Source organism: Helianthus annuus, chromosome 10, assembly GCF_002127325.2.
Source record: "Helianthus annuus cultivar XRQ/B chromosome 10, HanXRQr2.0-SUNRISE, whole genome shotgun sequence".
NCBI lineage: Eukaryota > Viridiplantae > Streptophyta > Magnoliopsida > Asterales > Asteraceae > Helianthus > Helianthus annuus.
This window is the reverse complement of record NC_035442.2, coordinates 106,281,652-106,353,740: the sequence shown is the minus strand read 5'-3', so window position 1 is coordinate 106,353,740 and position 72,089 is coordinate 106,281,652. Positions and strand designations below refer to the sequence as shown.

Sequence of the window (72,089 nt, the reverse complement as noted above, 5' to 3'; positions counted from 1 at the left end):
ATACCACCACATAATCACACCAGGAATCAGAGGAATGACGCATACCTTTCTTCTCTTCTCACATTTTAGGCTTTGGAGGGTTGAGGTTTCTCTACATCACTCTTTTTTGGCGCAGCAGTGGCAGCAGGCGCGCATTTTTTCTTTTCAGGGCCTATGCCCAAGTTGGACAGTTCACCTGCTGAAAAACACAAAACTTGCAACAGTTAATCAACACACAAAGCAACAATAAACAGTATAACATATCATAGAAGAATTACCAGCGCCAGCCGCGGGTTGCGCAGCCAAATCCTCATCCCGCGGAAGAACAAAACTCTTCACAATTCGAAGGTACCAAAGCTCTTCATCAGCCTTCTTGGGACTAGTAGCCATCTTGCCACCTTCTCTCTCAAAAGCAACAACATATAAAGAAACAACTACAAAAGAAGAGAAGTGAAGGCAAATTCAAAAAAAAAAAAAAACACAAGAAAGGGAAGCAAGCAGGGCAAATCCCAAATCTTACTTTTGTCATCCTCCATATACACTGGCTTCTCTTCCCGATTCATCCGCCAGTTCAGACTCATGCCAGCACCAACCAAGGCTTTCTCCGGCAGAGCAATTGACGGAACGTCCTTCAAATCCTGGTACCAATTTTCGAAAAAAGGAGTCTGAATGGTCTCGGTTAGAACATCCTCTTTTCCCCTAAAAGTCATCCTCATCGGAATAACCCCAACTCTAATAAAGAAGAACTTTTATTTCCAGTCATGAAACGACTTTGGCGGTTGAAGCAAGATCTTCTTCGCAGATGCCCTTTGCACAAAAGAGTAGAATCCTTGAGAACAGTGCATCTGGTGGAACACTCGAAACCGAGTAACCGATGGTTCAATATGCATTATACGACAAACGAATTCGAAATGACGAACCCTAACCATCCCAATAGGGTGCATCTGGGAAATATGGAACTTATAAAACGAAAGAATGTCAAGAAAAAACTTCGTTGCAGGCAATCGGAAATTGCCTGCCGAGAAAAAGTCCCAAAATAAAGTGATATACCCGGCCGGAGCATCCGCCGCCGTCTGACCCTCATCAGGGCACCGAGCGTCCCAACTATCAGGAAACTTGAAGTTTCGAACCAGACCATCGAAGGTTTCCTTAGACCACTTCAATGGTGGAAGACCAGCAACCATTTCTTCAGAAGAATCTTCGTGATGGTCCCCGGTTGACATAGAGGAGAGAAATTATAAAAATCTTTCAAGAAACTGACAAACGAGACGAAGAAGAAATGTTTTTCAAAAAGGTAATGACTGACGAAAATAAGCAATTGAAAGACTTATATACCCACCGCCATAAATAACCTAGGTAACTGCAACAACACCTTTTTCGGGGTTGGCACGGTTATCCAAGCATCAGGGGCGAGTGGGAATAAGCAATAACGCGAGTTCACATGCGCGTGAGAGACACGATCAGCAACGTACAACTGACAGCGACAGCTTGTCACACGTCAACAGTCATTACTGTACCTTTTTCACCTGCCAAAGTCAAGATTTTCAAAATCAAAATCATGAGCAAGAGTATCTTCTCCAAAGGTTCTCTCCTTTCGCGCCAAAAACTCTACAGCAAAAAAGCACCTATCTCTCATAGTCCAGTGCTCCACTCATTTGCATAAGAGCAACACTAGACTTGGGGGACTTGAAGGGGTAAGGCCCCAAAAACCTTGCTTCAAGTACTTGGGACCATACCACAATCCCGTCAAAAAGCCCTCTTTAGACCTTGCGCGGCCGCGCACTGGTCCTACAAAGAGAACTTAGCAAGAAAACTATGTTTAATACCTACGCGCCAAAAGGAAACTAACAAATCCTTGTGCCGATCTCCATAACAGGAAGGATAAAAATCCTAACAAACACTTCCGCATAATTAACATCCAGACTTGGATAAAAATAACTTCACTGATACCATATAATGGACATAAAGAAGAGCCACACAGGATTACAACTGTATTCTTCTACAAGGCTCCATCATGCACCACCATTCGGTTATAACCGAATGGCCACGTGGCATCATCCCAGGCTCTCTCAAAGTCACGATGATGGCACGAAATTGAAGAGAAATCTACACTTGCCCACTTTCCACGTGGCAACACCCTAATCGTTGATCGAGATCACGATCCGTGTGCTTACACACTCGTTAGCGATTAATGGAAGGAAAAAATAACCGCTTACGAAAAAAGCAGTTTCCGTTAAGTTTTCACCAACAGGTTTTCTCGCCCAAACTTCGGCTATAAATAGAAGGATAATTCAGGTATAATTCTCAAGTTACATTCAATTCACTTTCACTTCTTCTTCATAAAACCCTGTACTTATTCTCACGCCGGAGGGTGGTCACGGAGAGAACCATCATTCTCCCCGTGGCGAGTCTAACGGTGGTTGTTTTGCAGTTATTGTGAGAGGAAGAAGATCATTCACCCACGAATCAGACGAGAAGATTTAACCCTTTTATGCAGATTCAAACCCCCTGGTTCAGTTAATTCTGGTCAATTAAACTAGTGTTTCTTCAATATGATGTTTAACATCATAAACACAAATAATCATCAATCAAGAAGCATAATAACACTTAACAACATGTATTCTTACGATTTTTAGTCTTATGTTTATGATTTAAGTTCTTGATCATTAGTGTTCTTCATGATTCTTTACTTGTAACATCTTTTAACCAACTTAATAAGATGTAAAATGGAGTTTAGATGATCTTACTACTAGCTCAAGGCTAGGGATGAACATAAGAAGATGAAGATGATGAATGAGGTGGTTAAAAGCACTTGAGAGAGGTCCTTCAAGCTCCAAGGTCACCAAGCTCCTTAGTTAAGCTCCTAGCACCCTTGCATCACTTGTAAATGGAAGGACCAAGCTTGAAGATGATGACGGTGGTGGTATGGCTCTTGGCCTAGGTAGAGGGAGGAGTGGAGAAGAGTTGTGTGTTGGTGAAATGTATGAAATAAGATGAATGATGAACCCTTGGTTACATATATAATCTTCCAACATCATTTAATCTAATGGGTATTATGTTTTAAAAAGTTCCAACAATATCAAATAATTAATTGAAATAAAATCTTTTGGTGGGTCCCTTGTTGGGGCCGTAGGTGGGGGGGGGTGCACTAGTTGGGTTTCAATGGTAAGTTATGTTTACAAGTTAGATTCTAATGTTTAGTTAGGGTATTTAGATGTTGCGTTGTTTATATAGTGTGTTATGATGTTCGGGGACCATAACTAGCTTAGAAATGATAAAACAATGCTTCTAGTGAAAATTTGATGTTTCGGGTAGTGTCCGGTTGTTCGGTTGGTTACTGGTTCGTTATGGTGCTAAACTATGCAGTTTAGTATGTTTTATGTTACCTTTTGTGACAATTTTGATTCCCGACACTTAGGAAAGAATTCTGGACCGTTTAGCCATATTTCTGCATGATATTAAGTTGTTTAAATGCATAATTTTGCTGAATTTTGCAGAATTCTGCAGTTTATGTAAGTTTTAGGCACTTTCAGGCACTTAAACTATCACTAGGAAGACAGTTTTATGATCTTTACTTTCCTACACATTATACTTGTGTAACTCTTGGTTTCTGGCCCATTCTGTATCTCAATACCATGTCTGCCTATGTACTGAACTCCGTCAACATTTTTCTGATTTGTCTGATAACTGTGCTATCTTTGCTTCGTGCATCGTTTGAATCAATAAAGTGTTGCATGTAATAATGATATGACATTTTCAATATATGATGCACATGTATATTTTGATATCAATAATCAGAAAACATTCATGTCATAAATGTTAAGTCAGCACAGTCATTAAGCATTAATCGTTGTCTAATAATTGTACGGATACATGCAAATTTGACAATTGTCACATTCTCCCCCTGTTAAGAAAATTTCGTCCTCGAAATTTAAACTACATTAACTCCTTAGGGTTACGTTATGTGTATATGGATATGAATAATACCAAAGTGATTAACCACGAAACCGAATCAAGACTTATTGAATCAGGTGAATCCAGGGACATATTACAACAATGGAAACCTAGCGGTTAAAAGGTATGTGTTTCAGAATTTGATGTCAAAGGATACGAGATGTATAGATGTATAACCTAGTGTAACTTAGTTAACAGGGGTTCAACAAAAGAGGAGTTTCGACCGATAGAATTCCAAACGATTGTTTACAATATGCAAATGAGTTCTAGAAACAATAACATCCGCTAAATGAACTCAGAATCAGCAAGCTCAAATGTAATAGTGACATGAAAATGATCCGTCAACTTTCGAACAAATAAATCAATAAAATTAGTGTGTTGACATTATTGAATTGCGAGAATACACCAGAATGAAATACAACCGAATCTGGTGTATCATTGTCTTAATACATAATTGCATTAAGAGTGTTTAAATGACAAGTCAAACAAAAGTATGTGTAGTTTTGTGTGAAATGGTTGACCATGACTAGCACAAGCTACAAGTTTGTACCGACACCACAAGGTGTCGTTATGACATAATTGAATAATAGCGGTGACCGAACAAGTTCACCGTGTTTGAAGTCAAATGAAAGTGTAATGAAGCAAACCTGAAAATTTGATTCAAACGGCATCGTATGATTTTTCAATTGAATATAGAACACCAAAGAACTACTGTTTTCGATCGAAGATGAAAAAGCAATAAATACTGCAAGGCATTCGATCGACAATGAAAGAACCGTTAGGAGGTACACTGGAATATAAAATGAATTTATGTACCATTGTCTTAACACACGATTGTGTTAAGACTGCTTTAATCATGATAAAACAGAGCGGATTAAGAGCAAGTCAATAAATAAACAATTAAATCCGTCTACGAGATGCGTAAACGAGATTAGCGCAAGCTGCAATTTAGTGAAAGCATCACCACAAGGTGTCGAAACCAACAAACGATTTAATGGAGTCGCAGACCAAACAAGTCTACTATGACTCAGAACAAAAGAAACACTTGCTAAAATGAATTTGAATATGATGCTTTCAATACATCATATGGTGTCTTGAATTGAATATGCGAAATGGACAAGTTCAAGCAATTGAACTTGGTTTCAGCGCAATCTGACAATAAACGTATGTATCGACAAGGGAATTTCGGCATGGTTACAAGGATAAACCATGTATGTAACTGAAAAGAAAAGAAATTTCAAGAAGGTTTTGTTGGCTCAATATCAAGGAGTTGATACTTACAATAATCCAGAATATCCAAGTCACAAGGCAATAATCAGATATAGTGAAATAATATTTGTAACTTTGATGAAAATGATCATTAGAAGGGAAGCCACATGCATAACAAATGATTGCATGTGTCTCATATGAAATGATCAAGTACTGAAGCAAATGAGTGTTCGCTCTACTGAAGAAAATTGTCGTGATGCAACTACCATTAAGAGGAGTAGAGATGTAAAAATCTACTTGCTAGATGCAAAAGTGGAAATTTCAGTGTAAGAATTTCGAGTACTTCACCTATTCGGTTAACTAAAATAGCATATACGACAGAATAATGGTGTTTGCTTGAGTTAACGGACGTGGTTCCTAAGTGATAACCTTTAATGAGCTTTGGCATAAGTTCCCGATGGTCCTAAGGGCATATCTCCTAGATTCTCAAAGTTTTGTATTCTGTGTATAACTGTTTTGTGCACCGTGTATAAAACACAATATTAGCGTATGTTTAAAACAAATTGTTGACTCACTGTTCTTCGTATACTTTCTTCTTGAATCCGCAGCTGGCGATAACCTGATCGAAGATCGATCTTGGAATAGTAGTTGGATCCTTGCAGTTGGTCGAATAAATCATTAATCCTCGGCAAGGGATACCGATTTCTTGATGGTTAGCTTGTTCAGCTCCTGGTAGTCGATACACATTCGAAAACTACCGCCCTTCTTCTTGACGAACAGAACTGGAGCTCCCCAAGGTAAGAAGTTTGGCCTTATAAATCCCTTATCTAGCAACTCCTGGAGCTGTGTTGACAACTCTTGCATCTCTGAAGGCGCAAGTCGATAAGGTGCCTTGGCTACAGGCGTGGCGCCTGTAACCAAGTCAATGTGGAATTCGACTTGTCGTTGAGGAGGTAATCCTGGCAAGTCTTCGGGGAAGACTTCAGGATATTCCCTTACCACATAGATATCTTCGAGCTTCGGTTATTCGGCTTCTTTGTCAACGATATGAGTTAAGAAATCTACACATCCTTTACGCAAAAACTTCCGTGCCTTCAAACAACTAATAATCCGTAGGGGTGTATCCCGCTTCTCCCCATGAATCACGATCGTCTCTTCATTCGCCATTGGAATGCGGATAACCTTCTCATGGCATACAATCTCTGCACGATTACTCGACAACCAATCCATCCTAACTACGACGTCGAAGCTTCCCAATTCAACTGGCAGAAGATCTATCGAAAACTTACGCTCTCCAATTCTCTATAACACAACCTCTAATCACTTCTTTGGCTTCTACTAGCTTCCCATTAGCTAGTTCTATCGAATACGGGATATCTAACTTACTTGCTACTAAACCAAGTATATTCTTAAACTCTAGAGATACAAAGCTAAAATCGGCACCAGTATTAAACAACACAGATGCATAACGTTGACTAATAGGGGACGTACCAATAACCACGTTTGGATCCTGGCGTGCTTCCCTAGGTCCGATGTTGAACACTCTTCCACGTGCCTGTTTGTTGTTAGGGCAATACTTCCTGAAATGCCCCACATCACTGCAGTTAAAACACCCTTGACCACGTCCTTGATCGTCACCATTTCCGCCTTGATAGTTGTTGTTGTCGTTGTCGTTGTTTCCTCCGCGATTTTCGATGCCATCGTGACCTCCATTTCCACGTCCAGTACCATGCCAACACGTCTCCTTGACATGCCCCACTTTGCCACAGTTATCACATTTTCCATATCTACATCGCCCGGTATGATGACGTCGACAATTGTCGCACTTAGGTAGGTTACCCATGTACTCTTTTCCCTTTTTGGCATCATTGTTGTTATTTGCCTGAGTATCCTTCTTGAAATTGGTAAACTTCCTCCTGTTCTCACCAGATGACTCCACATGAGTCTCCTTTTTCTTCTCAGAGATTGAAAATTTTCCCAATCTAACTGCTTCTTTAGTGAGCGCCACACTTAAGTCAATAGCATCGGTAATCGTTGGAGGTTTAGATGTTGTCACCATGCTTAGAATCTGAGGTACCAATCCCCAGATGAAGCGTTCGATCCTCTTAAACTCTGGCTCCACCAAACAAGGAACCACCGTAGACAAATCATGAAACCTTTGCACATAATCAGCTATCTTTGGACCTTCCATTTTCAAGTTCCAAAATTCAGTTTCCAACTTCTGGATTTCTGCCCTCGAACAATACTTCTTACGCATCAGCTCTTTCAACTCATTCCATGTCAAAGCATAAGCAACAGCCTCGCCCGACGTCTGAACCTGAAGGTTCCACCATGACAGAGCCCCATCTAGAAACAGTCCAGATATGTACGTGACTTGTTACTCTGGAGTACATTTGCTCAATCGCAAAACATAATCTGTCTTCTCAACCCAACGCACAAAAGCTACGGCACCCCTAGTGTCGTCGAAATCTAGGGGCTTGCAGCCCAAGAACTACTTGTAGGTGCAGCCTGCGACATAAGCAACATCATTCACATAAGGCATTAGCAAGCACACTTGGAAATTTCCAAACGTTTTGTAATGTGTCTTAAGTGACTAAACATTACCGTTAGGTGGGTTATTTCCTGAGGTACCTCCGCTGTGTTCTGAGCGAAGGGCCTCATGCTGTGCGATGGCCTGTGAGATGCGCTCTTGTAATTCCGCCTCTGTCGTCGGCAGAGGGTTGTTGGTATCGGTGTTCCTTCAAGGCGGCCTCTTCTAAGAAGAAGATCAGATGGGTCAGGTCTTATTCGTCAGGTATGTAAATAGTCATCTAAAGGTCGTATGTACATACATATATAGACAACCATTTTAGCAAGCAATCAAACAACAACATAAGCTTAGCATAACATATGAATCGACAAGGTGTTTAGTGAGAACATGACGATTGAGCTTTCATTAATTACCAACCATAGTTACATTGTTTACAAGTGTATCACATCAAAAGGGACATAGGGTCATACTACCCTTGTTCAACAGTCTATCAATGTACTAAAATTACATAGTCAAAAAGGGGTCTTCAAAAGTCTTCACAATCTCAGCTCAATAGTAGTGCTCTCACCAAAGGTAATGTATCTTCATAAGACCAAAACCTACTGTACTGGTGGCGGGGGTGGAGAAGGGAAGAAAAACAATCTGCGAATATGTGCGAGCTCCTCCTCGAGCTCGTATACACGGCAAAGTATATAACTGATCTGTTGTTCGATAGTAAGGAAATGGGCATCAAAACCTGGAGAAGGTGTAAAAGCAGCAGGTGAGAGTGCAAAAGGAGAAAGTGATGAATGTGGAGGAACAAAAGTATACTGACAGAGACAGGGTGGAGGACGTGGTGTCAGCTCAAGCTCCAAAACTCTACGACTCAAAACCTCAAACTGTAGCTGAAGTGACAGGAGCAACTCATCCCGTGTGTAGCCTCCATAATGTGGGGGATGATAGGGGTCTCAAATCGGCATAGTGTATGGTAGGAACCATCGGAATGGCTTGTCCAGCGGTGAAGGAGTGAAGGGAGCAAACGGTGCAGCCTGGGGGATTTGTGGAAAAGCTGTTGAAGCAAAAGAATCATCATGCGGGTGCTGACCTGGAGTACCTTCCCCTGGACGGGGTGCAAGGATGTTCTAAAGGAAAGCAATCGGCAAATCAGTGCGATGGACACCGGACTCTACAGGAGGGAGAGGAGCAACATCAGCGGGTGCGGGTGGAGGAATAAATGGCTCTGCAAAAGGAAGATCACCAGGTGCAGGTACTGGGTCAGGAATAGGGAGTGCAATATCTGGTAATTCAAACGGAACATGGTCAGGATCAGGAATCGGCTCAAGATCAATAGGTGCAACATCAGGCTGACCCAAAAGGAACAGGAGCTAGCTCAGGAGCAGGCTCTGGGTCGTGTGGAGGTGTGGGATCTCGAGCAGGTGATAGTGTGGCAGACATAGCGGTGTCGTCGTCTGAGTCAATAGCAAAAAGCTGCAATCCGGTCGTCTGTAAAGCTGAAGATGTCACAGACTCAAAGGAGTCTGAAACCGAGTGCAAACTGGAATCAGAAGATATCTCAATGACAGGAACAGTAGGAGGTGGGATAGCTACAACATCCTCATTTATCTCCCCATCACCCTGGGTGTCAACTGGAAGACCGTCTACACACAAATCGACATCGTCCTCAAACAAGTCATTGATAGGCTAAGCCTCGAGAGGAATGACCACAAGAGGTACGACATCGAGGATCGAAGCCACGATGTGCTTGCCATCGGTATGACCAATGATGAGGTGATCATGGACTGGAATAGGAACGACAAAAGGATCCTCGTAAGGGAAACCATCAGCAAGGGGTAAATCATCGCCAAAGTCTGGTAGCGCGAACGGCTGGAAGTCGTCCTTGTCCTTGGACAGCATGTCAGGATCACTCTCAGTGTCTAACGTATATATCTCTGGCGCGGGCATAACCTCGTCGTCTGATGTGACTGCCATCGGGTCGCGGGCATCCGACAACCCACTCTCTAGGGATGACATGTGTGCCTGTAACGTCGTAATCCTAACATATGTACATATAGTAACCACTAACACTCAGTATATGCAAACAAAGGAAATTTATCATGTAATCATGTCTTCACATTATCCTTCATGAACCTTTCTCTATCTTTCCTAGTCTACCTCATGCAGACTAAACCACCAATGTAACCTTGCAATCGTGTTTTTGTCTTTCCTTTTTGTAAAACGTTTGTTCCATGGATCTGGGCGTTGTGTGTATATGCAATGAAAACATGTTGTAAAAATATTTCCATGAGAGAGCCCTAGTGATTGTAGTCTAGATTCGAGAAGGAATCCTAGTTCGCTACAATCGAAGCTCTGATACCAAACTGTCAAGCGTGATTATGTGTGACTTGCTTAATATTATTGCATTCAACCATAACAAACAACTATATGATAAAACCCAAGATGATCATCCATAGATAGTTTTAAAACATTTCAAACAACGTTGTCTTAAAATCCAAACACAGACTTCATGTTCAAAATATAATACCAACAAGTTTTAAGTTCCATAAGGACTTCACAAAAGACACGAACAAACTAGGTTTTGAGCCACGTATCTTATCCAAGATAAAATACTTAACCCAAACCCTTCGACTTCGGATGACACATCTTATTAGAAACATGACTTGTAAACTTCAACGCCTGCCAGATCCATACTTAATTTCCTGAAATACATGTAGTTTGAAAGCATCAACAAAAGTTGAGTGAGTTCATGTATTTAGTATGTGTGCACGAATAAACCTTTATAATCATTGTAACTATGTATGTTTTGTAAACCCTAGTATCAAAGCAAACAAGGAAACATATCAATTAATGTGTAGCTAATACATTAATAGGTGTGACGTGATGTGGGAAGGCTCAACCCTAGCAGATTTTGTACCGGCTTCCGGCTGTAAGACATAGTCACCTCATGGCCCAACCCGCGGGCTCATGGGCGGGGCTCGCTACACCCAACTAGATCTATCACTCATGTCCCTCGGTTCTACTACGAGGATTAATGGTCTTAAGCGTTATACCCACCACTCATATGATCAAGCAGTACATTCCTTAGCTAACCATACCATGTATAAACGTTTGTAATCAATTTGTAACATGTAGTTCACCCCCGAAGTTATAAAACAAAAACAATTAAATAAAAAGGGGGACATGAACTCACAGTCTTGCGTTCTTCAATCAAATAACCCAAAGCTTCTTCTCAATTGCACAACTACCTACAAACGTGCTACGGTTTATTAGGTGGGTGGGTCGTGCCTTGACCTTGGTCTTATTTAATATTTTTGAGTTACGTTTCTTTGTGTCATCAATGTTATTCCAAGTGTATAATTATTTGTTAAAATAATAAATATTTTAACTTAAATTATATTTATTAAATTTTGGAATATTAGTTAAAATAATATATTTTAACTTGTCACATAACGTATTTGTACATGTATATCTTCCCCAAGGATGGGTGTATTCATACTCGTATTCTTAACCTTGCATATTTTTGCCAAGTATCGCTGGCGTATTCCGGTGTGTAATTATACGTACGAGAATATGTATTTTTATTGTGTTTATTAAGTATCTTATACTTAATTTTTGTATAAACTTTTCCGGAATATTATTTCTAATAAAAATTCATCAATATACATTCTCAAAATATATATATTAAGAGATATTTCGTAGGAAAATTATTTATAATTTTTCCCTTGGCAAAAATCATTATATTTTCATATAAATCTCAAAAACAATATATTTTCAAGTTTAACTTAGAAAATATATACAAATCTATTTTTCACCCAAAAATAATGTATTTCATGTTTATTTAATAAAATATATATTTTCTTCCAAAAATAATATATCTTCTAATATTTCCAAGAAAAATATATATTTTATTTAACAAAAAATAATATATTTTCTCCTTGTCAAAAATATGATATATTTTTGTAATAATTGTAAAAAACCTATTTTTGTTCTCTTCGTGTCCAAAATTCCAATTACCAAAATATACTCATGAATTAAATTCCAGAATATTTACGTCAGTTATATTTCTTGTTCGGTTTCTCTAATATTTTGGGTATAATTTATAGATTCATTTCTTGGAATTTTGGTAATATTTTGGATTGTAATTTCTTGGTATTTTGGTGAGTTATATTATTTCAAGTCCTAAAATAATATAACTAATACACATAATATAAAAATAATCACACACATGGTGACATCTAAATATATATTCTCCTAAATACATGTTTAGTCACTTTTATTATCAAAAACCAACCTCCAATATTTTGTAATTTTTGTAACAAAATCTATGGCAAGCTTTATATGAAAATTCATGGTTAAAAATATACTTGTAAATATTTGTTTAAGATATTCTTCTGTGTTTAATTTTTAGAAAAATTTTGCCATAGTTTCCCCTTAAAAATGGAGGTTTCCATGCTTTCAAAGCATAACATTTTCTTTTATAAATCATCAAAATCAACAACAAATCAACCAATACTTACCAATTTACCAAAATCAAGCATTAATCACTACTCCATGAACTTGAAAATTTATAAAAATTTGTAGTAACTTATTAGTGTGTTTAGTAAGCCTAGTTACCCTTTAAAGTGTGGTTATTTATTTAGAAACATCATTATTGAATAAGTTAGATGTTTACAACTTGTAAATTCTAAAAATATTTCTTCTTGAGTTTTTCTTGTTAAATATATATTTCTACACTTGATTAACTACTATAAATGTGGTTAGTTTCTTTAAGAACCAAGCTTATGTAAATCTTGTATTTTTAACTTGGTTTCTTGAAAAATCTTTTTTGAAATCACATACTTACAAGACTCTCATACACTTTAATCACCTTTGTTCAAGAAAACAATTTATACTTCAAGTTCATGCTTTACATAAGGATGATCACTTTGATTTACAACATAATCATCCTCTCATATTGCTAGATTATGTCTTTAATCACCATCTAGCAAGATCGTATGATGTTTAACATCATAAACACAATAATCATCAATCAAGAAGCATAATAACACTTAACAACATGTATTCTTATGATTTTTAGTCTTATGTTTATGATTTAAGTTCTTGATCATTAGTGTTCTTCATGATTCTTTACTTGTAACATCTTTTAACCAACTTAATAAGATGTAAAATGGAGTTTAGATGATCTTACTACTAGCTCAAGGCTAGGGATGAACACAAGAAGATGAAGATGATGAATGAGGTGGTTTAAAGCACTTGAGAGAGGTCCTTCAAGCTTCAAGGTCGCCAAGCTCCTTAGTTAAGCTCCTAGCACCCTTGTATCACTTGTAAATGGAAGGACCAAGCTTGAAGATGATGATATGGCTCTTGGCCGTAGGTAGAGGGAGGAGTGGAGAAGAGTTGTGTGTTGGTGAAATGTATGAAATAAGATGAATGATGAACCCTTGGTTACATAAATAATCTTCCAACATCATTTAATCTAATGGGTATTATGTTTTAAAAAGTTCCAACAATATCAAATAATTAATTGAAATAAAATCTTTTGGTGGGTCCCTTGTTGGGGCCGTAGGTGGGGGCGGGGGTGAACTAGTTGGGTTTCAATGGTAAGTTATGTTTACAAGTTAGATTCTAATGTTTAGTTAGGGGATTTAGATGTTGTGTTGTTTATATAGTGTGTTGTAGGATCGTTTTAGCGACCAAACGAGTCGTTCAGAAGAGTTCTCAGACAGAATCAGAAGCGGAATTCATTGATTCAGTCTTTGTTTAGCTTGTATTGCACTAGAATATCATTAATCTGTCTTGTTAATTGATCTTGTAACAATTTACACTCTAGAGACACTTCGGCGTCGGAAATAGGTTTCGTACGAAATGACAAGATCAAGCACGTATATATAGGCTCCTGATTTCGCACGAAATAGCCTAATGCTATTTCGTGCGAAATTACTTGCAACACTAATTTCGTACGAAATAGCCAAGTGCTATTTCGTGCGAAATTACTTTCTTACACACATTTCTCGTTTTTCGTGCTTTGATCTTTTAATACTAATCTAAGACTCGAACGAAGACGAAGTCGACAGACGTATCCACCAACAGACTCCCCTCGGATGTTGACAAAGTCTTCGGTAGGAGTCTTCAACATGTCAACTCTTCAGTCTTGATCGATCTTATCTTTTACACAGAATTTGACGCTAAAAAGAATTCACAAACTCTATCTTCTCTTCTTCAGCATCAACACTCCTTTTTTAATGATATTCCAGGATCTATCTCTGGCTCTAACCTCGTCAGACTCCCCCTCTCATCAAGCTGGGATCGCTGTCTGGAATTAGCTATCGCCTTGAGATCAAATCCTGGTCAAACTCTATTCAGCTCTTCACAGGTGTTGGACCGTGTTCCGACTCTGAATAGTCAGTAGAGAACGTTCATCTTCACGTACGAAGGCGGAATCAACGTAAATGAAGTAACAACAGCTTTCCTATTCAATTCTTTTCCTTTTATTGCTTTCTGATGTAAATTTGACAGAGTTTCACACCTAAAGCACACAAACAGTTTCGCTCCAACGTGCATCAACAACTACTTCAGTTTCGCTTGAACTGACTATATATAGTCAGCATGGTTTCGCTTATACGACATGCTGTATAAGCGAACCTATCATCTTGACCCTATAAGCGAAACTTTAAGATGACAAATAAGCGAACCTAATTCAACATATGTACAAATAAGCGAAACTATCAACATAAAACCTAATTTTGACTTTCAAGACCCTATGTTGACCTATCTTGACCTAAGACGTAATACAGACGTAGTCAACAGACATTCCATGCATCAACAGACTCCCCCTTGGATGTTGACGTAGTCTTCAACTCCTGAGTCTTCAGTCTTGGTCTTTTCTCCAACTCTCTGTCTTCTCATCGTAAGCATTCTTCACAGGCTTTAGAATCATTACCTGACTCTGACTTCCATCTTCCCTTCGATTGTTGATCCAGACTCTCCCTTTCATTGACTCCCCCTCACAATATGCTAGAATCTGAGATATCTGGTTCAAGCTTTGACAATTTGCTTCCGTTGGGAATAATGTAGTCCAAACCTGTTACTCAACCAATAACATTACAATCTAACTTTTCAAAATAAATCACAAACTCAATCAGCTTTAGAAATCCACTCAAGTACTCAGGTCCAAATTAATGACCTTGATTACTCAATTAATCTACCAAGTTCAATTTAATGACCTTGGTTGATCATTTGATGAATCAAACTGATTTTGAAACATTTTCACATTTTTCTAAAAACAATATAACAAGCATCAACTTAATGAACTTGTTTTAACTATGAAAATATCTTCAAACTCCAACAAAGTAAGCTCTTCTCATTTTTCAGCTCAGAATCTCCTGCATCTGCTTTAAATCTCTGAGAATCCAACAATCAACTCTCCACTTTGGTTTGCCAAAAAAATAAAGCAGAAATAAAATCTTTTTGGATTCTCAGAATGTAAAGAAATTGAACTATATACAAACTTATTTTTGGCGAGCGTGTCAGGGAATCATATCAGCTTTTCAGACAAATTACTAGTATCGTTAAGCTTAATTACATGCTCAGATTTAAACAATTCACCTCGATTGTCGATATACTGATACATCTTAAATTCTCACACAAATTTTAATCTATTCAGGATACGATTTAGATGTTTTATGACCTTAGTTCAATTCATGTGTTCCACCTCTTGAATATACTCCCGTATCCAGAATCCCAATATTCAGTCTTACAGGTGAGTATACTACAATGATATCTGTTCATAAATTAGGTATGCGAGGGCCGAGGGATCTCAGGTCGATACTTCCGTATACGCAGAGAGATATCAGCTTCGACTTTTCAGTATGTCCCCTTTAGAGGATCTTTTAGCTACAACAGCAGCGACTATCAATTTTATTGTTTCATCTGCATGCTGAGGGTTTATGTTGTGTTTCAAGCATTTGGTGAAAGTATTAGCCAAGGACTAGGTCAGAACTTCCGTTCAGCAGAAGTCCCGGAATAATACCCCAGACATCATTGAGTATAAAAACCTAGTATATCAGAATACGAGACCTTTCAAACGAGATTTCAGGGGTTACCTATATATCCAAGTAGTGTTCTCCACGAATTTCACAAGTTTGAAATTTTAGGTTTATATCCCGAATAAATCTACTAAATGTGCGAAAACCTATCGACACATCATTAGTGAGACTGTTTAACTCATTTAGACTTTACAAATCTTTAGCATACTGTAATTGTCTAGCCGATGTACTATCATTTTCCCTATATACACAAGCTCTTTTTCAATTTTATCATGTTTTTGTATTTTTGCATTTTTTTACTGTTTTTGTATTTTTCTGAAAATATATCTATTTACAACTATCTACTCCCCCTAAATACCAAAACATGTAAAAAATCGACAAACCATTGCAGATTGTTTCTCGTCTTCATCCGCAACAGTACTCTCATCAACGCTCACAATTCCATCTGACACCGAAAGCAATTTCATACCATTAAGTTTTAACAAATATTGAAACCGATTTTTATCAAAAGCTTTGGTATGCAAATCAGCTTTTTGTTCGTCAGTGTGGATTTTCTTAATTCGTATCAACTTTTTCTCGAAGCAATCGCGAATAAAGTGATGACGAATTTCTATATGTTTAGTTTTAGCGTGATGTACTAGATTCTTAGTTATATTTATTGCGGCCTCATTATCAACAAACAGAGGTGTGTTAAGAAACTGCAAACCGTAGTCGCGCATCTGTTGCTGTATCCACAGGATCTGAGAGCAGCAACTGCTAGCAGAAACGTACTCCGCTTCACATGTAGATAACGCCACAAACGTTTGTTTCTTACACTGCCAGGTAACCAATCTAGGTCCAAAGAACTGGCATCCTGCAGTTGTTGATTTGGTATTGACTTTGCAGCATCCGAAATCCGAATCGGAATACCCTTCGAGCGTAAAATCGCCTTTTCTAGGATACCACAACCCCAATGTGGGTGTTCCTTTCAAGTAACGTAATATCCTCTTGACAATGATCATGTGCGAATCTCTCGGGTTAGATTGATATCTTGCTGCGAGGCACGTTGGGTACATGATATCAGGACATGAAGCAGTTAGATACATCAAAGAACCTATCATGGAACGGTAGAACGTTTCATCAGCCCTGTCTCCGGTGAGATCTGGGTGAATCCCATGATTTGTTGCAAGTGGGGTAGCAGCAGGAGTAGAACTTGGCATTCCAAATTTCTCTAGAATATCATGCACGTACTTCGTCTGGTGAATGAAAATTCCCTCAGGTAGTTGTTCAACTTGTAAACCCAGAAAGAACTTCATCTCCCCCATTGATGACATTTCGAATTTTTGCTTCATCACCTGTTCGAAATCTTTGCACAATTTCTCATTCGTTGACCCAAAAATTATATCGTCTACATAAATCTGAACGATCAGAAGATGTCCATCGACCTCTTTAGTGAAGAGAGTGGCATCCACTTTCCCTCTGATAAAGCTGTTAGCGAGTAGGTGTTGAGACAAAGTCTCGTACTAGGCTCTCGGTGCCTGATGTAGACCATACAACGCTTTGTCCAGCAGATAAACTTTGTTCTTGTGGATTGGGTCAGTAAAGCCCGGCGGCTGACCGACATAAACCTCGTCTTTGACCTTCCCATAAAGAAACGCCGATTTAACATCCAACTGATAAACTTTGAAGTTCTTCCAAGACGCAAATGCTACGAAAATTCTGATTGCCTCTAGTCGTGCTACAGGAGCATAGACTTCTGTAAAATCAATCCCCTCCTGTTGACTAAAGCCCTGAACAACGAGTCGAGCTTTGTTCCTTACAACCACTCCTCTGTCGTCTCACTTACACTTGAATACCCATTTCGTATTGATTTTCCTTTGACCATCCGGCAAATCCACTAACTTCCACACTCCTAACTTTTCAAACTGACTTAACTCTTCTTGCATTGCTATGACCCAAGAGTCTTCAGTAAGCGCCTCTTTGTAAGTTCTCGGTTCGACCTGCTAGATAAAACAACTTAATGAAAATTTAGTTTGTAAAGGTGCTACTGTAGAATAAAAACATGTTAAGCCCTGGTCTATTTGACGTCTTGTGCGAACGCCTGAATGCAGTTCTCCTATGATCAACTCCTCTGGATGATAAGAAAGAGTTCGCGGCATCACTTCGCTTGGAACATCTACATTTCCTTCCAAATTAGTAACATTCTGTTCTGCATCTTGTTCACCAACTTGGTTTGTTTGACTTGATAACTGGATCTGCTCCCCCTCAGAGTCTGAATCACCATGATAAAAAAACTGGCATGTTTTCAGCTTCTTGATTATCATTCACCTCCGACTGATTACCAGGAGCAACTTCATCATCATGTTCACCAGCATTGCTAGGACCTGCTTCATCATCATTTGAAGTTTCCCGAGGTCTTCTAGAATACTCCGCTGGGAACCTAAGCTGCGACTCATACTCTCGCAAAATATCCAGCTCATCAAAGAAATCTTCATCTTCCTCTGATTCTTCTCTCATGTCAAACGAATCCCAAAGTTTATCATAATGATATTTCCATGAATCTCTAGGACTTTGTGGCGGCATGGTATAACCTTGACATTCAACATTTGCAGCTTCAATAATCCGCTTCTCACTTGGAACGAAAACACGTTGCATTGGATTTGCATAGCCAACAAATATTCCCTCAATGCACTTCGGACCGAACTTTCCATGAGGCTCTATAACTGTACAGGGTGACCCGAACGGTTCTAGATACTTCAAATTCGGTTTATGATTATTGATTAGCTCAAAACATGTCTTGTTGAACTTCTTGACAGTAAGAACCCTGTTGAGTGTATAGCATGCGGCGGAAACAGCTTCAGCCCAAAAATTAATTGGTAACTTTGAATCTGCGAGCATAGTTCTAGCCGTCTCGATTAGCGTCCGATTTTTGCGTTCTGCTACTCCATTCTGCTGTGGAGTGTACGGAGCACTAAACTCATGCAGTATACCTCTTTCATCACAAAATTCTTCCATCTTACTGTTTTTGAATTCAGTACCATTATCACTTCTAATTCTACTGATAGGCCTCTAGTACAGATTCTCAATTCTTTTAAACAGCGCCATTAAACTGTCAAACATTTCGTCTTTCGTTTTCAAGAATGAAACCCACGAAAATCTGGAATAATCATCAGTCACGACCAAACAGTAGTAATCTCCTGTAATACTCTTGACATTCACTGGACCAAACAAATCCATGTGAAGTCTCTCCAAAGGTCTCGAAACTGAATTGACTTGCTTTGTAGGGTGTGACTTTTTCTTCTGTTTGCCTTTGACACAACTAATGCACTCCCCTTCCAGATGAAAACCTTTGACATAAACTCCTGTGACCAAATCGTGATGCACCAAGTGATTCATCTTCCTTAGGTGAATATGCCCCATTTCCGGTGCCATAATCTCGATTCTTTCTCAGTTGCTCTGGACACAAAACAATGAGCCTGACCCGTGGTTGTAGTAGCTACGCTCATGTCCAACACGTACAGATCTTTGACTCTTGGTGCCCTCATGATGATCCATTCCTCAGGTATCACAAATCCCGGTTTCAATATCAAACATTCTTTGTCAGTGAAGTGAGTAGTATACATCCTGTCACAGATCTGGGAGATACTTAGCAGATTGTTCTCCAGCTCAGCGATGTAGTTAACTCTCTCAAACGTTACGATTCCGTTGGATAACGTTCCTTCACCTATAATCTTTCCTCCTTGATTACCCGCAAAACCTACGTAACCACCATTTATATTTCTCACATCATACAATAACGCGGTATGTCTTGATGCTCCACTGTCCATGATCCATCTGGATACAAGTTTTGGAAGATCCTGCACACAACAAACTATCACTTAAACAACTTCAAGAAAGATGTCGATTCATGCTTCACGATCCAGGAGACTCCGGCAATTTCAAACTGTTTAGTCAAACATGGAGTCCACCCAGGCCTCATCAGCCTTAGGTGTAACCTTGACTCTCGCAATTTGAATTTTGAAATTTTCAGCCTTGAGAGGTGGAAAATTTGCATCATAATCAACCGTAATTGATTCTTCAGCCTTTTTCACCTCAGAAGTTCAAATTTTCTTCTCAATTTTGGGTTTCCAAACTTGTTGAGATAATGCAACCCTTTTGTAAAATTTGTCGTTTTTAGTTACCAACTTCTTTATGGGTTCATTTTTCACACTCTTTTTCTCAACAACGATTGGTGTTTTACCCTTCACCTCAACTTTCTTCTGTTGAGTCTTCACAGTTTCAGTCTTAGGCTTCACATTGGTACACTTTCGTGCAATGTGACCAACTTGATTACATCTAAAGCAAGTTCGAGTATCAACACCTCGACTCGTGCCTTCAGACTGAGACTGAGAAGCTCTTTTCTCAAAGAACTCTTTGTTTGATTTTGAAAAAAAAATTCTTTTTCTTCATCAGCAAGTGAACTCGAACTGTTCACAAAATTTTTCTTCTCGACAAACCTTTTGTTTGGAACATTTCTTTTCTGATATGGTTTACCCTCCTGATAACCACCCGACCAGTTGTTTCTGTTGTTATTATAAACATGTGGTGGATTAACAGATTTCTTGTTGTAAACTTTTTCTTTCTCAAACCTCATTTTTATTTTCTTTTGACTCAGATTGTTCACTGCTGACAACTCAACTTCGACCAGTTTAAAAACATTTGTCAATTTGTACATGTTTACATTCTCAATCGGAAACTCTGAATCCGAAAACAACTTATCCGATCCCGACATCTTGTACATGACAAGAGGAGGTTCATCATTTAAGTTGTTCTTGGACTTTTGTTTCGGAATGTATTTGTCCAAGAAACACCCATCTTCCTCAGTAGTGTCACTATCCGTTTTAAGCACATTTTCAACAACACCTTTTACAATATCATTTTGGACACTATCGTCATTGGAAGATGTGAACGTGACATCAATGTTCTCCGGAAGTTTAACTTCACTTTCTTCCTCAAGTTCAACCAACCCAGATTGTTTTTTCGTGTAGTTATCAAGAACAGGTGGTGGAACTCTATGAAAACCCACCCCGGTTCCATCAGAATACACGTCTTCGCCAGCTTTATTTTTGCCAATGGGTTTTGGAACAATATGTTGCAAAACAAAGCTTGCGGAGCTATAGTTGTTAAGCTTCAACTGGATTCGCTCGTTTTCAATTTCAGCCTCTTGAACTTTAAGTTTCAAATTAGCGATTTCATCCAATTGTTTGTTGATTGATTCTTCTTTTACTCTCAGCACTGCTTTTAAATGCTCGTTTTCTTTAAAAGTTTTACCATTTCGGTCATCACTATCTTTCACTGTGCTTTTGAGCTTTTCAAATTTTTCAAAAATCTGACGGTTTTCAAGAATTAACTTTTCATTTTCTTGTTTAACTTTTTCATGTTCAAATTTATCAGTTTCAATTTGCGCAGTTAATTCTTTAATCCGTTCTGTTGAAGCTTTAACTGTTTTGTCACGCCCAAGAATCTGATTCTCAACGCTTCTGACCTTTGCTATCAGATCTTTAATTTTCTCACCGTTGAGATACGTGACAGTATTACAAAATTTGCATTCTTTGTTGCAATTTTTGCAATCGGCATTCCCTTCGATCTTTTTACCTGGCGCATTCGTTGACGAGTTTGGACTGACCTGGCCTTTTGACTCAGACACGGAATTAGAGTCTACCTCAAGTGCTTTAGCAGCTAGCACTTTGTCAGTCATTTTTCCCAGGTTCTCTGCCGTCAACTCATGCGTTGTATCGATAATGCCGGTATCAATCTGCTTTGCTTTCTCGATCTCTTCTTTCTCCTTTTTCTCTTTCTCTTCTTTCTCTTTCTCTTCTTCTTTCATTTTCTCGGTTGGAGTTCCCCACCATTTGTGTTGCCAATACTCATCCTCTTCTTTTATCTCCTTGATGATGGCTTCCAAATCATGCGTTTTGTCATCAATCGCAATATTTCCATACTCATCAAGATAACACTCCCTATCCGGATCCTATCTTCTCGCTTTTCTAGCTTCCAGATAGACACGAGAAATTCTAATAATTCTGTTTTCAGCAATCATTTTCCTATAACTATACTTCTGTTCTTCAGTACGATCATCTTTCCACGGAATAGGTTCATCGTTTTTCGCCATGAATGCGTAACTAACCGCATCTTCTTCCGGTAAAACCTCTTTACTCCAATCATACCCCTCATCATCGTAGATCACCGCAAGAGCCCTAGATTTGTCTCTGTTATCTTCAGTCTGCTTTAATCTAGGTGGCTCAGATTTATTCTGGTGATAAATCGCCTTCTTGTAATAATCATCTCTGAAAGGGTTCTCTGACTCATCAGCATAAGCGTTCCTGCATTCTTGTTTAAAGTGACCCTTCTGCTTACACTTGAAGCATGTCACCTTCGATTTATCGAACCCCAGCTTAGTAGATGACCACCAATCGTCTTCCTGCCAGTTATTTCCATAAACCGCTGTGCTCTACGAACAGCACTTGCCATAGCCCAACGAATATCGATCAGTTCCATTTCTTCAGGATCTATTTGGTCATAGTCCTCTTTCGTTAGGTTTGTGTTACCAATCTTCCCAGCCACCAACCCTTCATATGATTCCAACACCGACGCCAAGAAAACCATCTGCTGCTTAGCCGACTCCTCGTCAAAATTCTGTGCATTCTTCGAATCTATTACAATGTTGCATTGAAACTTCGCATCAGAATGACTTGCAGATGATGAAGATCCACTGTGATAACCACTGTGACTTCCACTGCTTTGATTGCTTTGACTTTCTTCGCTTGCTGTCGACACATTCTCAGCAGAAAATGCAGTCTTTGGAGAAGTTGATTTTGGCATCATGCTTTTCGGATAATATAGATCCAAATTCTGTTGATAAGATGAGTGATTGACTTTGTACGTCTTCTTCAGTTCCAGTTCGTGACTTTCAAGTCTCTCAATCACCAAATCTGGTTTCAAATTTTCAGGAGCAATAGTGTTCTTCAACATCAGCGCATAATATCTCCAATCTATCTCATCTGGTAATGAATCGAACAATTTGTCAACAAGTTCTTCATCAGAATATCTGATTTCATGTCTTGCTAATTCCAGCTTCAGATGACCGAACCTTTCTATGATTTTACAAACTGACTCATTCTTGAGACAACCAAACATATCAAACTCTTTCCTAAGAAGTTTCTTTTTACTTTTTACAATTTCAGTACTTCCTAGACATTTCTTTTCTAGCTTTTGCCACAGATCTTTTGCATTTGAATAATCGATCAAAGAGATTATGTCCTCCCGAACTGACTGAAATAACAAAGCCACACACTTTTGCTCGGATACAAATGCATCAATCTCTTCAGCCGATCTTAACGCTTCACCATTTTTGTTTCCATTGGCATAACCGTTCTTCAAACTTTTCCAGCTGGGAAATGCGAAAGCCATCAGCCAATCTTTAAACTTTCTAGACCACCGACTGTACTCCTCGATAGCCATAAGCTTTGGGGGTTTATTAAATGTTCCGAAAGCACTTTCCGATTCCCAAGCTTCCTTTTTCTTTTCTTTCGGCGGATTCTCATTTGTATTGCTTGAAGACGTATCATCGTTTCCGGAATTTCCCGTGAACGCGTACATGTCGCTAAACGGATTCAAGAAAATATCATCCATCTTGAATGTACCTGCAAAATCAGCAAACACTTAGACAAATTTTCGAGATTTTCGTAAACTGTGACAAATAAGCGAAAGCCAATCTGCTCACAAAAGCGGACCACACTTTGACAGAAAAGCGAAACTACAAATGTCCGAATAAGCGAACCAAGTAAATGTCTATTCAAGCGGACCAGGTAAGTGTCCGTTCAAGCGGATCTTATTCAGTCCAGATAAGCGGAAGTGAAAAATTGTCCGTTCAAGCGAACCTAATTTGTTCGTTCGAGCGGAACTATCCTGTTCGTACAAGCGAAAGTGTCCGAATAAGCGGATCTAACAAGTAATTTCGAGCGGAACTATTGTATTTCAAGCGAAACCTTCAAGCAAAACTAGGTCTTTCAAGCGGAACTTTCGATGTCCGTATAAGCGGAACCTAGTTCTAACCAGTTTTCACCATGTTTTAGTCCGAATTTTAACTTGAAACTTTCTAGGGTTTGTTATTACTGTATATCACACAATATAGTCAAAATTCAGGCCATTTCAACCGTAGAAACTAGTTCAAACTGAAAAAGTATGAGAGAAAGTGAGTAGAAATGAGAGAATTCTACAGATTCAAGCTGTAGTAGTATGAACTCCTCGTCCTGAGCTCTGATACCACTTGTTGGACCGTGTTCCGACTCTGAATAGTCAGTAGAGAACGTTCATCTTCACGTACGAAGGCGGAATCAATGTAATGAAGTAACAACAGCTTTCCTATTCAATTCCTTTCCTTTTATTGCTTTCTGGTGTAAATTTGACAGAGTTTCACACCTAAAGCACACAAACAGTTTCGCTCCAACGTGCATCAACAACTACTTCAGTTTCGCTTGAACTGACTATATATAGTCAGCATGGTTTCGCTTATACGACATGCTGTATAAGCGAACCTATCATCTTGACCCTATAAGCGAAACTTTAAGATGACAAATAAGCGAACCTAATTCAACATATGTACAAATAAGCAAAACTATCAACATAAAACCTAATTTTGACTTTCAAGACCCTATGTTGACCTATCTTGACCTAAGACGTAATACAGACATAGTCAACAGACATTCCATGCATCAACAACAGGTTCTGAATTGTAGCCTGGTTCTCTGTAGCATCAGGATCAGAAACCTGGTCTTTAACCTACACATATCTCAACCACTTTTAAGATAAACAGATTTGACACTAATAGGCTCTACTCAACCTCTTGAATTCATGACATTCAAATTTTGATTCAAATTAATGAACCATTTGAACATTTTAAAATCTTCACATTTCCAACAAACTCTCCCAAACCATTTGTTCATCATGTTTAGCACTTGGAATTTTGAAAATCAACTCTCCAACACCAGTTGTCAAAAATCTTTTTGAATTTTTCAAAATTTATGCTAAAACACTCCAAAAATCTTTTTGGATTTTTCATGAAATGAAAAAAAATATATACAAACAATATTTTTTGTGAGTTTGCGTTAGGGAATCATAACAGCTATTGACAAGTTACAAGTACCATTAAGCTTTGATTTCATATTCAGAATTAAACAATTCGCTTAGATTGCCGATATACTGGTCCTCTTAATTTTTCACACACATTTCAATCTGTTCAGGATACGCAATTAGTGTTTTAAGACTTAGCTTATACGCATGTACCATCTCAGAATATACTCCCGTATCCAGACTACTATATTCAGTCTTACAGGTGAATGCACACTAATGATATCTGTTAAGGGGTAAATATGAGGCCATGAGAGCTCAGGTCAGAACTTCCGTTCGTGCAGAGAGATCATGGCTCGACTTTAGGTGGGTCCTCTTTAGGAGATCTTTTTTACAACAGTACATGATTAACATTTTTCAATGTGTCATCATTTTTGTACTGAGGGCTGGCTTTAAAGATTAAAGCAAATGCAAAGTATTATACGAGGACTAGGCTATTGCTCCCGCAAAATCAGAAGTCCTGGTATAATACCCCAGATATTATCACGTACAAAGACCTAGTATGTCAGAAATAGAATCTTTCAAACAGGATTTCAGGGGTTACCTATATACCCGAGAGATGTTCCCCACGATATAAGTAAGTATTTATATAGGTTTATATCCCGATCAAATTTACTAAATGTGTAAAAACCTATCAGCACATCATTAGCGAGATTGCTTAATGCTTTAAAACTTTACATTTCTCTAGCATACCGCAACTGACTAGCTGATGTACTATCATTTTCCCTTTTTCACAACAAAACTCATTTTGAATTTTTCAATGTTTTTGACATTTTTCAATTTTTCAAATTTTTCAAATTTTTCTAAAATTTTACTCCCCCTAAAATCAAAATATATTTCAATTTGGATTTCCTGGGAAAATTTGAAAATAACCTGTACAAACTTGACAAACTGATTCAAATCGCTTCAATTCACCATTCACTTGGCATAAACAATCAGAACTCCCCCTTACAACAAACTATTTTCCCATAATGATTTCAAAACACTTAAGTTTGTTTTAATCAAAATGGTTTTTCCGGAAAACTTAGTTTTGTTGTTACCATTTGTAAGATAGGGGATTACCATCACATTGTTTCTCTTTATCAATCATTTGTACGAAAGTTAGATCAAGTACAATTTAATGTCCTTGATAAAACATTTCTCAAGAAAGATGCCAATTCCTACTCCACACTTACCAACCTGGGAGTCCGGCAAGTCAGGTTTTTCATTTAAAGAGATCCACCCAAGCCTGACGAACCTTGGGTGTCTTTGAGTGTTCATCACTTGGTTTCTTTTCAATTTTTTGTTTTATTTTTTCGTTTGACAATGATGGAAAGTTTGCATCATCCATTGTATTAACGGAATTATCTCCTTTTACCTCAACAGATGGCTCCTCTGGCTTTGAAGAACCAGATTCATTGCCTGCATGTGGCTCCTTTGTTTCCGAATAAACAAATTCATCGCCAGGAAGTGAAAATCTCACTTTCTTTGTCTTGTAAATCTTTTGATTAATCACTTTTTCTTTCTTTATTCTTTCTTCTGTCCTCAGATTTGTATCTGATGAATCCGTTTTACTTAACTGATCAGTCTTTGGAGAGCAAAACGATTTATCAGAACTGTTGTCTGATTTTCCGGTTGTATCCGAGGACAAAATCTTTTCAAGATACTCTCTTGCCTTCTTCCTTTTCTTTCTCATTCTGTCTTTCTGCCCTTGAGAAAGCTTTACTTTCTATTCTTTCACTTTATGTTCTTCGGGCTTTTCTTCGACTTTGACTGATTTCTTTATCTTTCCATGAGATTTAGCCCTCAATCTTCCCTTTGATCTCATTGGGCAAACTCTTGCAATATGACCTATGATTTTACATTCATAGCATCTCCTCGTCTCAAATCTCTGATTCTGGCAGTTAACAGCAATGTGTCTTTGAAATCCTCATGTGTAACACACTCTGTTATCATACCAATCTCCTCTATCAAACCACACACTCAAATCATAACACTGTTTGGCCTTGTGGTAATCATCACTTCTCTTGTAAGCTTGATTTGACTTTTGAGCACTGTGGTCAAACCTGCACCACTTATTACCAACTTTTTGTGAGTTTTGATTTTCAACTTTTGTGTTTTTTTATAATGATTGGATAATTGAACTAATGATCTTTTATTGTTGTTTTGAAAATTTTTTGAATTTTTAACATTTTGTTTTTGTTTTACATTCTTCTTAAAAGGTTTTTGCGTTGAGCATTCACCTTTTTCAGTAGACTGTAAAACAGTTTCTTGAAACTTTTCTTTTAATTTCAAAAATATTTTCTTTTTCTCATTTTCATCATCAAATTTATCATCACAATCCTCAATTATGACTTTGTCATAATTTGTGACATTGTCACTTATTGAAACTTCATTGATCGGTTTTGGACAAAGATGATTCAGAAATTCTGACGAGGTCACAAAACCTTTCAATTTCTTTTCTAAATCAGCAATTTTATTTCTAGAACTCTCAACTTCTTTTTCAAGTTGAGAGATTTTCTCAAGATGAGAATTTATTACTTTTTCATTTTCAACTTTATTCTTTTCAAGAACAAATTTTTCATTTTCTAAAACTTTTATTTGATCTTGAAATTTTGTTTCATTTTCTTTCAATTTTTTATTTTCAACATGTGTTATGATGTTCGGGGACCATAACTAGCTTAGAAATGATAGAACAATGCTTCTAGTGAAAATTTGATGTTTCGGGTAGTGTTCGGTTGTTCGGTTGGTTACTGGTTCGTTAAGGTGCTAAACTATGCAGTTTAGTGTGCTTTATGTTACCTTTTGTGACAGTTTTGATTCCCGACACTTAGGAAAGCATTCGGACCATTTAGCCATATTTCTGTATGATATTAAGTTGTTTAAATGCTGAATTTTGCTGAATTATGCAGAATTCTACAGTTTATGTAAGTTTTAGGCACTTTCCGACACTTAAACTATCACTAGGAAGGCAGTTTTATGATCCTTACTTTCCTATACACTATACTAGTGTAACTCTTGGTTTCTGGCCCATTCTGTATCTCAATACAATATCTGCCTATGTACTGAACTCCGTCAGCATTTTTTTGATTTGTCTGATAACTATGCTATCTTTGCTTCGTGCATCGTTTGAATCAATAAAGTGTTGCATGTAATAATGATATGACATTTGCAATATATGATGTACATGTATATATGATATCAATAATCAGAAAACATTTATGTCATAAATGTTAAGTCAGCACAGTCATTAAGCATTAATCGTTGTCTAATAATTGTACTGATACATGCAAATTTGACAATTGTCACATAGCTTAGGTTAAATGAAATGTTCACATGTGAGAAACTGAAAAACAAAGGATCCTAAGCACATGGAATATTGCTTGAAGAGAAAGCTTTAACTCCTCATGTTACTTGCTACGTTCGAAAAACACAAGTATCTATTGTCTCTACTCTAGAAGATGACTAACAAATGGGACATGTATTATGCATTATGTAGTTGATTAATGAGAGTTAGATCGAGTTGTGCATTAGTATGTGTCACACCCTAACTTTTGCGGAAGCGTATACGTGTGACTTGATCAGTTTTCATTGCATACGATTATAATAAACAAATACATGACCAAAATGATGTTCATCCATTCATAATTTTAAAAATGTTACAAACATAAGTTGTTAAGTTTGATACTGGTACATTCGAGGCATGCTCATGGTATAGCTACTTATGATTGCTTATTGAGTTTCTTGGCATTGTTTAGCCTCTTGTTATTATTAAGATTTGTTTAACTGTCATTTGTTCCTGTGATTTGCTACATCCCCTCCACAGCGGAAATGTCCTTGGGATGAACTTGTTGCCATCCTATTATATTGTTTATATAAAAGTTTCCGAGCATTCATCTCTATTATAAAGCAAAAGAGTATTTACAGTTATTACTATAAGGGTTCTTATTAGTTTACAAATTTTCTGTTTAGATTCAACAGAAAGTCACATGGTAAATTAATATAAACTTTATAAAATCACACCAATAAAATATAAATGCATTCAAAATCCTTATCTAGGATCGATCTCAGATATTGAAACGTCATTTATTGACATTTGATCACGTGAACTTGGCTTTGCTATTAATACATTAGGGTTTCCAAAACTACTACTCCCCGCCGAAGAACTATACTCTTGAAGGAGTGGCTTTTCAGGATTAGTGATAGTTCGCATGAAAAATGCAGGTTCTGAGGGTACTGGAAGCGTGATAGACAAACTATTAAGCATAAGAACTACCGTTGCCATGGTTGGTCTATTAGTAATATTTTCCTGAACGCATAATAACCCAATGTGAATACTTCTAATGATGTTGCGCAATGAACCTGGTCTTGTCTTTAATGTGGGATCAATCATGTCTATCCCTGTCCCTTTATTCCAACTTTACCAAGCCTATAAGGGGATGCAAAAATAATACTAGAAATGAACACTGACATTTGCAAGGGAGTTATTATCGAGTAAATGATGTGGATACTTACAAAGCTAAGAAGATCTTCAATGTTCTCTCCATTCCGAAAATGTTGATTCTTTTGACCTGTTATCATCTCTAAAACCAACACCCCAAAGCTAAAGACATCCGACTTTACAGAGAATTGACCATGCATGGCATATTCCGGTGCCATATAACCACTATAAGAATGCATATAATGAGGAAAGGTTAACAGTTGCTTCATAACATGTAATGAAATCTCAATCAAACAGAAAGAAAACCTGGTAATGATTAAAAAAACAAGAATTATATTATGTTGCTTAGAAAGGCATCATTGGTAGTGATACTCATGCATGCAGACATGGTATGTAGTACAACCTCAAGTGTTATCTTTTTTTTAGCACACATCATACTTCATATAGATTCATGTATATATGTGGTGGTAACGAAAATAACATAAAATCTAATAGAATAACATAAACTCTTAGTCACAGAAAAAGGTAATACTGAATTGGTAGTGACGTCAAACTATAATATATGGGGAACTGCTATTATTTAAGATATCGTGTTACAAAAGAGCATTTGATTCGGTCCATGAAGTTTAAGTAAACCAAATTTGTTAATATTGTCATAATGAAATATAATTAAAGAAATGAAGCTTACTAGGTTCCGACGATTCGATTTGTGTTGCCTTGGGTTTCATCGGGTTTAAACAACTTAGCCATGCCAAAATCTGCAATTTTAGCATTCATTTCTTCATCTAATAGCACGTTACTAGCTTTCAAATCACGATGAATTATCTTTAGACGCGAATCTTCATGAAGGTATAAAAGCCCCTTTGCAACGCCGTTGATGATATTGTATCGCTTTTCCCAATCAAGAAACATGCGCTTTGTTGGATCTACAAACACATCATGAAGGTGAAATGGTGGTATATCGGTACCATTATTTAAAAAAAAAAAACCTTCATGGTTTCAACACATGTTAAATTGCTCAAGCATTATCACATTCAATGATTCAACGATGTTATTTGTGATTTTTTAATTTTTTCCCCTAAAAGGACATACATGGAAAATATAAACCATTGAAAGTTGTTATTTGCTATACATGCATAACGAATAACCAAAAGTTATAATGTATTTGTTATGCGGCATGTGTAAGGGAGAAAGAGGAAGGCTCTAGGAGTTTACCAAATAAAAAGTTATCAAGACTTGCATTTTGCATGTACTCGTATATGAGAAGTCGTTCATTTCCTTTTATGCTGAAACCCAATAGTCTAACCAAATTACGATGTTGAAGCTTTGCAACGAGCAAAACCTCGTTCTTGAATTCTAAATCACCTTGTCCAGAATTTTTTGATAACCTTTTTACTGCTATTTCATGACCATCTTCAAGCCTACCCTATATATCATGTATAGTAGATAATATGAAGATTGTTAACCTTTAGTCACATTATATAAAGGTTGAGTAGTTACCCTATAAACAGGTCCAAATCCACCCGCTCCAAGCTTATTTTCTTGAGAAAAATCATTTGTTGCAGCTTTCATTGTGCTAAAGTTGTATTGCAAAGATTCAGGAGTCCCGATGTCAATTGTTTCAGCTAGTAGAGAGAAAGAGAGTTAGAAAATGCCTTAGCAGCTGAGTGTTTTCATAATAATACAAGCCATTGATACTTAAGTTTTGTATTAGCTCTAAATTAGCTTTGAGTTTATTGAAATGTGCAACTTACATTGAATCCTCTCGATGAGTGGAGGTGGAGCTCGCTTATTCTTTTTTCTTGATCTCAAGAAGACACAAAGTGAAGCAATTATAATGACAATGATGGTTGTCACAATAACGATTACTATTATTACCGTTCGTGTTGTGTTTTTATTTTTTCCTGTAAAAGTAACAATTCCACAAGTGTAAGTTATGTAAAATTGTTGGCCCAGATCCTGATAAACACACACACACACGAATTTTGGATTCGACCAACTAACCACTATTTTCTCTATTATTTAGACCAAAAACCACACAAAATATATTGCCCTAACATCTCACATAACTTGCTAACTAAGATTTCTACCCTACTCTAATAAGGAAACAAATAATACATAAATCTCTAACCATTATCTATTTCAAACAACGGTTTACTTAAACTTCACTAAGATAATTTAAGTGTTCCTTTGTAAAGTTTTTGTGTTGGATATTTCCGGCCAGTCGTCAGCATAATTTCACACATCTCCTTGTATTCGTTCCGGGGTTACTACTTTTAAATTCGAGCGGCGCCACGTCTTGTGTCTTTTAGATCTCAAACGACAGTTTAATTGGATTATTTTTTTTTCTAATTTGATCTATGGATCTCACCATTTAATTTAAGGATCTAACAGACCACGATCACCTGCCTTGTTTTTTAATTTCTTTTTAGATCTACGGATCTCATCTCCTGATCTACAGATCCAAGAAACCGCCTCCAGCTAGCCTCGACACTCCGCAACATGACTACGGTCGCTGGTTGTCGATTTACCTGTAGTGGATCGTGTTTGTCATTTCGGGAACCAGTGAACAGTTTTTGCATAATCCTAACATAAATGGTGATATCTTTTTTAAAGATCAATAGTAACATAGGTAGTAAGTTATGGCATTACATGGATTGATGTTTATAATAGCATCATAAAGTCTTTCTTTATTGTCATTTGTTTATTACAAAAAAAGGAAAAAAAAGTTGCAAGAGTTTTGTTGAATCGTCCTATGTTGTTTTGCTTTGTCGTGATTATTTATCCATGTTGATGTACTGTGCTGGATTGTATCAAATGCAGCATTGTATGTTCGTGCTGACTGTAGTTTACATGCGCTGGAATGTTATAATAGAAAAGAAACTACAAACTTATCACAAGTTATCATGGCAGATGTATGTGCTATTAATTATGCATGTTTTACATACATATAAATGGATTAATATTGCAATATTTGCATAATATTGTGGTACTTATTCATGTATATTGTGGATTTGTAGGTTTGGAAGGTGTTTGTGAAGAGCTTGAATGAAAACATGATGAAACGAGGCATTTACTAACAAAAACAGTGTGGCAGAAAAAGTCAAAACTTCATTTGGGCATATCTTGGGCGAGAAAATGAGTTACGCGCCCAATAATATATGAATTTTGGGTTTCTACATGAGATGAATATAAATATGGGATTTTGAAGTGTATACAAGCCATGCTTAGTTAAGGAGTACGGACCGTACGCAGTCGTTGAAACCCTAATTTCTTCTATTTAGGCCCATGACGGCTAGAAGCCCCAAGGATCGCGATTTCGAGGCTGAGAAGTTCATTTAGGTGCAAAATTAAAAATTGGTGTGTCTAGAGGCTTGAGCATTGAAGATCTAGCCATTTGCTTCGTGTTTAATCGCGTATATCGATTGGGTTTCTTTCAATTTTAGTATCTAAATCACCCATGACTTTATCTAGATCTGTTTTTGGTTTGTTTTACATTAAAATGATATGCTTACCTTCCATAGCCATTTAGGGCTAAGATGATTCTTGTTTTGGTGTAACTTACGTTGGTTTTTAAGTATGATTGTGTGATTTTATACAAAGTTTGTTATTTTGATCTTTTTATGTGTATGATTACTTGTTATTATTGGTTTTAGCTCTGAATGTGTGGTTTTGTCGATCTTTCTATGAAGTTATGCATGTTAAATTCGACACTTATTATCTTTAGGTTATAAAAGTGCACTATAATTTGTGGCTTTAAAACTTAACTGATAACAGACAAACAAGTGACATAATTGGTAAAACTTGTGAGCTACCTAAGGAAAGAGATCTGGTAGAAAGATATGGAAACTAGTTAAAATTTTTCATATAGTTGATCTTGATTGATTCATAAGTCACAATGTTCGTTGATGAGTCTCGAACCCAACTTAGAAACCCTAAATCATAAATGAATGATGATAGCTAAAACTTGATTCACGAGATTAAGTTTTAGTGCCAGTCCATATCATTGATTCTCTTTTTTTTTTGGGAGATGAACCCTGGTGGACTCTAGTCCATTGTAGGACTTAACATGTTTTAACTAATTAATAAAAAAATTCACAAATAATTAAAATCTGTAGCCTGAGTCAAGGTCTAAATGGTTAATTCTTTAATCCGATTTCTCAAATTCCACAATTCGCGCTCCTTTTACTTCGTGTTTGCAATTAGTAGTTTCTTTACAAATCACTACTTAACATCGGTTAGAAATTGACATATTAGTTATTAGGAGCTATTGTTGCTTTAGGTTCTTAACTTTTGTGTATACGATAGGTACACTTGCCTACGTGTGTGTAGTTTGTGTGTAGTTTGGTGTTATGTTTTTTTGGAACAACGAATTTCTTGTATTAGGCTACCGCACTTCCTAAATTGGAGAGCCCCGTTATCCCACTCCGGCCAGACTATCTCATCTTAACCGGGCTCAATCTGGCTTCAGAGTTTGGCTTGGGCGTTCCCCTGGGAAACCATATCGCCAGCTGCCACTTGACAGTCGTTGTGCCACCACAAGAGCAGAACTCTCTGGCATAACACACGGTGGGACGAAAACCCAGGTGGGCTCAAGATAGAGCCTAACACCTCTGCAAGGAGCCTAGGCTCTATCTATCATTGCCTTATCCACCAAAGTGACACAAGTGAGGATTGAACTTGAGTCTCCATTGAGGAACCCAAATCACCCTACCACTAGCATGCATCACAGATCTTCATGTCTTTAACCATGTGACACCTTGGTTCATCAGTCGATTGAGGAAATTGGGGTTGAATCTAGATCTCGACCCCACTTCCTTATTCCGAACTACGCTCCCATGACTATCGCATTCAGTTCCAACATATCCACCATCCGTTCTTTAGCCTTTGGTGTTTGTTTGTACTCGTGTAATAAGTTCAAAGTCTGGTTCGTATAATTAACCATGTGACGCCGCCTTGGTTCATCGGTCAATTCCCGGTGTAAAAGATGAAATCACACGATGGTTGTGGACAAAAATGTTTATATCGTGGTATAGGGCATGATTTACGGGACGTTAATACCTTGTCATTTAGTGTCTACTTGCTTTTTTTACGAAAATCACCCAACTTACGTACTCTTCTTTTACTTTTCAACTGAACATTGTGGTTTTTTATTTATTTTTATTTTTATATTGAAAACGGCATGGATGATTTTTCTAAGATGCCATTGACCCTATTACCTTCTTACACCATATAACCAATTACATTAAAAAACACCCCACGTAACACCATAAGGCATAAGCTGATTATTCTTTTTGGTTTTTCTTAGTATTATTTTCTGCACAGTTGGCTTCTTATTTTTTTGTTATTTTCTTGACCACACAACAAAACAAAAACTAACATCTAAACTAAATCTAAGAAAATCATTTCACACAAATTAACCAAACACTAATGAATGTTAGTTCTTCATTCTTCACCAATCCAGAACCCAAAATGAGTAAATAGATTGCTCAAAACTCAAAAACCCTAGATCAAAATATGTTAAATAAAAAAAATTCAAATATTTCCACTACATTTTATTAAGGGAAAATATCCAAACTGACCATTGACCAATCCCTATTTCTAAAATAGTCACCTCCCAAGTCTTGGGAGAGACGTTTCAAGGATCCATGTGCATAGGAAGCGTCATTTTAAGAATGATTGTCAAGTTGTAGCGTGATCCAATACAAACACGACACGTGACTGGTTTTTTTTTTTTTTTTTATCTTGAGACGTCTCCCATACGTCTCTAAACAAGAGGATGTTTGGAAGACCCAATGAAAAAGGGCCACGTCATTCACTAAGGCGTCTGTCTGACGTCTGGGACGTCTCAAGATAGCCACGTGTCATGTTTGTATTGGATGACGCTACAATTTGATAATCATTCTTAAAAAATGATGCTTCCCATGCATATGGATCCGTAAAACGTCTCTCCCAAAATTTGGGAGATGACCATTTCAGAAATAGGGATTGGTCAATGGTCATTTTTTAGATTTTCCCTTTTTTTAATAGTTTTTATCTTCATGGCAAGTCACATTGTTTGTCAAAAGAATATATTGCTTTTTTGGTTTGAGGACCAATTCTTTCATTAATGTACATTTAGTATGTTAGATATAGAAGTAGTCTTTAGGATATTAATTAACTATATAAAAAAAGTAAAACAAAGGTCTCTGCTCGTTATATTTAATAATATGATATGAAACAAATTATTATTAAAAAAGTTAAAATGGTCAGTTCGAGAGTTTGAATCGCTTGATCATAAAAGCTTATAGTAACTAGATTTTGAGGGTTTTATTTCTTTTTTTAGGAACAATCTATAATTTACTCTTAAGTCTAAACCATTGTCTATCAACCCTCGAGCTTATAAGAGGCCGAAATTTTAGTATTCGTACCTGGTGGTGGTGACGATGATGGTGAGGGAGGCCGAACTGGTGGTGAGGGAATGGCTAGAGCACTCTGGTTAAAAAACGGATATATCTCGAACCTAAAATTGCAAGTAGGTAGAACAATTTTTCCTCCCATTTTCCCATTATCATGAAGCCCTATCCTACTCACTTGATCCTCCAAACATTCACTACACTGCTCCTCCGTTAAGTATGGAGAACACTGCACAAGACCATAAATCCTATCGAAATCCGGACCGGTCCTGTTCCCCGCTGCAAACTTTAGTAGCGGACCTCCAGCGGCTGCGGTACCTCTCAGCTCGTCCATTAATGGCCGCAGCGCACCATTAAACCTGTCAATATCCGTTGCAATCCGTGGATTAAACTGAACAAAATAATCTTTTTCTTGTGGGTAAACCAATAAATCATTGTTGGAGTATTGCAACAAACATATGTCGTAGCCTGCTATTGCTTCCTTTTGGTTAGGGCAAAGTCTCCGCAAGTTAACTATGGACTCATTTAGACAAATGCTGCACGCATCTGGACCGACATCACCTCGACAAAGTGCGATAGAGTTGACCGTATTGTTTCCTTCTCCCGCGGAAAAGTTGAAGAAACCTAAGCCGGAGTTGGTGGTGTGGAGGGCGGAGAGGGTCGCGTTTAGATTCGTTTGGTACGTACTATTTATGGTGAAGTTTTCTTTGTTTTGACAACGATTGTAAACTAAAACGGGTTGCGCAAGGGTGATGGTATTGATTAAATAGATGTAAACTAAAGAGAAGCAGAAGAGAAGTTTTATGGCGAGTATGAACATGGTTTGTTGTGGATGAGGACGGAGGAGATTGTAGGGATGCTAGAAGAGTTTGATAGTAAAAAGGTTATTAAACACGTATATTTTGACCAAGTTATTTGGAGTATTCATGTCCACTTCACAAAATTGCCGGCCTGAATTTTCCTTATTATTATATCATGTCAGTATCGATATATATTTGGAAACGGTAGAATATATTATAAAAAGTTCAGCTGCTACATACATATTTGGAAAACGGTAGAATATATTTATTTATTAAAAGTTCAACTGCTATAAGCAGGAGCTGGAAAGACAAGGACCCAAGACTCCAAGAGATATAAAACATACAAATTAACCAATTAACTAGGGGATAAAAACATTAGATGAAGAACGAAAACAAAAACTATCCCACTAAAGTCCAAATGTCCCAACTAGAGAGGGAAGCAAACAAAAGACATATGATTACAGGAACAAACAATCGTATAAAATAGGTATGTTACACAAATGAAATGTATTATTATGATGTTAAAAGCTGTAAAATTATTGATAAGTGGTATAGATTGTAACCCCTTAGCCAATCCCATATGTCTTCGTTATGTTTATATAAAAGATGATAGATACAAGGACACAGGGAATACTTGGTCTAAAATATCACTAATATGTCACTCCTAGAAAATTGTTATTATTTCTATCAAAATTTCCTACGCATTTTCTACGAACGAAAACGCCCACACTATTCTTACAAAATTCCGACGAACAAGAAAGGGTTTTAGTTTTGTGACAAAAAAGCGACAAAAAGGCGACAAATTAGTTTGCTTAGGAAAAGTGTTCGAAATGACTGTGAATGAGAAGAGAACTTCAAAAATAAACATGCTCACATGTATCAATCTATGTGGGAACTTTTCGCTAAGACAACCAAAAACAAATATGTGAGCTCACAGTGGACAAGTAGACAACATTGATCGATATAACACTACAAGAAAACAGGGGTTTCACTGACTAAGAAAAAACGACATATTGTAATGGATACGGTCAAAAGCTATTTTACTTAATTTATTTTTAAATGTTGACCAATTCGTCGGTGATTTGTAGGAAGTTTCTGATGGTTTGGGCAGTCGTTTGTTATCAGCTTTTTTTTAAAGGTGTGCATTATTCGCGAATGTTGGGAGATTTAGCATACGTTGTTTTAACCGGGTCCACGGTAGAGAGCCCCCTCGCACGATAGATCACCAATTTAAACCACTCAATTAGAAACACCTATCACCCAGACTCGAACTTGAGACCTGGAAAGGAAAACTCACCCGGACCCACCATAGATGGAACTTAAATACTCGTGGTCACCACTAGAGCACTAACGATGGTTCGTGTGTTATCAGCTGGCAAAGAGAAACAAATAATGATCCCATATAGCCTTTATAGGCTTGATTCCCAGTGAGTTGTCTGGTATTGCTCTCGGACTGCATTTCCATCTGGGCAAAAATATTAGGGATAAGGGTGAAGGGGGTGTACCCCTCATGAGATGGGGGAAATTTTCAGCCACCCAAATATGATGTGTCATGTCAATTTCATTCTTATACACCACTCTTGTCCAAAAAAATATAAGGGATGGTTTCACCTAAACTATTTTTTTAAGGATGATTGGTTGAAAGAGAGTGGGGCCCACCACTAGCCCCTCTCCCTCATCTTCCCCGCATGCGGCAACTCTTTCCCGCACACAACCTTCACCGCGCGACACACCAGAGACCACAACACCCTCCACTCGCGGCAAATAGCTTCCCCGCTCCACCTCGTTCACCCTAAGAGCATTCATAGTAAGTTCTCTATCTTTATCTATATAATTTAACAAAAAGATCACATTTATTCTTACAATTTAAAGATCAATTAAAAACCTCTCGCATCTCATTCTCTATGGTTATTATTATTTAATTAAATAATGCTTCTTTATTTTTTTATTATCTTTTATATTTCTTTCACTCATATATATTATAGAAAATAATTAAAGACAATGATGATGAATCTCTAATTCTCTATACCTAGAGAATCGCTTTGAATTTTCAATGATTGTTTTTTATTAATTTGGAGAACTTGATGCAGCATGTAAATACAATAATCCACTATTTTTTCACTAAATTATAGAGATTAGGTGTTAATAGAGAAGCTTATGTGAATCGTCTAATGATGAAATAGAAAGATATAAAGCTTTGCTAGTTTTCAAAGGGTATATTTAAACATAAGAATTGTTGGAAAAATAGGTGAAAATAGCACTTTTCACAAATATAGGAAAATGATCTTTTTTCAATTTTGGACTAGAAATAAATATAATAAAATGAGCGGGTTTTATATATTTATTTGTGGGTTTGTGTTCTATGTTGGAAGAGCTTCGCAACGAACTAAACCACGTCCAAAACCGAGCTAAGATGAATGAGATATCGATGCTCAAAGTTGGGTGTTTGAAACATTGAATGCTGAAACAAAAGGGAAACTAGCACCTTGTCCCACATAGGAGGAGAGACGGAACTTAATGGGTATTTAAGATGGAACTCTCCATCCTTATTGTTTCATGGAAGCACACACTAGTGTCCTCGCGAAGGTTGCGGAGCGCCCAAGCTCGCGCAAGCGCTCGCCCTCGCGCGTGCGCGGCGTGGGCGATGAGGCGCAATGTGGCGCTTTGATGGGGCACTTTGCACTTGCACCAGAGTAAGCCAATACGGCGCGACTGTGTGGCGCGCTCGTATAGGCTCACAGGTGACGTGGCGCACGCGCGCATGGACTTGAGCCAAGAGGACGCACCGCGCATGGTGACATGGCGCATGCGCGCATGGCAGTGATCCAAGAGGACGCTCCGCGCATGGGCATGCAGACCTGGGCACGCGCGCACCAGGATGACTTGCACGTGCGCGCAGAAGCTTCCAGCATTGAATGACAGTGCAGTTTCAGTCCAGCTTCGTAACTGACGAGTTAATAAGCTTTGACTGAGAATTAAATGACGTATTAAATTGCATTGAAGACGTTTAATGCAAATTTAAACCTCTCATTTAATTCGTTTTTGGCTGTTTCAAACCGGGAGCTGTATAAATACAGCTTCATACCTTGCTGTAGAACACACCACGAAAAACCCAGCAACACAACAGCAGATTCAACTTTCTCTCTAGAGTTTTCTGATCCTTTTTCTTGCAGCTTTCAAGGTAGACATCGGGTTGTAGGCGAACTCCGGCAGTACTACTGCTCCGGCTGTTGTACCCTGGGAAACAAAACGAGTACTCCTGGGAGACTCGAAATTTGTTTTAAGGGAAGCGTGTTGAACACGTGCCTCAGTCATTCTGATTCTACTCCCTTCTTGTATTTGTTTATTTCAGTTGTAATAGTATTTTGTTTTTCCAGCTTTCTGTATTGTAAGCAATTTAATAATACTTGTTTATTTTATTTTTTATTACGCGAACGGTTCCTACAATCTTAAAACAAATTTTTAAAACTGTTCGTGTAATCAAAACCATTCTGTTTGTGATTCAAACCAGTTTTGTTTTCACCCAATTTGTGTTTTAAAAACAGATTTTTTTTTGGTTTTCATCTTCAAAGGAGCGACTTTGGTTGAAAACCATTTTGGTTACACCTCAGAATCTGTCCTAACTTGCTAAAAACTTTCTGACTTGGTCTTCAAAGTTGGACTTAGAAGCCAATCAGTAAGTTATAATTATTAAAAATTTCTGTTTTTAGGTCTTCAAAGTTGGACTTAGAAGCCTAAACAGTAAATTTGTGGTCAAATTAAAATTTAATAGTTTATTTCTGGTTTTGCGTAAATCAGATTTTTTGACTAAATTTTAAAATTTTAATTTTTCAGCATGTCGAACGAAAACGTCAACGTCAACAACACGAATGTTGTGACGGGAACCCCCTTTTGTAACGACTCTCACTAAAATTAATACTTATTATGTTAATTGTATAAAAAAAGGAAACCCTAATTGAGACACCCAAGTAATCCTGCACAATCCCTAAAATTTTCAGAATAATCAGAATCAGGATCAGGGCCCCTAAAACTTTGGGGGGTATTCCCTACTCGATGATTATCCTTATAATTCGTTGTCAAAATTTAAAATTAAGGAGACGTCGACTCAGCAAGCCTAGTCCCACGTGGAAACCCTATGACCCTTAGGTGTCCCTTACGGACCGTAAGGGAATAGTCTTACGGTCCGTAAGCATGTCAAATTTCGTGTATAAATAGCAGGCCTTGGGACTCGAAATCAGAAAGTAAAACGACGTAAAAACTCCAAATATACGTCGAGTTATAGCCGAAATAATCTCCAATTAGTATAGCAGGGTGCTGCTACGATATCGGGTATTAACTCGATCGCTGTTCAATTCTTTTCTTTCCGTCAGCTTTTATTTTTGTAAATAATAGCTCGGGATTTTGCCCTCTAAATCCCTAAACTCTGCCCGTTATTAGGGTAATAACTCTAATCACTGGTACGATATTTTATCCGATCGATTGAGACTATCCGATGGATGTTTAAGTGCAGCTCAAACTCAGGTTATACTTTGTCATTTGTCGTGATTCCGACAGGATGTTTGAGTGTTGCCCGAACTCGGGCTATACTCTGTCATTCGTTGCGAATCCGCTGGATGTTTAAGTATCGCACTTTGTCATTCGTTGTGAGGATTTCTATCTCGTGATTATCGTTAAAGTTGAATTGAGTTAATACACTAATACGAGTTCCATTGTGTCTAGAAATTAGAACCCGTAATCAGGAAACTGCTAGAATACTTAATAGTTAAGTAAACTTAAATAAACTTAGCAGTTAAGTTAACTAAGTAGATTAATTAATCTATTAATCAAGTTAAGTGTGATTAATTAATTAATTAAGTGGGATTAATTAAGCTAAACTAGATTAATTAAGCTAAGAACGATTAATTAAGTTAAGCAGGATTAATTAAGCTAAGCAAGATCAATTAAGTTAAACAAGATTAATTAAGCTAAGTAAGATCTACTAATCACCTAAATAGAAATATATATAAATATAAAGTAGATAATATCAAAGGAAGGTGCTAGGAAGGTGTAAGAGGATAGATATCTGTGGATAGGAAGCTTCCTAGAAAATGTATAGCTAACTTCCTAGAAAAGCTATAGGAAACTTCCTAGAACTTTCATACTTCTTACCTATAAATAGGAAGCTTAGGAATTCATTTTCCTTTGCTCATTTCTTCTATTCTTCTCTCTATACGTTGGTGTTCTAACCAATAATCACCAAAGCGATGTTCTGTCCGATTGATTCAGGAATCAACTAACGAATGCCAAAGTGTTGTACTTTGTGAATTTCGGTAAACGGAATCCAAAGTGTTATACTTTGTGAGTTCGTTAAATGGATGCCAAAGTACTATACTTTGTGAGTTCGTTAAAGGGATGCCAAAGTACTATACTTTGTGAATTCTGTTATGGTTCGAATCTCGTGACTACCGTTAAGGTTTGATTTGGGTTTTACACAAATACGTATTCCATTCTGTTAAACTATATGTTTAACTACCAGAATACTCCCAACCACACACTTACAATTAAACAAGCTATTAAAACATCAGAAGATCCAGAACAATAAAGTATACGCTTAATTATCAGAAGATGTAGAATCAAGAAGCTTGTTAAATCAATACTGCATGCTTATACTGTGAGTCACATTCTCTTTTTATCAACTGTTTTACAAAACTCCAAGTTATTTTCAAAGTTATAATTACAGGGATTAAGTCTATGTAATCACCAAATTACAGCCGGTATGTGGGGTTTTGTATACATTACTTGATAACCGTCACTATTGGACAACGAGTTAGCCAATGAGTGATATGACCATAGTCACAGACACCATCGGGCAATGAGGCTACCGATGGCTGGTCGAGTGACAAATACTGTGGGTAGTTGGTTGATAGATAGAAACATTGTAATCGCTCTTAATACTGTAAATTATAACAAAGTTGTAATTGCAGTGATTGAGTCTTTACCAATCTTAAAGAAGCAAATGTAAAAACTCTCAATGCTGTAAATTATAACAAATATGTTTTTGTATAAAACCTGAATGAACTCACTCAGTATTTCCCGCTGACAAAACCTTTTTAAAACGCGTTTCAGGTAATTACAGTAGATGGGAGTAAGAATTGGATCCGGCACTGAAGGACTTCAAGAAGTGGCTTATTTTATTAAATTGAATCAAATTAAGAAATCTTGTTTTATAAAATCAAATTTATTTATATTAAAGCTACCATTGTAAAACATGGGTTTTATCCCATCTATTTAATAAATAAAATCCGGTGTTTTTAAACTCTGATATTTTTCCTAACTCACGGTCCTGATGAAATTTCCGCTGCAAAGTTTTACAAAAATAATCACCGGTACAACTGGGACTGTTCGCGGCTCCCGATTCCGTCCAGGATGGAGTCGGGGGTCGTGACAGTAAAGGTGGTATCAGAGCCACTGCTTTAAGCCTATAAGTGTTGTGATAATAATACTTAAGCTTAAATAAAAGAGTTTGGAGATTACTATTAAATGGTAGCACAGCTGATAGCAGTTAGACTTGAACATAAGAAAGATGCCTTAGTATAAGCTAAGCCACTTGTTTACGCAATTAGGTGTTGTAATAATACCTAAGTTTAAACGGAAAGTTAGAAACTTAAATACTATCTGATAGCACTCCGAATGATATTTAGACTCGAACTTAAGAATTTTGCCTTAATATAAGCTTCAAGATAAAATTACTTATATAAGTATAAATAAGTATAATGTAATGGATATTGGTATTCCATAAGAATAACGATTAGCAGGCAATAGCATTTAATTGCTATTTATTCTTGTTTATTGATATTACTTGGTCTAGACTCAAGATATGTTATGGAAATACAAATTTCCTTGATTCTGAATAAAAGCCCTAATAAAAGAGGCATTTTTAAAAATCTTGAAAAGATACTATTTATGGGAAATAGAAAATTTTCTCCGGCAAAACTGGGTGTAGAGTAGCAGACTCTCCAGCTTGTCCGGATATACTGAGATTACCTCTCTGGCGCGAATCGGATAAGATGGGGTATATAGTATGTCAAACAAGTGACAAGATTTTCCTAAATAATATCATGATCTGATATCTGACTTGTTTTTGGAAATAAGAATATGTTAAATACATTAACCTTATGAAAGGTATGTATATTACAGCATATAAAATATATAAATATATAGATATGTATATCTATAAGAAAATTCCAAAAACCATAACGATTGATAATTAAGAATAAAACACAATCATATGTGTCAATAATAATTCTAGATTTCTTTATCAGAAATCTCTCACATATATCCATAATTCCGATGTCAAACATTATTTCGTTTGATCATCTACCTTGTAACTCGAGCGACAATAATAACAATGGAAACCCATTAAGTTGGGACACCATCAAAAGCATAAGAATTTCCAATGCGTTACCATAAACTATTAACGCAAGTAAGAAACATGTAAAAGTTGTGCTAGTACACAAGAAAACACATGAAAATTTAATTATACACAGATATCGAAATATATCACGACTTCCAAGGCAAGACCTTTGGAAAATATAATTGGACACGACGACACCAATACGAATCCTGTCAGTGGAAGAATCAAAAAAAAAAGCGGAACTTTGCCACGTGACCATACAAACGACATAAATATCGCTGAGGTACGTTGGAACAAGATTTTTACCATCGGTGCACAGTCTAATCAGAGTCATAATTATTGACACTGCAAAAGAAGTCACATACCTTTGCAAATCCTCTATTTCATTCTATTTGACATTCCATGATATCGTCACCTAACAACGATTATCCCACGAAATTCCAGATGAAGTTCTTATATTCCTTTCATTGCAATTCTGACTTCTGCCTATAATGAATTGACCTTCGTGTTTTTACTTCTTCTAAGGGTCATCATACCATGAGGATTTCTTTCATAGTAGCAAATATTGATCCATTTCATTTCTTGGTAAATCCACACGCTACACATGCACTGTTTGTTGCGCATGTGGTTCATTTGAATAATGAAAACCATAGGAGAGCATCATTCCAATTTGTTGTTTTATCAAAAGTTCAAATATCATTTCGCTATACTTGATCTTTTTATTGTAAACCGCGTTTTTACAAAGTAATGACTCTTTGATATCGAATCAATGAATTTCTTGAAAAACTCGATTTTCTTTTAAAAGGTATACATGGTTTCTGTTGTGATCATGTCCAAACTTCCTTACTAAAACTCGTTTTATTCAAACCAAGTTAACTTGCTCGCAATACGTATTCAATTCAAAGTCCCATATGATACTTTAGGCCATCACAATTCCAGCAAACACTTTGATTCTTTTGAACCATAACATGCTTGTTTGGTATTCGACTCATTAAATCATTTCTTTGATCACGATCACCTTGTGGTGACGTTTTCACAAAATCTGAAGCTTGCGCTAATCTCAGATTTAATTGTTTATTTATTTATTTATTTATATTGAATCCGCTTTGTTGATTTATTCTATACAAGCGATCTTAACACAATCATGTGCTAAGATAATGATATACAAATTTATTTCATATTTCAGTATATCTCTTAATAGTTCTTACAGCATTAATCGAGCCTTTCATAATAAATATTGCTCTATCATGTTCGATCGAAAAACATTATACTGATTATATATGGAAACTTACATAAGTAATTACCTTATTTACAATATAATATTCCTATATTTAAAAAAAATTCTTGTTAAACCATTAAGGTGAAGAATTTATATTTAAGGAATACTCTCGTTTAAATTTATGACTAGTTATTATTTATTTTTGGTAATAATATATTATTTTAGGTATTAGGGTTATTGTCAGGAACACATATTGGATAGCCTAGCCTTAGTTAGGCATGGACTGATCACCCATGCTTAAACAAGGCAGCACTAACCAATATCCAACCATGATAATAACTATTTAATGTATATAAATTAAGTTATCATACTTATTTAGTAAATTTCAATTATATATAAAAATATTTTTATATTATATATAGAAATATATATACTTTGTACTGTAAAGAGAAGACATATTTTCATAAAACAATTAAAGAGACGAATAAAATTATCTAAATAATTGTCTAAGTATTCATGAACAAGACATATTATAAATAAATGTTCATCTTGATTAATATTTCACAACTATTAAATACTTATAGAAATATCAGATGTTATTTACGCAAGCCAATATTTAAATAAACATTTATTATTTTACTTTTATGATTTAAAATACCCTATTATAAAATCTTATAGTTAAACATACTTGATTTTAAAAATGATAATCGTGAGTTCTAGGATATTGGGTAAACCTATTTATAAAACATATATCATTATTTTGTCAAAATTACCACGGGTTTTGATATTTTAAACCTATCTATATTTATTTATTATTCTACTTTATAATAACATAAAAGGAAAAAGGTATTTAATAAATCGAAATATCACCTATCTTTAATCAAACATTTTGATTAAAATCATCTGAATACAATTATGTATTAAGACAAAAATACACTAACCCTATTATCTTTCGTGTATCCTTGCAATTCACTCATCTCAGCACATCGATTTTCTTATATCATAATTCAATATTTGACAAATCATTTTTATGCTTTTATTCCATTTTTGAACCTGTCGATTCTAAGTATTCCGCAGTTTCCAATCAAAGTAAGCTTTCTTTTGACAAAGAATTTTATTTATCCTAAAAATCCTTCACATTCATTTTTCATATATCATTTGGCTTGAACCTAATCACCTTGGAAACTATATCATTTCATCTCATTCGTTTGAACTTCTCATCTTTTGAAATATCTAGATTCGCTTCCTTGAAACTCTCAGTTAATTTCGAAAATGATAAATTTATTATTAAGTTCTTTCAATCATAACAATACCTTGCAGTATCCATATACATTTGTAGCCTGTGCTAATAATAAACCCTATTCATACGTTATTCATTTGATTTGTCATATTCTTGGTACAATTATGTACTCAGATTACGATACACTAAATTCTATTGTCTAGTACTATTTAAGTAAACGATATTGATTTTCGGATAATCATTAACAAATCATTTTCCATACTTCCATTCACAAATAGATATTTATCAATTCGGAATCTCCCTCAATTGATCAAAGTAAGTTCCTTTCTGACATTAAATCCTATTGTTTCTCCAAGTCATTTTATTTCAAAATTCATGCCTATCAAATATCTTTTGATTCCATCCCATAATATATTGTTTCTATTAATTAAAAGAAATAACATAACCCCAAGAAGATATCATAGTCCAAATCTTGAGGACGAGATTTTATTAAGGTGGGGAGGATGTAACGACTCTCACTAAAATTAATACTTATTATGTTAATTGTATAAAAAAAAGGAAACCCTAATTGAGACACCCAAGTAATCCTGCACAATCCCTAAAATTTTCAGAATAATCAGAATCAGGATCAGGGCCCCTAAAACTTAGGGGGGGTATTCCCTACTCGATGATTATCCTTATAATTCGTTGTCAAAATTTAAAATTAAGGAGACGTCGACTCAGCAAGCCTAGTCCTACGCGTGGCAACCCTATGACCCTTAGGTGTCCCTTACGGACCGTGAGGGAATAGTCTTACGGTCCGTAAGCATGTCAAATTTCGTGTATAAATAGCACGCCTTGGGACTCGAAATCAGAAAGTAAAACGACGTAAAAACTCCAAATATACGTCGAGTTATAGCCGAAATAATCTCCAATTAGTATAGCAGGGTGCTGCTACGATACCGGGTATTAACTCGATCGCTGTTCAATTCTTTTCTTTCCGTCAGCTTTTATTTTTGTAAATAATAGCTCGGGATTTTGCCCTCTAAATCCCTAAACTCTGCCCGTTATTAGGGTAATAACTCTAATCACTGGTACGATATTTTATCCGATCGATTGAGACTATCCGATGGATGTTTAAGTGCTGCTCAAACTCAGGTTATACTTTGTCATTTGTCGTGATTCCGACAGGATGTTTGAGTGTTGCCCGAACTCGGGCTATACTCTGTCATTCGTTGCGAATCCGCTGGATGTTAAAGTATCGCACTTTGTCATTCGTTGTAAGGATTTCTATCTCGTGATTATCATTAAAGTTGAATTGAGTTAATACACTAATACGAGTTCCATTGTGTCTAGAAATTAGAACCCGTAATCAGGAAACTGCTAGAATACTTAATAGTTAAGTAAACTTAAATAAACTTAGCAGTTAAGTTAACTAAGTAGATTAATTAATCTATTAATCAAGTTAAGTGTGATTAATTAATTAATTAAGTGGGATTAATTAAGCTAAACTAGATTAATTAAGCTAAGAACGATTAATTAAGTTAAGCAGGATTAATTAAGCTAAGCAAGATCAATTAAGTTAAACAAGATTAATTAAGCTAAGTAAGATCTACTAATCACCTAAATAGAAATATATATAAATATAAAGTAGATAATATCAAAGGAAGGTGCTAGGAAGGTGTAAGAGGATAGATATCTGTGGATAGGAAGCTTCCTAGAAAATGTATAGCTAACTTCCTAGAAAAGCTATAGGAAACTTCCTAGAACTTTCATACTTCTTACCTATAAATAGGAAGCTTAGGAATTCATTTTCCTTTACTCATTTCTTCTATTCTTCTCTCTATACGTTGGTGTTCTAACCAATAATCACCAAAGCGATGTTCTGTCCGATTAATTCAGGAATCAACTAACGAATGCCAAAGTGTTGTACTTTGTGAATTTCGGTAAACGGAATCCAAAGTGTTATACTTTGTGAGTTCGTTAAATGGATGCCAAAGTACTATACTTTGTGAGTTCGTTAAACGGATGCCAAAGTACTATACTTTGTGAATTCTGTTAAGGTTCGAATCTCGTGACTACCGTTAAGGTTTGATTTGGGTTTTACACAAATACGTATTCCATTCTTTTAAACTATATGTTTAACTACCAGAATACTCCCAACCACACACTTACAATTAAACAAGCTATTAAAACATCAGAAGATCCAGAACAATAAAGTATACGCTTAATTATCAGAAGATGTAGAATCAAGAAGCTTGTTAAATCAATACTGCATGCTTATACTGTGAGTCATTCTCTTTTTATCAACTGTTTTACAAAACTCCAAGTTATTTTCAAAGTTATAATTACAGAGATTAAGTCTATGTAATCACCAAATTACAGCCGGTATGTGGGGTTTTGTATACATTACTTGATAACCGTCACTATTGGACAACGAGTTAGTCAATGTGTGATATGACCATAGTCACAGACACCATCGGGCAATGAGGCTACGATGGCTGGTCGAGTGACAAATACTGTGGGTAGTTGGTTGATAAATAGAAACATTGTAATCGCTCTTAATACTGTAAATTATAACAAAGTTGTAATTGCAGTGATTGAGTCTTTGCCAATCTTAAAGAAGCAAATGTAAAAACTCTCAATGCTGTAAATTATAACAAATATGTTTTTGTATAAAACCTGAATGAACTCACTCAATATTTCCCGCTGACAAAACCTTTTTAAAACGCGTTTCAGGTAATTACAGTAGATGGGAGTAAGAATTGGATCCGGCACTGAAGGACTTCAAGAAGTGGCTTATTTTATTAAATTGAATCAAATTAAGAAATCTTGTTTTATAAAATCAAATTTATTTATATTAAAGCTACCATTATAAAACATGGATTTTATCCCATCTATTTAATAAATAAAATCCGGTGTTTTTAAACTCTGATATTTTTCCTAACTCACGGTCCTGATGAAATTTCCGCTGCAAAGTTTTTCAAAAATAATCACCGGTACAACTGGGACTGTTTGCGGCTCCCGATTCCGTCCAGGATGGAGTCGGGGGTCGTGACACCTTTAACGCCACCAATGTGGGAGCGTCCACAGTGGCCAATCACGCTGAACGACACGAGAAGTTTGCGGGTCTACACTTTAAGAGGTGGCAGCAGAAGATGTTCTTCTACCTGACCACCATGAACCTTGCGAGGTTCTTAACGGAAACCGCTCCCCAACCTGTGGAAGGGGAGACCGACGCACAAAGACATGGGTTTATCGCCTTGGATAAGTCAGGCGAGGAGGCGGAATGGCTACGTCAATTCGTGGAAGATATTCCAAGATGGCAAAAGCCTTTGCCAGCCATATGTGTACATTGTGATAGCCAATCAGCGATTGGTAGAGCTCAAAGCTTGATGTACAATGGCAGATCAAGGTATATGCGACGTAGACATAACACGATACGACAACTACTCTCAACGGGTGTTATCACAATTAATTATGTGAGATCAACGGATAACATTGCGGACCCGTTCACAAAAGGCTTAAGCAGAGAGTTAGTAGAAACGTCGTCAAGAGGAATGGGACTAAAGCCCGTGGTAAATGGGAATATGAGGGAAACCTAACTTAGTTGACTGGATATCCCAAGATCTAAGTTCAATAGGACAACTTAATCATATTACCAAAACGGAGTCACTGTGGGGGAGTACCCCAAACAAAACTAAAAGGGAGTTAAATATACTTCCTAGTCCATTCCAATCAGTGACATTGATGTGAGGCTAAGCATATTAAGGTTAACGATTTCGGGAAATCAAATAACCGTGATGCTTTTAATGATTCAGGGGAATCACCTATGTTAGAGAGAAGTGGGGTCGCTTCAAATGGATTTGTGGGGTGCGCAAATCCTAGAGCTCTCGCAGAACCAGGCTAGTGTTCCAGGACCATAATAGGACACGACAATGAGGAGTTGGCCAAACCAGGGAGAGTATTGTGTGAAGTGTATTGTCGTTTACACAAATGGGGGTATGTTCAAGGACATCACGTCTACACACCGCTAGTAAGCTAAGTGCGCTTCACAAAAGAAGGTTCAAAGGCTTCAACCTACCTATTTGCAATACTCAACTATCGAAGTTAATCGTTGAAAAGTGTAAGGAAAAGATCCATTTCCATACATGTGGGGGATTGTTGGAAATTTGATGAAAATAGCATTTTTCATGTGGGGGATTGTTGGAAAAATAGGTGAAAATAACACTTTTCACAAATATAGGAAAATGATTTTTTCCTATTTTGGACTAGAAATAAATATAATAAAATGAGCGGGTTTTATATATTTATTTGTGGGTTTGTGTTCTATGTTGGAAGAGCTTCGCAACAAACTAAACCACGTCCAAACCCGAGCTAAGATGAATGAGATATCGATGCTCAAAGTTGGGTGTTTGAAACATTGAATGCTGAAACAAAAGGGAAAGTAGCACCTTGTCCCACATAGGAGGAGATATGGAACTTAAATGGGTATTTAAGGTGGAACTCTCCATCCTTATTGTTTCATGGAAGCACACACTAGTGTCCTCGCGAAGGGTGCGGAGCACCCTAACTCGCACTCGCACACGCGCGCGCGCGACGTGGGCGATGAGGCGCAATGTGGCGCAATGATGGCGCACTTTGCACTTCGCACGCTCGCATCGCCTCGAGCTGCTTGAGAGCCGCCTTTGTATTCTTGACCGCGTGCGCGTGGTGGAGCACAAGGGTTACAAGGACCAAGTGGTAGGTGATGCGGCGCATGATGTGGCAGTCATGCGCATGCGCACGCGAGTACACATGGCACGGAAGCGCGCAGTTGCGCGCATGGTGCATGGGTCCTGCTGTGTCGTGCGCGGCGCACCAGAGTGAGCCAATACGGCGCGACTGTGTGGCGCGCTCGTATAGGCTCACAGGTGACGTGGCGCACGCGCGCATGGACTTGAGCCAAGAGGACGCACCGCGCATGGTGACGTGGCGCATGCGCGCATGGCAGTGAGCCAAAAGGACGCACCGTGCATGGGCATGCAGACCTGGGCGCGCGTGCACCAGGGTGACTTGCACGCGCGCGCAGAAGCTTCCAGCATTGAATGACAGTGCAGTTTCAGTCCAGCTTCGTAACTGACGAGTAAATAAGCTTTGACTGAGCATTAAATGACGTATTAAATTGCATTGAAGACGTTTAATGCAATTTAAACCTCTCATTTAATTCGTTTTTGGCTGTTTCAAACCGGGAGCTGTATAAATACAGCTCCATACCTTGCTGTAGAACACACCACGAAAAACCCAGCTACACAACAGCAGATTCAACTTTCTCTCTAGAGTTTTCTGATCCTTTTTCTTGCAGCTTTCAAGGTAGACATCGGGTTGTAGGAGAACTCCGGCAGTACTACTGCTCCGGCTGTTGTACCCTGGGAAACAAAACGAGTACTCCTGGGAGACTCGGAATTTGTTTTAAGGGAAGCGTGTTGAACACGTGCCTCAGTCATTCTGATTCTACTCCCTTCTTGTATTTGTTTATTTCAGTTGTAATAGTATTTTGTTTTTCCAGCTTTCTGTATTGTAATCAATTTAATAAAATTTGTTTATTTTATTTATTATTACGCGAACGGTTCCTACAATCTTAAAACAAATTTTTAAAACCGTTCGTGTAATCAAAACCATTCTGTTTGTGATTCAAACCAGTTTTGTTTTCACCCAGTTTGTGTTTTAAAAACAGATTTTTTTTTGTTTTCATCTTCAAAGGAGCGACTTTGGTTGAAAACCATTTTGGTTACACCTCAGAATATGTCCTAACTTGCTAAAAACTTTCTGACTTGGTCTTCAAAGTTGGACTTAGAAGCCAATCAGTAAGTTATAATTATTAAAAATTTCTGTTTTTAGGTCTTCAAAGTTGGACTTAGAAGCCTAAACAGTAAATTTGTGGTAAAATTAAAATTTAATAGTTTACTTCTGGTTTTGCGTAAATCAGATTTTTTGACTAAACTTTAAATTTTTAATTTTTCAGCATGTCGAACGAAAACGTCAACGTCAACAACACGAATGTTGTGACGGGAACCCCCTTTAACGCCACCAATGTGGGAGCGTCCACAGTGGCCAATCACGCTGAACGACCCGAGAAGTTTGCGGGTCTACACTTTAAGAGGTGGCAGCAGAAGATGTTCTTCTACCTGACCACCATGAACCTTGCGAGGTTCTTAACGGAAACCGCTCCCCAACCTGTGGAAGGGGAGACCGACGCACAAAGACATGGGTTTAGCTGATGTTGAAAGCTACTAAAAGCATGTTGAAAGCGAGATTTGACATGAAAGACATGGGTTTAGCTGATGTGATTCTTGGAGTAAAGATCATAAGAACCCAAGATGGTCTTGTGTTAAGTCAATCTCACTATGTGGATAAAATTCTTGAAAGATTCAACTCGGGAGATACGAGTGTAGCTCGAACTCCAGTTGATACCTCCCAACATCTTAAGAAGAATAAGGGAGATGGAGTTGCTCAGTTAGAGTATTCAAGAATTATTGGCAGTCTAATGTATCTAATGACATGTACTAGACCCGACTTGGCTTACGCGGTGAGTAGGCTAAGTAGATACACCAGCAATCCGTGCGTGGATCATTGGAAGGCTATCACGAGGGTGCTTAGATACATAAGATACACAAGAGATTATGGACTACATTACACCCGACAACCAGCAGTGATCGAAGGATACACTGATGCAAACTGGATATCGGATAATAAAGATTCCAAATCAACAAGTGGTTACGTGTTTACACTTGGAGGAGCTGCTATAGCTTGGAAGTCTTCTAAGCAAACGGTCATAGCAAGATCCACAATGGAATCCGAATTTATCGCCTTGGATAAGTCAGGCGAGGAGGCGGAATGGCTACGTCAATTCGTGGAAGATATTCCAAGATGGCAAAAGCCTTTGCCAGCCATATGTGTACATTGTGATAGCCAATCAGCGATTGGTAGAGCTCAAAGCTTGATGTACAATGGCAGATCAAGGTATATGCGACGTAGACATAACACGATACGACAACTACTCTCAACGGGTGTTATCACAATTAATTATGTGAGATCAACGGATAACATTGCGGACCCGTTCACAAAAGGCTTAAGCAGAGAGTTAGTAGAAACGTCGTCAAGAGGAATGGGACTAAAGCCCGTGGTAAATGGGAATATGAGGGAAACCTAACTTAGTTGACTGGATATCCCAAGATCTAAGTTCAATAGGACAACTTAATCATATTACCAAAACGGAGTCACTGTGGGGGAGTACCCCAAACAAAACTAAAAGGGAGTTAAATATACTTCCTAGTCCATTCCAATCAGTGACATTGATGTGAGGCTAAGCATATTAAGGTTAACGATTTCGGGAAATCAAATAACCGTGATGCTTTTAATGATTCAGGGGAATCACCTATGTTAGAGAGAAGTGGGGTCGCTTCAAATGGATTTGTGGGGTGCGCAAATCCTAGAGCTCTCGCAGAACCAGGCTAGTGTTCCAGGACCATAATAGGACACGACAATGAGGAGTTGGCCAAACCAGGGAGAGTATTGTGTGAAGTGTATTGTCGTTTACACAAATAGGGTATGTTCAAGGACATCGCGTCTACACACCGCTAGTAAGCTAAGTGCGCTTCACAAAAGAAGGTTCAAAGGCTTCAACCTAACTATCGTGCAATACTCAACTATCGAAGTTTATCGTTGAAAAGTGTAAGGAAAAGATCCATTTCCATACATGTGGGGATTGTTGGAAATTTGATGAAAAAAGCATTTTTCATGTGGGGGATTGTTGGAAAAATAGGTGAAAATAGCACTTTTCACAAATATAGGAAAATGATTTTTTCCTATTTTGGACTAGAAATAAATATAATAAAATGAGCGGGTTTTATATATTTATTTGTGGGTTTGTGTTCTATGTTGGAAGAGCTTCGCAACGAACTAAACCACATCCAAACCCGAGCTAAGATGAATGAGATATCGATGCTCAAAGTTGGGTGTTTGAAACATTGAATGCTGAAACAAAAGGGAAAGTAGCACCTTGTCCACATAGGAGGAGAGATGGAACTTAAATGGGTATTTAAGGTGGAACTCTCCATCCTTATTGTTTCATGGAAGCACACACTAGTGTCCTCGCAAAGGGTGCGGAGCACTCGCACTCGCTCGCGCGCGCGCGCGGCGTGGTCGATGAGGCGCAATGTGGCGCTTTGATGGCGCACTCCGCACGCTCGCATCGCCGCGAGCCGCTTGAGAGCCGCCTTTGTATTTTTGACTGTGTGCGCGTGGTGGAGCACAAGGGTTGCAAGGACCAAGTGGTAGGTGATGCGGCGCATGACGTGGCAGTCATGCGCATGCGCGCGCGAGTACACATGGCACGGAGGCGCGCAGTTGCGCGCATGGTGCATGGGTCCTGCTGTGTCGTGTGCGGCGCATCAGAGTGAGCCAATACGGCGCGACTGTGTGGCGCGCTCGTATAGGCTCACAGGTGACGTGGCGCACGCGCGCATGGACTTGAGCCAAGAGGACGCACCGCGCATGGTGACGTGGCGCATGCGCGCATGGCAGTGAGCCAAGAGGACGCACCGCGCATGGGCATAGAGACCTGGGCGCGCGCGCACCAGGGTGACTTGCACGCGCGCTTACTTTCAGCATTGAATGACAGTGCAGTTTCAGTCCAGCTTCGTAACTGACGAGTAAATAAGCTTTGACTGAGAATTAAATGACGTATTAAATTGCATTGAAGACGTTTAATGCAATTTAAACCTCTCATTTAATTCGTTTTTGGCTGTTTCAAACCGGGAGCTGTATAAATACAGCTCCATACCTTGCTGTAGAACACACCACGAAAAAACCAGCAACACAACAGCAGATTCAACTATCTCTCTAGAGTTTTCTGATCCTTTTTCTTGCAGCTTTCAAGGTAGACATCGGGTTGTAGGCGAACTCCGGCAGTACTACTGCTCCGGCTGTTGTACCCTGGGAAACAAAACGAGTACTCCTGGGAGACTCGGAATTTGTTTTAAGGGAAGCGTGTTGAACACGTGCCTCAGTCATTCTGATTCTACTCCCTTCTTGTATTTGTTTATTTCAGTTGTAATAGTATTTTGTTTTTCCAGCTTTCTGTATTGTAATCAATTTAATAAAATTTGTTTATTTTATTTATTATTACCCGAATGGTTCCTACAAAGATTTGATTTTGATGAGCATTTTCTCTAGGCGGTTAAGATATATGGTCTAAAACAAACTCTTAGGAAATGGGATGAAACAGATACGAAGCAAAAATGATTTATGTCAATCGTCAAGTCTTCTAGTAGTTCAATAGTAATTCTAATTGTGTATGTAGATGATACGGTTTTGTTTGGTAGGTGTGAAAAAGAAATGTTAAAGGTATATAAAAGAAGGTTTGCACTCATAGTATTTAATAAAAATATGAGGAAGTTTAAGTGTTTTCTGGGTATTAAGTTTATTGAATCTAAAGAAGGTATTTCTTGTTGTAAAACAACTAAACCTAATAGTAATATAAGGAGAAGAATAAGAGAATGAGTGAATGTAAATTTTATTGATGTATCATATAAATACCATAGCTAGTATTTATAGGGCTTGACATTAATACAAATACATAAAAGGGATGGGAGTTAAGCATGTGGAAAGTCACAATATTATAATTCATTCATAACACTCCCCCCTTCACTATCCACATGATTATATAAATATCATATTATTCTTTTAATACGCTTGGTGATATATGTTGCCTCGTTAAAAACCTTGCTAGGAAAACCCATTGAGATAAAACCATAGCCAAGGGAAAAAGAGTGCAGCGCGTATTTTCTCCCCTGATACTTATGTATCTGGTGTGTTGCCTCATTCAAAACCTTACTAAGAAAACCCAATAGGACAAAACTTAGTTAAGGGAAAAAAGTTTGCAACTTGAATAAGTCTCCCCCTCATTTTAACATGTATCCTTTAAGTGACGTGTGTCCATCTTGCTTGAAAGTCGAATAAAGCTTTTGTGGCGAATGATTTGTCGCTTGATCACTTAATGTGCAATCATTTATGTTGAGCAATGTTGTACAATCTTCTAACGAAACTTTAGGTGGCTCTTTCCAAAAATTATCATATCCACGACTGTGTTTCGTTACATTCCTGCATCTACAAGACTAACCAAACTTGTTTTGATGGGTTAGTAAAATATAATCAAATATCATTATACCTGAAATATTTGTTTGAACTCATTCCAATATCTCTTCGCTTGACAAAAGTTATATCATGACAATAAGCTCAAGTGAAAGATATTATAACCATACATAGCTAGCAAAACATATTAATGCACTTATGCATTTAACGATGGTACTTCTAGAATGAGAATCTCTACTTTGGTATGAGATGATAATAGGCATTTCTTATAACAAATGACTTAACAACCTTTAACATACTTTAAGGTTCAACTATGTCCATACTAAAATATCCAAACATCATCTTTTAGATGTTCTTGAGGGATTAGTAAAATATAATTACATATATACTCGAACTACAGTTCGAGTAATAATTAGACCGTGCCAAGGTCATTCAAAAAATTCTCCCTTTAAAAGCTCGAGAATTTCTCTCGATGATGCCTAGACATCATTACTGTAAATTGCGATTATAGTGAACTTTTAAAAGTAGAATGTTCATAGAACATGGCTAATTTAATCAAACTTATATCCATCTTTATGCGAATATCTCAAGTTGTACAACACTCGACCCAACTATTTTAGTCCATACGTATTTTGTCAACTTTATATAATACGTTCTTGTGGTTTTTACATCATTAATGCTTCTAGCATTATCAATCCATGAGGGAATTCTTTCCATCTTATCCAAATATGCATATGCTTTCACTCTTTAGAAGTTTTGCTACATAGATTTGCCCTTTTAACACATAGATATCTATATCATATGCAAAAAAAAAAAAATCATGAACACTTGCTTTTATCTCCAAAATCCATATTGTACCATGTTTGTACACTGTGTACATTGAGATGCCATAATAACCAGGTACACATTTTCTATGTATGTTTATTTGTCACACCCCAACCGATGGTGATCATTGGGGCGTGGCACTGAACGAAACAGATTGTCCAAGAGAATCCATAACAACTATTACGTGACAATATTTATAAGGTTTAATATCCCATGCTATTAAACAAATAAAGCAAAAACAGTCATTACAGATATTCAGTCTCAAAAACAAATCCATTTCGACAACTCTGATTTTATTCGGTGAGTTTCTAGACTTCCTAACTTGTTTGCAGCTTAACTTCCAATCAACCTGTCACATACATTAAAATAAAAGGCAATACACAAAGTAAAAGTGAGTACACAAGTTTTCATAGATAATAGTATGAAAAAGCATTTACGCATAACCAGCATGTAACACGTAACGGGCGAAGCATGTAACTATGATACCACCTAACCACGAGATTGCGATGTAGAGTATGCGCGACACATGTTCACCGAAGCGAACACGTGAAGTAAAGTAATGTGATCCCTAGAAACCCCTGTCACACAAGTGTTGAGTCCAAACTATAGTACTATCGTTGCTAGAGGCGGTCTAGTGTAACACTGTATAAGCATAGTAACAATCATTCAACAAATCACGTATAGCATGCGGGAGCGGTTAGCGTTTATAAAGCATTTGTGTTGTGTGTTGTGTTTTGATATAGAACGTATGTAACACCCAAAAGTGCGTTAAACGAGAATGGGTTCGAGTATACTCACAGAACGTGTACTAATCAAGAAACACGATCCTCAACGGATTGATGGGAGCGCCGGGTCAGCCTGTGTAGAATGGGTTCGAGTTTTTGTTTTCAATTACTTTTTAAAACTATAATTTCATATATTAAATATTGATAAAAAGGTTTTACTATTATAAGCCACTGTGTCCATAGATTGATACTCAGTATCTTGCCACTACTATACTATAATACGATATAGGTGCACTTGTCTGTTAACGTGATAGTTTAGTTTGTTTGGTGATTTACTATAAAACTAGTTTGTGAATTATTAGGGTAATAACTTGTGTTACTATTTGCACACATCAATGCCGTATTTGAGTAATATAATATAACATTTTATAATTTCTAATATACTATTGCGACGTGCTTATATTTACATAAGATTGGAAATATAGTTGATTTATTTCTTTATTATGAAAACCGAACTAATACCGTATGAACAACATTGATACCGTATTATTTTTATGGCCGTGTCGATAAATAAGCTATAGCGATTGCTCGTATGGTAACGGTAAGTAACGAATCAAACCAATGCAGGCCAAAAAGCATTGGTGTCGGTGCCGGTATTCCTTTTTTATGTAAAACAAGTGTTGATATCATGCCATACATATATATATTTCTTTCGGTTGCTATACCAAGAACCAGTATCATACCACGACAATAACAAACCGAATAAAAAATGTAAGGAATCAACCCGAAACTGACCAAAAACCCGTTGCGAAGCACAAGAAATCCTACTAGTTATAATTTAAAATTCCAATTCCTAAATATATTATCTACCATCCTAGCTATAGCTGGGTGGTAGAGGCTTTTAACTTTTGAAGAAAAGACAAGAGTTCAAATCTTGGCATGACGTGTAATTTATTATTGAGTTAATTGTCATTTACATTCCTATGGTTTGTCCACTTATGCCATTTCAGGCCAAATTTCAAAATTGTACCATTTTCCTCTCTGACATTCTCGAAACGTGCCATTTCAGTCCAAAAATCTAAACCCAGTTAAAATTTTCAGTTTAATGAAGGGTAAAATTGTCACTTCTCATTTTCTTTTAATTTTCCAATTTTTTTAAATCCTGCTAATACCTAACTTCCCTCCATTCCCTTATAAACCTTAATCCCAATCTTATTCATCCACAAAAATTTTCGACCCTAAGCAGTTAAAAGTGTGTCCTCGGATTCAAGATCACAACCAGCATTCCATCGGACCAATTGTTCCATCAGATCAACTTGTTCTAGCCAATTCGCTCTGTCAGACCCGTCAATTCGTTTTTAGTATTTGATCTCTACAATTTGACATGTTCCTTTGAATATTCATTATGCAAACATGAATTACCAATTCAATTGACCAAACTGTACATGTATTTGATTGTTTTGTGTATTTTTTTGGTTGTTTTTTGCGTACAGATTTTGGGAAATCGTACATCAATTCCTTCCAACCTATAAGAATCTCAATTTTGGTGCTTTATGTTTGGTTTTTTTTTTTTTTTTTTGTTGGCTTTGTAGACATCACAATGTGAATAATCTATTTTGTCGCAAGGGATGGAATCATCAGCCTTTAAGTGATTATTCAAGTGGCATTGAGGGGTTCAAGGAGGGTATGAGATTACTAAAGTTGAGTCTGACAAAAGAAATGGAACTTGAAAGTTATAAAAGGTTATATTATTGGGCATACTTAACAAGTCCGTCGTTGCAAAATTATGGACCAAAAGCAGTTTTATTGTTCCTTTTTCACCGAATAAAACTAATGTACCAAGTATTATATTAAAGAATGAAGATGCTATGTTTTTTGCTTCAAATTATGTTGTTAATGGCTGCATATATGGCTGAAAATAGTTTGCTTTTGAGTATTTTTTTGTGAATATTAATGAATGTTAATGGCTGCAAACTTAATGTTTTGGCTACAAATAATGGCTGCAAATATGAATCAAATCTAGTGCATATAAGTTATAAAATTAATCCTCTGCTGTTTTGACTAATGCTTGGAATGAATTGGTTGGAAGTCTAAACGTTGTGGATGAAGACGATTTAGGATTAGGGTTTATGAGAAAAAATGGAGGGAAATTGGGTATTAAAAGGGTTGGATTTTTAGTAGGGATTTAAAAAAGGAAAAATAAAAAATAATAATAAGAAATGACCATTTTACCTTTCACTATACTGAGGTTTTAACTGTGATTAGTGTTTTAGTCTAAAATGACACGTTTCGAGAATGTTAGAAAGAAAAATGATAACCTAATTTTATAGATAAAAGATCAAATAATTAACTTTTTAGTTCCCGGGTGATAACCTAATTTTATATATAAAAGATCAAATAAAAATTACTTTAACGTACAAAACGTACGAACGGAAGGTTTTGTTGAAAAAATGCGGTGCCATTTTCATAATTATTAGTAATTATCAAAATCACTCTACAAATAATCCTGTAGAGTAATTTTGATCTTTGTAGAGTAATTTTGTAAAATGTTCTTGTAGAGTAATTTTGATCTTGTAGGGTAATTATCAAAAATACCTATCAAAATTACTCTACAAGTGTATCAAAATTACTCTACATCAAAATTACTTTACAGGTGAATCAAAATTACTCTGCAAGTTTGTCACATGATCCTGTAGAGTAATTTTGTAAAATTTTTTAGCATTTAATTATGGGGTTTAGCTTTATGGTTTAGTTTTTAGCATTTAGTTTTGGTCGAAAGGGGGGGGTGTTAGGTTTTTTGAGGTTTTTTTTGGTGAGGTATAGTTTTTTGATGAAAATTACTCTATAATAACATTTTACAAAATTACTCTACAAGATCAAAATTACTCTACAAAAACATTTTACAAAATTACTCTATAAGATTAAAATTACTCTACAGGATCATTTGTAAAGTAATTTTGATAATTACCTTACAAGCAAATAATTATGAAAATGTCACCGTGTTTTTTTTTTTTTTTTTGTCTTTTTCATGCTATTCGTATGTTTAGTACGTTAAAGTTATTTGTACAGAAACTTTACTCTAATTTTAGAGTAAACTGCCATTTTGGTCCCTAAGATTTGGTCACTTTTGCCACTTTAGTCCAAATTTGAAACCTTTTACATCTGGGTCCCCGTGGTTTCACTTTTATTGTCATTTTAGTCCAAAAAAATCAGGTCATATTTCTCAAATTAAATCCAGGTATTTTGTCCTTTTCCTTAGGGGTAAAATAGTCTTTTTATTTATTTTATTTAAATCTTTTATTAAAACAATAATTTGTGTGATCCAAACCCCCATCAAAACCAGTTATTTGTGCTCCAAGATTCCCCCAATTCACAGAAGAACATGAAGATCACAGCGTTGCTTGTTCTCAAATGCCACCCTGACAGTTCATCAGATCAGATCATCCTCGCAAACTCCACCGACGTTAGCCACTTCGGTTACTTCCAGCGGTCTAGAGTCAAGGAGTTCATCGTCTTCGTTGGCCGTACAGTCGCCAAACGCACGCCTCCGTCTCAACGCCAATCTGTTCAACACAAAGGTACCGTTGTTCGTTCTTCTGTTTCTTTAATTTTAGTTTGTTCGATTGATGTTATGAGTTAGTTAGTTGAATCGGATCTGTTGTTCTGTTTGACGGATTGAGTTATGTGAACAGATTAGGATGATTTAGTTGATTGGTTTTATTGAGGTGAATATAGTTGAGAATTTAGGTTATTCTAGTTGTGTTTGAGATGAATTTATCTAAAAACACTTTGCTAAATGATGGTGGTTTTAGTTTTATGCAATGTGTCAATTAGTGCTTATGGAAGCAATGAGATTGTAGCGGTTCTATTAATGTCTTTAAAAATTTGGAAAATATCGATCCTACTGTTGCAACATCCATAGTAATTTTATCTATTGTCGTCATACAGGTTCTTTAAATCGATTGAAGTTCTTTTGACTTGTGTCTCTTTCTGGGAGGCTTGAAGAAGGAATCAAATCGAATGAAGTTCTTTTGACTTGTGTCTCTAGTCGATGCTTCTTATTATGGGCTCGGGTCAAATCTGTAAGCTTCTGATGGACGACAAAGCTGAAAGATTCGAGTAAATAGCCTGTATGCACTCTCCAAATTTTTATGGAGAGAGACAGAGAAAGGGGATAGAACTCTAGTAGAAGAAGAAGTGGAGGTGTCGTGGGGCCTACAAAAAATTATTATTTTAATAAAAGCTTTAAATAAAATAAAAAGGAAATGACCATTTAACCCCTGAGGAAAAGGACAAAATACCATGATTTAATTTGAAAAATATGACCTTATTTCATTTTTGGACCAAAATGGCAATAAAAGTGAAACCACAGGGATCCAGATGCAAAAGGTTTCAAATTTGGACTAAAGTGGCAAAAGTGACTAAACCTCAGGGACCAAAATGGCAGTTTACTCCTAATTTTATATTCTAAACCCACGACACTTTTGCGAGGCAAGCACCATACCACAAACTGCTAACCGAAACAACCTATCTAGGCGTAAATGAATAGTTCATTACATCACATATATTAGTATTATACAGACAGTTCTCGCTGCTATTACAACGGTTATAACTTACGAGACATACATTACTATCAATCATACTGGCGGCAGCGGGGCGGCGATTGAGTTGTCTACGGATATGGTGGCGGGGGAGTAGCTCGAAAACTCTGGTTAAAAAACGGATATATCTCGAATCTAAAATAACAAGTAGGTAGAACTATTTTGCCTCCAATTTTCCCATTATCATGAATCCCTATCTTACTGACTTCATCCTCCAAACACTCACTACACTCCTGCTCCGTTAAGTAAGGAGCACACTGCACAAGAGCGTAAATCCTATCGAATCCTGGACCGGTCCTGTTCCCAGAGGCAAACTTTAGTAGCGAACCTCCAGCGGCCGCAGCACCTCTAAGCTCGTCCATTAACGGGCGTAGAGCACCGTTGAACTTATCAATATCCGTCGTATTCTGTGGATTAAACTGAAAAAAGTAATCTCTTTTTTGTGGGTATACCAATAAATCACTGTTGGAATATTGCAACAAACAGTGGTCGTAGTATCCTAATGCTTCTTTTTGATTCGGGCAGAGTTTTCGCAAGTTAACAATGGAGTCATTCAGACAACTACTACACGCATCTAGATTGACATCGCCTCGACAAAGTGCGATAGAGTTGGCTGTATCGTTGCCTTGTCTGGTGGAAAAGTTGAAGAAACCGAAGCCGGAGTTGGTGGTGGGGAGGATGGAGAGGGTGGTGTCGAGGTGCCTTTGGTAGGTGCTACTTGCGGTATAGTTTTCCGCGTTGTCGCAGCGGTTGAAAACGAAATCGGGCTGAGCTAGAGTGATGGTAGTGATTAGATAAATGTGAATCAAAGAGAAGCAGAAGAGCAGTTTTCCAGGGAACATGGACATGGTTTGTTGTGGATGAGGACAGTAGATGGTAGGAAGATATATAAAAACAAACTTTGATCTACATTCTTTAATGGACATTGATATTTTTAAAAGTAACCAATCAGAAAAGAAACTCAAGTCAAACCCATCTATATACACCGAGTCAGGAGAAAGTTATGCATAGAAATGTCATAACCTCTGGGTCCATACTTTTTTTTATTAATTTTTGAAAGGTAACACTTCATTAGAATCGAACCAACTAGCAAGGAGCTAGAGAAACGAAACAACTACAACAGAAGTCAAAACAACGAGCTAGCCAAAATTACAAGAAATCAAACCGACTTCAACTAGATCCGTCCAAACCTTCGATCTTAGCCTGATTTTTAAGCCAAAGAAAGCCGAGTGACTTAACTTCTCCCACGACACCACCAACCACCGGTCTCTTACAGTTGAAAATAAGGTTATTGCGTGTTCTCCAAATCGCCCAACAAGTGAAGAGGAAAACCAATTGAATGACCATTTTAACTTTCTTCGACATCTTCAAGGAATCATGAAGCTTTAGAATATCCGGGTCCATCTAACTAACGTGCCTAATGTATTAAATTCCTTTTTATATTGTTTTGTTTTTCTCTTTGGAATGGTAGAATATGTTGGAATCGAAACTTGGCATCAAAGCAAAATATTATTATTTAAATTCCTACGTATATTAATCACATGTGACGAACAAGTCGATTAGAAGGTTTTGTACATGAAGGGTATGGGTCAAGTGTAAGTATGTTGTAATGGCATGAATAGACTGATAGAAACGGTATACCATGTTTTTACGCTAAATTAGAATGTTCTTGGTCTCGAACCACCTGTTACAACGATTCGAGACCAAAACATTTGAAACTGAAGGTGACTGATTCTGATCGGGACAATGAAGAGAATAAAAGTATCAACTTCTTTTAATACAAAAGACCATTATTATATGCTGTAATACTGTGATCCAATTTTATAAAAATATATATTTTTTAACTCATAAAACCTTAAAAATAACTTTTAAAGTAACACAAAGTCTCAAAAACGGACCGTGCACTATCCCCCGCCTCCAAAGTCTCAAAAACACTAAAAAAACTCAAGAGCATTGTCATAGAAGGCATCAGATCATAAGATGAGTAGAGTTAACTTACAGAATAACTTCCTGTTGCAGTTTTCATGTATCAATATCAAAACAACTGAATTTTTTTTTTTACTTTTTAGATGAACCAAAACCTCCAAAACCCATCATAGCTGCAACATCGGGGTCAACTTCAACTTCCTCCTCTATTGCCTTCTCTTTCTGTTTAAAAAACACATAAACATACACAACATCAATCAAAAACAATAAAAACGTAACATTATATATATCGGCTCGTTTATTTTGACATCCTGCATTAATGTCAGGACCCACAAGATAAAAACTCACCTTCTTTTCTTTTTTCCTTTCTCGCTTCTGACGTTTCCTTTCCTCCTCTTCTTGCTGTTGTTTCAAGATTCGCTCATCAAGATCTGACATAAGCAACAAAGAGGATTATAAACACTTTTTGTCGAGATTTTAAAATTCTTATTACAAAATCATAGTCCAAATAACAACTCTAAGGTGGTTGTACCTTGCTCAGTAAACGTCCCTGTCTCTTTTCGCTTCTTGAGGTTTTCAAATCGTTGCTGAACCTGTCCCACATAAAAAAGTAAAGAATTTAACAAAACTTACATTACTTAATGCAAATATGTACTTCAAATAAACAAAATCTTGTGATTGGTTATCTAATGAACATCTTTAAGCGAGTGAAATTATGAAAAAGAAATTAATATCCAATGGATGTATGGATCTCTACCTGTTCAAGAGATGCCCGCTCTACCCGCATAGACATCCCCAAGGCTCGTTGATCTGTGGCAGATGATAGATTAATGATAAATCATATTTAGGAGAGCAGAATAATTATGATGTCTTAGATTACTTACGCTTTTTTCCATTGATATGGTCCAAATAGTTAGCGGAATCTTTCACTACACATTCACAAACGGAGCAAAAGTATCCAGCCTGCATAGTATCAAATTATATCTTTCTTAACATGTCTAGCATACTACATGATTAATTGTCTTACTGCACATTTTATGGATTCGAATTGAATTTTTATAAGGGCATGAAAATATAGTTATAATATTCTAATTTCTAAACCAAATGAGGAACATGAAAATAATAAAATTGCCCCTACTGTAAGACAGTTTAAATAATAAACTTGAAGAAAACGATTTTTTTATTAGAGATCGGTACGAATTAGTTTTTTGCTGAGATTAAATGTTGAACAAGTTCTTATTCAGCACAATGAAACCAAAATAGTTGCTAACGGCATCAGGCATTGTGGTTCAGTGAGTAAATCCGAAAGACAACAAACAGCTCTATATCCACCTTCCTTCCACCATCACATACGGATATCGCAAGTCCAAGTAAATTAAGACTTTGGAAAATGTTTTCCAGAAAAGAGATCTGTTTACATAGGTATGATTTTATGAAAGCTTTGATGATATGAAATGACGAAATACAAACACTTGATCCAAAATATCTCATAGGATTCCAAAAGAAGCAAAGCGGTACGCATGAGAACTGTGGCATCTTAACCAACTAAAATTTTCTGAAGCTCAACAATTTTAAGGCTTTAATATGCACTGGACCACTGGTGATCGGTTAAGATTTGAATAGATAAAACAGAGAAGATAAAGACAGTTCATATATTTTAAGACATTTACAAAACTGTAATTTGAAAGCTTTGATGACTTTAAATGACGGAACACAAACTGACATGGGAATTGGGATGAGCAGATTAGACATGATTTGCTAGACTTGCACCTCTCTGAGGACATTAAGGATAGCAATGTGCCGAGTATGGCTAATCCCAGTCCTGTTGATTGTAAAACTAGGTTCCATACCCGGCCCATTACCCATCGGGTATTGGGTATATGCGTGGGTATAGGAGATAACCGTTAGTTTAAAAAAAATACTCGTTCTGCTTTTCATGTATATAGTTTTTCTTCTTTCATCTATAACTTTTATATAATATTAGGTTTTTAAAATCTACATTAAATTAAAATATGATCAATTGCATACATATCAAAATAAAATATTTCAAATATCTAAAATCTGAAAATATCAAAATTATATAAATCTCAAAAGATAATTTCGTATTTCATAGCCTAAAAATTTAAATGATAACTTCAAAATATATATCCCAGAAAAAAATTATTTTCCATGTAATGAAGTTATAAGCAAGGCTGCAAGGGTTAAGAGAAAATAAAAATTAAAAATTTTCGGGTACATGATCAAGGATGTGAGTTCTTGGGAAAGTCGTATTAGACTACTATTAAGGTTACGGACTTTTAGGGGAGTATATAGATATGCCTTAGTCTTAGTCTTAGCCTTAGCCTTGCCTTAGGGTGAACGGGGTGCATGGGCGGAGGTGAGCGGGAGTGGAGTTGCCGCAAGTTTGATCAACCGCCAACACTCTAAGTCCATGTGGTGAACTCAAAATTCGGTAAGTTGTTACCGCATGCGGGAAGAGGAGAGAGAGAGGGTAGTGGTGGGCCCCACTCTCTTTCAACAAATCACAATTTTTTCTTTTGTTTTTTTTTAGAGCATGTTTGGCTAAGCTTATTATAGTTAAAAAGGACTTTTGGAAAAGGACTTTTGGGAAAAGCACTTTTTGAAATGGAGTTTTTAAAAAAAGTGTTTGGATTAGCTTATTGATGTAAAATGACTAAAATGGGCATTCTTTTAGATATAAGGGGGTAAAGAAGGGGTATATTGGTAATTTGTAGTTTGAAAAGTTAAAAGCTGGCCAAAAAGTCACAATATTGTGACTTCTTGAAACATCCTTTTTCTTCTTTGCAAAAAGTCATTTCTAAAAGGACTTTTGGTTTAGCCAAACACAAAAACAACTTATTGGCTTTTTGATAAGTCAATAAGCCAATAAGTTGTTTTGAAAAGCTTAGCCAAACATGCCCTAAATTTTTAAGGAATTTTTAAGGAAAAATTATTTGGGTGACCCACCCGTTGTGATTAAGTGTAAAATGGGAAGTGGGGAGGGAAGTTGACATGGCATGTTTTGATTGGTTGTGGTAGGAGTTTACCACTCCCCTTTAGGTGACCACCCCTCTCACCCTAAGTGCTGTTTGGTGTAGTTAGTAGTGTCCTATTAGCATGGTTTTAAAAAACGCTTGAGGCGTGGCCTCAACGCGCGCCTCGAGGCGAAACGGCCAAAAATCGAGTCTGAGGCGCGCCTCATGTGATTTTTATTGTATATGCGCCTCAGAGGGGCTGAGGCGCTAAGAAAGTTGCGCCTCTGGTGCGCCTCAGAGGATTTTGATAGTTGTTTTTTGATGTTTTTGCCTTTTTGTGTCAATTTCAAGCATTTCACGTCTTTTTTATGTGTGTTTTTGATGATTTTGATGAATCTGATGATGAAATTAGTTAGTATTATTATTCTTGAAAATATATATCATTTTTATATTTATATATTAATACCGCCTCGGCCTTACGCCTCGTTTCGCCTCGAAGCTTATGCCTCATGAGGCGAAGGGAAAACGCCTCGAACTCGTTTCCGCATAGTTATCAAAAGCGTGCGCTTTTGGCGCCTAGGCGTTTTTTCTGGGCGATTCCCAGTAATTGCGCCTTTGATTCCTAGCTAATTATAGCGCAGCCTAAATCCTATTGATATTTAATATTTTTCTTTATTAAGTTGTAATATCCCCTTTTTCTGCAGTATTTATAGGGATTTTACTAACAAATGATATCACTAAAGATCAAAATCTCGTTTAGTAATATTCAGTTTGTATTAATTTGTAAATTCCACTTTTTCTGCAGTATTTATAGGGCTTTACTGCAGTATTTTTTTGCTTGCTCTTTTATTACTTTAATGAACTATTTGTTTTCGAATATTAACATGTTGATTTTGAGTATTTTGTTATCTGAGACTTTTTAAATGGAGTATGAACATTTTTGTTTTGGTTTTGAGTACTTTATTGCTTTAATGAACTTTTTTATTTTTTTTTTATTTAAGTGCGCTTTTTTTTTTCTCAGGCCCACGCTTTTTTTGCGCCTATCGCCTAGGCCCTAAGCGGAGCCTAAGCGCCTTGATAACTATGCGTTTCCGTTTTTTTAACCTGGCCTATTAGGGTATAGGTTCTCGCAAAGGGTTAGTGCTTTTTTCCTGTATATCTTCTCGGTTATCTATAACTACTATACTTTACTTCCCACTGTAGGTTAGTGGTGATTTACAATATCTTTATTAAATATTAATATTCTTGTAAGGTTGCTTGTGCTAATTATTTTAGCCATATATTTATGTTATTTGGTTTGTTATACTATACTTTATTGTCCATATAAAAAATAAAATTAAAAAAAAAAAGGTTTTTGGAGCTAGGGGTCTTAGCGGGAGCAGCCACTCTATCCCTTGGGATAGAGGTAACTAAGGTTTGCCACCATCACACCCTCCCCAGACCCTACCAATAGCACTTTGCTACAAGTGGGATTACATTGGGTTCATTTGTTCGTTTACAAAACTGTAATTTGTATTGGATTTTAATTTAATGGATTAACCTTTATAACATTATTAGGTTGCTGACAAGATGAATGCAAAACATCTTGGATCTCTTGATGATTTTAGTGGAATGTAGACCATTCCCTGCTGAATTCAGAATACAATTTTACAAGGTTTTAATTCTAAAACTATTTTTGACTCCATCTTTGGCATTGACTGATAAAGTTATGTGAACCCTTCTGCTTAGGCAGTGGAGTACCTTATTCTCATGTTTAGGTAGACTGTTTAAACTGTTAAGTTTTTCCCTTTTGACTTTCGACTGGTTCTGTATTATCAATGGTGAAAGCGCCTTAAGTGGACGCTAAGTGAAATTTTAAATTATGCATTTATCGTATGTTTTTCTTTAAAGCTTGAATGTTATATGCTTTATTAGTTTGGAAGACATTTAACCGAATAACCGTATAAAGTTAGATCATTTGCAAAAAAAAAAAAAGAATTCACCATATATCACATTTGCACATATTGGTTCAAAGTTACGTAGAAACATGATTACAAAGACATACCTGCTGGCTAAGGGGTGCAATTGGAGTGACAACCTATCAAAGAAGAGAAGCGTGGAGTCAGAAGAAAACAGTATTTAACATAACAACAATCATTTAGAATTAATTTAATCAGTGTTGAAAACTTTCAGGATGGATTGCAGATGTATACTGGATACAAATGTAAATAGACACGTTAACAAATACATATGTGGCATTAAAGTAGATACAAACAGATAAGTAAGATAACACAGAGTTAAATTTGCCAGGAGCGCAAAACTAAATCATTAACAGAATTCTTGTTTAAAGTTTGTAACTCAGTGATCATGATAAAACCATGTTATATTCCTTTATGTGGTTCATGTTTTAAATACTTATCACAGCTGATAACTGTTCTAACTAAAACATTTCACTCAAGAGCCCAAATATAGAACTATTTACTGAGGCTCCTACCTGTAGTGGTTCTCATGTTGCTAAAAAGGAACATATGATTAACAAAACACCCAAACACAAAATAACCAAGTCACACCAGCTTAACAAGTTAACGTGCTTTCAGGCAAAAGGAACGAGTCATGAGTCCATAGTTCATTGTGAGAATTTATCGAACTTGGTAATTGTTGCACTACATATCTCATGCACACGAGAAAAGGGATGATTATCTCAAAAAGCATGGTTATGGTAATTTTTGCCCTTAGCCTAGTCCCTGGTCTAAAGATCGACTCCTCGGCAGCAGCACATAATTGCATAAAAGTAACCTATGTACTCCCGCAAATGATCAAGGTGACTTACCTGAGTCTTCCCAAGGCGCGAGTCAAGGTCCACTTCATAATCCCTATGCTTCAAGGGTTTTCTTTGCACCGGCGGTCCTTTCGCTGTAACCAAATTAGTTTTGTTTGCGCATATATATGCATACTTAAATACAGAAATTAAACTCATACTAACCTTTAGATTTCGAACTTTTTTCCAACTCCTAATAAACAAAAAAAAAAAAAAACCAATACTAATCAACATAATTCATAACAGAAATATAATAAAAACAGTAATCAGTAAAATAGTAAATGCACCTTTTCTTCACGTTCACGAGCGCGTTGTAAATACTCTTCTGGATCAAATTTCCTTCTGAAAGTGTTGTCAACTCCAGCAGTCTACATACAGCAATTGAAACTATTATTATTGTTTAACAAATTGAAATTTTATTAATTGTTGTTGAAAGGAAAAGGAGAGAAGAGGAGGTTACGCTGTTGGGCTGAGCCATTAGGTTGGATTTAAATGGGGGTGTTAACGATCAGGTTGAGAAAATGAAAATTGAGATTCTGTGCGAGATGATTTGCTGAAAACTTGAATTGCGGGTGGACACTGGTTACTATGCAGAGATTAAAAGATGGTGTTATTATTCAATTTGGGGATAAAAGTTAAACCCTAATTTTATTTCTGTAAGATTTGGGGGGAAGCTTCAAAACCAAAGGGGAGTGGGGTGTATCAAGTTTCGTGATGTCATCCACCACTATTCCATCACTCACAAAGTTTTTTTAGTGGCGCTGTTATCACTAGTGATGGAATTCCATCACTCACAATTGTTTTTATTTTTTTTTAAATTAGAAATTAACAATAAAACACTAAAATTATAAATTTCATTAAAATTAAAATTATAAATTTCATTAAAATTAGAATTCAATTTAACATACTAGAAATATTTTAGACTACGATTTAAAAAACAAATACTAAAAAAACTATACTCCTCGTCCGACTCATGAAACTCCAAACCTAAAGAACCTACTAGTTCGATTAAATCGTATCTCAACCGAAAGTGAGTTTCTTCATCACGCAAGTCTTGTTGGATATTTTCTGGAACTTGAACTTGTGTAGAAGGATTCGGCACCAAATCCGGATATATTGCACGTCCGTCTTTTTTTATTATTATATTGTGCAATATGATACATGCATATACTATGCTATGTATTGATTTCTTGTTCATCGCACGAACCGGTCGGCGTAGTATACCCCATCTACCCTTTAAAACACCAAAAGCCCTCTCAACATCTTTTCTTGTCGATTCTTGCAATTTTTTGAACACGATTTCTTTAGCCTCGACAGGAAATGAAGGAGCTTTCACAAAAACAGACCATGATGGGCAGATACCATCCAGTATGATGGTTGGTCTTTTGATGTCACCCTTAGGCCTATAAACGAACCGAACGAACACGAACATAGGCATGTTCGTGTTCGTTCATTTAACTTTAACCGAACACGAACACGAACATGTAATCGAACACATTTTTTTGTTCGTGTTTGTTCATTAAAAAATCGGGCATTTTCGTGTTCGTTTATGTTCGTTCGTTTAAATCCTAAACGAACAGTTCACGAACATAAACGAACACAAACGAACATAAACAAACATAAATTAACATGATTGAACAAACATAAATGAACACAAATGAACGTGATTGAACAAATATAAACAAACACAATGTAACATTTGTGAACACAAACAAACAAGTCTAATATATTACAGTTTATCCGAAAACACATCTAAATTTGGGTTCAAAGATGTTAAAATTAAGTAGGTTTTTATATAA

The 72,089-nt window shown here is 36.8% G+C and overlaps 4 protein-coding genes across 5 annotated transcripts; all 4 read right to left on the bottom strand.

Annotated features, from left to right (window-relative positions):
* Nucleotides 1–6,558: 6,558 nt before the first annotated feature.
* Nucleotides 6,559–7,333, bottom strand: LOC110882215. Its single transcript, XM_022130292.1, has 3 exons — nt 7,025–7,333; nt 6,634–6,886; nt 6,559–6,572 (listed from the first exon to the last, which is right to left on the bottom strand). Exons 1-3 carry the CDS (start codon nt 7,331–7,333, stop codon nt 6,559–6,561), a joined length of 576 nt encoding a protein of 191 aa, XP_021985984.1.
* Nucleotides 7,334–28,854: 21,521 nt separating this feature from the next.
* LOC110882214 (cysteine-rich receptor-like protein kinase 10) lies at nt 28,855–36,556 on the bottom strand. Its single transcript, XM_035978474.1, has 7 exons — nt 35,692–36,556; nt 31,036–31,185; nt 30,782–30,906; nt 30,497–30,707; nt 29,970–30,207; nt 29,356–29,506; nt 28,855–29,269 (listed from the first exon to the last, which is right to left on the bottom strand). Exons 1-7 carry the CDS (start codon nt 36,494–36,496, stop codon nt 29,261–29,263), a joined length of 1,689 nt encoding a protein of 562 aa, XP_035834367.1. The 5' UTR covers nt 36,497–36,556; the 3' UTR covers nt 28,855–29,260.
* Nucleotides 36,557–62,663: 26,107 nt separating this feature from the next.
* LOC110882213 (cysteine-rich receptor-like protein kinase 10) lies at nt 62,664–63,440 on the bottom strand. Its single transcript, XM_022130291.2, has one exon. It carries the CDS (start codon nt 63,438–63,440, stop codon nt 62,664–62,666), a length of 777 nt encoding a protein of 258 aa, XP_021985983.2.
* A 1,083-nt stretch (nt 63,441–64,523) lies between these two features.
* LOC110885455 (zinc finger matrin-type protein 2) lies at nt 64,524–70,981 on the bottom strand. Of its 2 annotated transcripts, none has more exons than XM_022133148.2 (10): nt 70,751–70,946; nt 70,578–70,658; nt 70,456–70,483; nt 70,303–70,385; nt 69,538–69,570; nt 65,403–65,481; nt 65,276–65,328; nt 65,051–65,111; nt 64,867–64,949; nt 64,524–64,740 (listed from the first exon to the last, which is right to left on the bottom strand). In XM_022133148.2, exons 1-10 carry the CDS (start codon nt 70,766–70,768, stop codon nt 64,651–64,653), a joined length of 609 nt encoding a protein of 202 aa, XP_021988840.1. In that variant the 5' UTR covers nt 70,769–70,946; the 3' UTR covers nt 64,524–64,650. The 2 variants fall into 2 exon arrangements, with proteins under 2 accessions (XP_021988840.1, XP_021988841.1); XM_022133149.2 differs by having other exon boundaries at nt 64,531–64,740; nt 70,303–70,379; nt 70,751–70,981.
* Nucleotides 70,982–72,089: the final 1,108 nt, after the last annotated feature.

Bases quoted from the DNA above. Each gene is read 5' to 3' on its own strand.
- LOC110882214 (XM_035978474.1), bottom strand. From the start codon at position 36,496: ATGTTCATACTCGCCATAAAACTTCTCTTCTGCTTCTCTTTAGTTTAC. The intron at 30,907-31,035 runs GTAAGTTGCACA...TCTCTCTACTAG, and splicing joins ACTCATCGAGAGGATTCAAT to CTGAAACAATTGACATCGGG. The intron at 30,708-30,781 runs GTAACTACTCAA...CATGATATATAG, and splicing joins GATTTGGACCTGTTTATAGG to GGTAGGCTTGAAGATGGTCA.
- LOC110882215 (XM_022130292.1), bottom strand. From the start codon at position 7,333: ATGGAAGGTCCAAAGATAGCTGATTATGTGCAAAGGTTTCATGATTTG. The intron at 6,887-7,024 runs GCAAATAACAAC...GGGCATGTCAAG, and splicing joins ATTTCAAGAAGGATACTCAG to GAGACGTGTTGGCATGGTAC.
- LOC110885455 (XM_022133148.2), bottom strand. The intron at 70,484-70,577 runs GTGCATTTACTA...TTTGTTTATTAG, and splicing joins CTCGTGAACGTGAAGAAAAG to GAGTTGGAAAAAAGTTCGAA. The intron at 65,482-69,537 runs GTATGTCTTTGT...GATACTATGCAG, and splicing joins TTGCACCCCTTAGCCAGCAG to GCTGGATACTTTTGCTCCGT.
- LOC110882213 (XM_022130291.2), bottom strand. From the start codon at position 63,440: ATGTCCATGTTCCCTGGAAAACTGCTCTTCTGCTTCTCTTTGATTCAC.